Source organism: Diabrotica undecimpunctata, chromosome 5 (assembly GCF_040954645.1).
Source record: "Diabrotica undecimpunctata isolate CICGRU chromosome 5, icDiaUnde3, whole genome shotgun sequence".
Classification (NCBI taxonomy): domain Eukaryota; kingdom Metazoa; phylum Arthropoda; class Insecta; order Coleoptera; family Chrysomelidae; genus Diabrotica; species Diabrotica undecimpunctata.
Genome location: NC_092807.1, coordinates 162,503,292 through 162,575,380, shown reverse-complemented (window position 1 = coordinate 162,575,380; position 72,089 = coordinate 162,503,292). Strand labels below are relative to the sequence as shown.

The window sequence follows — 72,089 nt, the reverse complement described above, 5'->3', positions numbered from 1 at the left end:
AATTTTTTCTCACGAACCGTAAAACGTAGAAAAAATCTGAGTACTTGAGAAGAACAAGTAGCAAATTTTATGTAAGAAATGTGCACCAATTTGACTCTAGGACCGAAATTGACGCCAATATGTCCGGTTAAAGGATGTTTAAGAAATGAACAAATATTACAAAAAATTATAGTTTTTTCCATTTTCCGGCCAAACGGTGCATTTTCTCATAGGGGTATGTATATCTTTTTTGAATCAGTACGTCAGGCTTAATCGAAATAAATTAAATTTGGAACGAAATACAAAGTTTTTATTTTCACGAAATTTGCAAGACATGTAGACCTCCAATTGGAATTTTTTCTCACGAACCGTAAGACATAGAAAAGATCTGAGCACTTGAGAAGAACAAGTAGCAAATTTTATGTAGGAAAAGTGCACCGGTTTGACTCTAGGACCGAAATTGACGCCAATATGCCCGATTATTGAATTTTGAAAAAAATCCAAGGGTACCCCCTTTAAACATTTTTGGGCAAATTCCAATTTTAGGAAATTGTTTTTTTAATGTTAATATATACACTAGGTCTAACTTATTCCAAATATGTGTTTTTTTTCTATCCCCTACCCACAGTTTGGCAAAAATAATGGAAAAATCGAATTAAAAATTTTCAGTTTTTTCCATTTTCCGGCCAAACGGTGCATTTTCTCATAGGGGTATGTATATCTTTTTTGAATCAGTACGTCAGGTTTAATCGAAATAAATTAAATTTGGAACGTAATACAAAGTTTTTATTTTCACGAAATTTGCAAGACATGTAGACCTCCAATTGGAATTTTTTCTCACGAACCGTAAGACGTAGAAAAAATCTGAGCACTTGAGAAGAACAAGTAGCAAATTTTATATAAGAAATGTGCACCGGTTTGACTCTAGGACCGGAATTGACGCCAATATATCCGATTAAAGGATGTTTAAATAATGAACAAATATTACAAAAAATTATAGTTTTTTCCATTTTCCGGCCAAACGGTGCATTTTCTCATAGGGGTATGTATATCTTTTTTGAATCATTACGTCAGGATTAATCGAAATAAATTAAATTTGGAACGAAATACAAAGTTTTTATTTTCACGAAATTTGCAAGACATGTAGACCTCCAATTGGAATTTTTTCTCACGAACCGTAAGACGTAGAAAAGATCTGAGCACTTGAGAAGAACAAGTAGCAAATTTTATGTAGGAAAAGTGCACCGGTTTGACTCTAGGACCGAAATTGACGCCAATATGCCCGATTATTGAATTTTGAAAAAAATCCAAGGGTACCCCCTTTGAAAATTTTTGGGCAAATTCCAATTTTAGGAAATTGTTTTTTTAATGTTAATATATACACTAGGTCTAACTTATTCCAAATATGTGTTTTTTTTCTATCCCCTACCCACAGTTTGGCAAAAATAATGGAAAAATCGAATTAAAAATTTTCAGTTTTTTCCATTTTCCGGCCAAACGGTGCATTTTCTCATAGGGGTATGTATATCTTTTTTGAATCAGTACGTCAGGCTTAATCGAAATAAATTAAATTTGGAACGAAATACAAAGTTTTTATTTTCACGAAATTTGCAAGACATGTAGACCTCCAATTGGAATTTTTTCTCACGAACCGTAAGACGTAGAAAAGATCTGAGCACTTGAGAAGAACAAGTAGCAAATTTTATGTAGGAAAAGTGCACCGGTTTGACTCTAGGACCGAAATTGACGCCAATATGCCCGACTATTGAATTTTGAAAAAAATCCAAGGGTACCCCCTTTAAACATTTTTGGACAAATTCCAATTTTAGGAAATTGTTTTTTTAATGTTAATATATACACTAGGTCTAACTTATTCCAAATATGTGTTTTTTTTCTATCCCCTACCCACAGTTTGGCAAAAATAATGGAAAAATCGAATTAAAAATTTTCAGTTTTTTCCATTTTCCGGCCAAACGGTGCATTTTCTCATAGGGGTATGTATATCTTTTTTGAATCAGTACGTCAGGCTTAATCGAAATAAATTAAATTTGGAACGAAATACAAAGTTTTTATTTTCACGAAATTTGCAAGACATGTAGACCTCCAATTGGAATTTTTTCTCACGAACCGTAAAACGTAGAAAAGATCTGAGCACTTGAGAAGAACAAGTAGCAAATTTTATGTAGGAAAAGTGCACCGGTTTGACTCTAGGACCGAAATTGACGCCAATATGCCCGATTATTGAATTTTGAAAAAAATCCAAGGGTACCCCCTTTGAAAATTTTTGGGCAAATTCCAATTTTAGGAAATTGTTTTTTTAATGTTAATATATACACTAGGTCTAACTTATTTTAAATATGTGTTTTTTTTCTATCCCCTACCCACAGTTTGGCAAAAATAATGGAAAAATCGAATTAAAAATTTTCAGTTTTTTCCATTTTCCGGCCAAACGGTGCATTTTCTCGTAGGGGTATGTATATCTTTTTTGAATCAGTACGTCAGGCTTAATCGAAATAAATTAAATTTGGAACGAAATACAAAGTTTTTATTTTCACGAAATTTGCAAGACATGTAGACCTCCAATTGGAATTTTTTCTCACGAACCGTAAGACGTAGAAAAGATCTGAGCACTTGAGAAGAACAAGTAGCAAATTTTATGTAGGAAAAGTGCACCGGTTTGACTCTAGGACCGAAATTGACGCCAATATGCCCGACTATTGAATTTTGAAAAAAATCCAAGGGTACCCCCTTTAAACATTTTTGGACAAATTCCAATTTTAGGAAATTGTTTTTTTAATGTTAATATATACACTAGGTCTAACTTATTCCAAATATGTGTTTTTTTTCTATCCCCTACCCACAGTTTGGCAAAAATAATGGAAAAATCGAATTAAAAATTTTCAGTTTTTTCCATTTTCCGGCCAAACGGTGCATTTTCTCATAGGGGTATGTATATCTTTTTTGAATCAGTACGTCAGGTTTAATCGAAATAAATTAAATTTGGAACGAAATAAAAAGTTTTTATTTTCACGAAATTTGCAAGACATGTAGACCTCCAATTGGAATTTTTTCTCACGAACCGTAAGACGTAGAAAAAATCTGAGCACTTGAGAAGAACAAGTAGCAAATTTTATGTAGGAAAAGTGCACCGGTTTGACTCTAGGACCGAAATTGACGCCAATATGCCCGATTATTGAATTTTGAAAAAAATCCAAGGGTACCCCCTTTAAACATTTTTGGGCAAATTCCAATTTTAGGAAATTGTTTTTTTAATGTTAATATATACACTAGGTCTAACTTATTCCAAATATGTGTTTTTTTTCTATCCCCTACCCACAGTTTGGCAAAAATAATGGAAAAATCGAATTAAAAATTTTCAGTTTTTTCCATTTTCCGGCCAAACGGTGCATTTTCTCATAGGGGTATGTATATCTTTTTTGAATCAGTACGCCAGGTTTAATCGAAATAAATTAAATTTGGAACGAAATACAAAGTTTTTATTTTCACGAAATTTGCAAGACATGTAGACCTCCAATTGGAATTTTTTCTCACGAACCGTAAAACGTAGAAAAAATCTGAGTACTTGAGAAGAACAAGTAGCAAATTTTATGTAAGAAATGTGCACCAATTTGACTCTAGGACCGAAATTGACGCCAATATGTCCGGTTAAAGGATGTTTAAGAAATGAACAAATATTACAAAAAATTATAGTTTTTTCCATTTTCCGGCCAAACGGTGCATTTTCTCATAGGGGTATGTATATCTTTTTTGAATCAGTACGTCAGGCTTAATCGAAATAAATTAAATTTGGAACGAAATACAAAGTTTTTATTTTCACGAAATTTGCAAGACATGTAGACCTCCAATTGGAATTTTTTCTCACGAACCGTAAGACATAGAAAAGATCTGAGCACTTGAGAAGAACAAGTAGCAAATTTTATGTAGGAAAAGTGCACCGGTTTGACTCTAGGACCGAAATTGACGCCAATATGCCCGATTATTGAATTTTGAAAAAAATCCAAGGGTACCCCCTTTAAACATTTTTGGGCAAATTCCAATTTTAGGAAATTGTTTTTTTAATGTTAATATATACACTAGGTCTAACTTATTCCAAATATGTGTTTTTTTTCTATCCCCTACCCACAGTTTGGCAAAAATAATGGAAAAATCGAATTAAAAATTTTCAGTTTTTTCCATTTTCCGGCCAAACGGTGCATTTTCTCATAGGGGTATGTATATCTTTTTTGAATCAGTACGTCAGGTTTAATCGAAATAAATTAAATTTGGAACGTAATACAAAGTTTTTATTTTCACAAAATTTGCAAGACATGTAGACCTCCAATTGGAATTTTTTCTCACGAACCGTAAGACGTAAAAAAAATCTGAGCACTTGAGAAGAACAAGTAGCAAATTTTATATAAGAAATGTGCACCGGTTTGACTCTAGGACCGGAATTGACGCCAATATATCCGATTAAAGGATGTTTAAATGATGAACAAAAATTACAAAAAATTATAGTTTTTTCCATTTTCCGGCCAAACGGTGCATTTTCTCATAGGGGTATGTATATCTTTTTTGAATCAGTACGTCAGGCTTAATCGAAATAAATTAAATTTGGAACGAAATACAAAGTTTTTATTCTCACGAAATTTGCAACACATGTAGACCTCCAATTGGAATTTTTTCTCACGAACCGTAAGACGTAGAAAAAATCTGAGCACTTGAGAAGAACAAGTAGCAAATTTTATGTAGGAAAAGTGCACCGGTTTGACTCTAGGACCGAAATTGACGCCAATATGCCCGATTATTGAATTTTGAAAAAAATCCAAAGGTACCCCCTTTAAACATTTTTGGGCAAATTACAATTTTAGGAAATTGTTTTTTTAATGTTAATATATACACTAGGTCTAACTTATTCCAAATATGTGTTTTTTTTCTATCCCCTACCCACAGTTTGGCAAAAATAATGGAAAAATCGAATTAAAAATTTTCAGTTTTTTCCATTTTCCGGCCAAACGGTGCATTTTCTCATAGGGGTATGTATATCTTTTTTGAATCAGTACGTCAGGCTTAATCGAAATAAATTAAATTTGGAACGAAATACAAAGTTTTTATTTTCACGAAATTTGCAAGACATGTAGACCTCCAATTGGAATTTTTTCTCACGAACCGTAAGACGTAGAAAAAATCTGAGTACTTGAGAAGAACAAGTAGCAAATTTTATGTAAGAAATGTGCACCAATTTGACTCTAGGACCGAAATTGACGCCAATATGTCCGGTTAAAAGATGTTTAAATGGTGAACAAATATTACAAAAAATTATAGTTTTTTCCATTTTCCGGCCAAACGGTGCATTTTCTCATAAGGGTATGTATATCTTTTTTAAATCAGTACGTTAGGCTTAATAGAAATAATTTAAATTTGAAACGAAATACAAAGTTTTTATTTTCACAAAATTTGCAAGACATGTAGACCTCCAATTGGAATTTTTTCTCTTGAACCGTAAGACGTAGAAAAAATCTGAGCACTTGAGAAGAACAAGTAGCAAATTTTATGTAAGAAATGTGCACCGTTTTGACTCTAGGACCGGAATTGACGCCAATATATCCGATTAAAGGATGTTTAAATGATGAACAAATATTACAAAAAATTATGGTTTTTTCCATTTTCCGGCCAAACGGTGCATTTTCTCATAGGGGTATGTATATCTTTTTTGAATTAGTACGTCAGGCTTAATCGAAATAAATTAAATTTGGAACGAAATACAAAGTTTTTATTCTCACGAAATTTGCAAGACATGTAGACCTCCAATTGGAATTTTTTCTCACGAACCGTAAGACGTAGAAAAAATCTGAGCACTTAGGAAGAACAAGTAGCAAATTTTATGTAAGAAATGTGCACCGGTTTGACTCTAGGACCGGAATTGACGCCAATATAGCCGATGAACGAAATTTGATAAAAATCCAATAATCAACAGTTTTTTCGATTTTCCGGCCAAACGGTGCATAATTTCTGGCAACGTGTTTAGATTTTTTTTGGTTTTTAATTTTCACGAAATTTTCAGCAAATACAGACATCCAAGTGGAAATTTTTGCCACGAACCGTTAGATGTAGGAAAATTCTGAGTATGGCAGAAGAACAAGCGGCCAATTTTATGTAGGAAATGTTCATTCGCTTGACTCTCGGACCAAAATTGACGCCAATATAGCCGATTAACGAAATTTGATAAAAATCCAATAATCTACAGTTTTTTCGATTTTCCGGCCAAACGGTGCATAATTTCTGGCAACGTGTTTAGATTTTTTTAATCAGCAGGCCACCCTTAATCGAAATAATTAAAATTTTAAACAAAATATACACTTTTAATTTTCACGAAATTTTCAGCAAATCCAGACATCCAAGTGGAAATTTTTCTCACGAACCGTTAGATGTAGGAAAATTCTGAGTATGGCAGAAGAACGAGCGGCCAATTTTATGTAGGAAATGTGTATTTGCTTGACTCTCGGACCAAAATTGACGCCAATATAGCCGATTAACCAAATTCGATAAAAATCCAAGGGTACCCCCTTTTAACATTTTTTCCAAATTTTCCAAAAAAAAAAATTTTGTTTATTGTTTCGGTACATGCACTTGGTCTAACTTATTCCAAGCATGTGATTTTTTCTGTTCCCTTAACCCCAGTTTGCCGGAAAAGAGGAAAAATCGAATAAAAAAATCTACAGTTTTTTCCATTTTTCGGCAAAACGGTGCATAATTTTTAGCCACATGTGTAGATTTTTTTAATCAGCAGGCCACGCTTAATCGAAATAATTCAAATTTTAAACGAAATATACACTTTTAATTTTTACGAAATTTTCAGCAAATACAGACATCCTAGTGGAAATTTTTCTCACGAACCGTTAGATGTAGGAAAATTCTGAGTATGGCATAAGAACTAGCAGCCAATTTTATGTAGGAAATGTTCATTCGCTTGACTCTCGGACCAAAATTGACGCCAATATAGCCGATTAACGAAATTTGATAAAAATCCAATAATCCACAGTTTTTTCGATTTTCCGGCCAAACGGTGCATAATTTCTGGCAACGTGTTTAGATTTTTTTAATCAGCAGGCCACCCTTAATCGAAATAATTAAAATTTTAAACAAAATATACACTTTTAATTTTCACGAAATTTTCAGCAAATACAGACATCCAAGTGGAAATTTTTCTCACGAACCGTTAGATGTAGGAAAATTCTGAGTATGGCAGAAGAACGAGCGGCCAATTTTATGTAAGGAATGTGTATTCGCTTGACTCTCGGACCAAAATTGACGCCAATATAGCCGATTAACCAAATTCGATAAAAATCCAAGGGTACCCCCTTTTAACATTTTTTCCAAATTTTCCAAAAAAAAAAAATTTTGTTTTTTGTTTCGGTACATGCACTTGGTCTAACTTATTCCAAGCATGTGATTTTTTCTGTTCCCTTAACCCCAGTTTGCCGGAAAAGAGGAAAAATCGAATTAAAAAATCTACAGTTTTTTCCATTTTTCGGCAAAACGGTGCATAATTTTTAGCCACATGTGTAGATTTTTTTAATCAGCAGGCCACGCTTAATCGAAATAATTTAAATTTTAAACGAAATATACACTTTTAATTTTTACGAAATTTTCAGCAAATACAGACATCCAAGTGGAAATTTTTCTCCCGAACCGTTAGATGAAGGAAAATTCTGAGTATGGCAGAATAACGAGCGGCCAATTTTATGTAGGAAATGTTCATTCGCTTGACTCTCGGACCAAAATTGACGCCAATATAGCCGATTAACGAAATTTGATAAAAATCCAATAATCTACAGTTTTTTCGATTTTCAAATTATAAATTATTATTCTGTCAGTGTAAATATAGTGGTAATTTAAATACAGATAAATAAAATGAGTTCATCGAATAGCGAAGATGAATTTAGTAGCACACCCCCCAATATTATGCAGTTAGCTGCGAACACTACCGAGAACCTATTACCAGAAAAATCTAGAGGAAGATAAATGAAAAGGTATATCAGCAATCTATGGATTGGCGTACAACAAATAATGTAAATTTTGGAGAAATCGCTAAGAAATTTAAACCATCCTCTTTATGGGCTATATATTATATGCTAAGAAGTGTTATAATTATAACTTTGAAAAATAATGTTAATATTGACAATTACCCGAAATTGCGAGCTTATCTAAAACGGCAATCAGAAAGTTTAAAAAACAAAAAATCTAAAATTTTTCATCCTGATGAAACAAAACTTTTACTTATTTTAAGGTTATTGCAATTATTGGAATATGTGGAAGGAAACAAGAGTTAAAAAATCTTAAAATTTATGACATTGATGATTTAAGTACCATATTATTGGTTAAAATTCCTGATACGAAAACCAAAATATGTAGTTCTTTCGTGATTTCCCGAAATTTCTATAAAATCTGCAAACAATATATAGAAATTAAACTACATATTAGCGATCCGCAAATAAATCAATTTTTTCTTAATTATCAAAGAGGTAAATGTACGAAACAGGTGGTAGGATTAAACAAAATAGGCTGTGTTCCTAAACAAATAGCCGAATATTTAAAGTTAACAGATCCCAAAATGTAAACAGGTCACTGTTTAAGACGAACTTCTGCCACTATTTTGGTAGATGTCGGTGGTGATTTAATGGCTCTTAAATGACATGGCGGATGGAAATCTTCAAAGACGTAAACAGCCAATAGAATTATAAATTCAATTGAAAGTAATTTACAGACCTTTACATACACTGAAAATACCAATCTTCAAAAAGAACACACACTACACTTTACGTCATCTCACCATTCACCATGTATTATTGAACAACCGCCAAACTCATATAAGGGTATAGTAGTTATAAATAATTGCCAAAATTTTACAATTATTATAAATAAATGTTTAATTTAAATTGTTTCCGAATTTTGTTAAATAAATAAAAATTACTTATTATACTTTTTATTTTTATAAATGAAAATAATCGTAGAAAAAGTATAGTACACAACATGAGTTGTAAGCTTATTACATGCTTGTAAAATTACTGCGCGCAACTTTTTTACTCGCATGTAATAAGCTTCTTACAACTCTCGTTATGTAATATACTATATTGACCGACTAAAAACTAGTTTATTAAAGCTCTAAGCATTCTCTATATCTCTCCGGGAAAATACTATTTTTGGAGAAAGTAGTACTGTTTGATTATGAACTTACCTTAAATTTATAAATGTGAAACCATCTTTTCTAGGCTACAACCACATCTTCTCCTCAGTGCCCAAAAATATCATTTCTCGTAGAATGTAGGTGGTTCAACATCCAGGTCGATTCTTAAACGCGCGAACCATTCCGGACATCTTCTGGACCCGGCGGCGACCAACTTATTCTGACATAATATCCACCCCATCACAAAACAGTTCCTATGGGCGTTCCCTTTAGTCATTTAAAAATTTAGATTTTGATGATGGAAATATGGATTATTGGTCACTTTAAGTCAAAGTACTTTACCAGAGGTGAAAATGGACAGTCTGGTGAAGATTGTATGAAAAAAGCAATAAAACATGGTATAATTTGTTTAATTTCAGTCATTTTCCTCTTGTTTCCTTTTATAATTTTCCTCTTTTTTTTCTTCTAGCCTCTTCTTTTTTCTTTCTTCATTTTAAAATTCATATTTTAGACAATTATAGAGTTATTACCTGGATCAGCCTCGAACAACTTATCCAGAGTCCTAAGAGTCCTAAAAGACTCGTAGATTAGTCATCCTTATTGACCCAGAAACTGTTTGTGATCTCATTTAAAAATCACATACCACATGTACTCTCACTCTTACTCTGTGGAGTTCCTAAGAATTCTAAATATTTAATATTTCATTTTAATATGAAATAACAACAATTTTTGAATTTGACATAAATAAATATTATTATTAAGTGAATTGAAATCATTGGTGCAAAAAGTGTTAACTTTTTTTAATTCAATAATGTCTTGTTTAATTTTAGTAAAATTGTAACATGGTGCAGGGTAATACTATTACTGTGCAGTTTGCTTGCAGTGGTAGGATATTTGCTAAACCGTGCAGTGGATGATGATAGAAAAGATATTTATGCATCAAATACCAAGAAATATTTTTAGAAAATTACACTAAGAAACCTCAGATATAACAAATATTTCACTGAAAAAGTACTATTCCCTGAGATAAAATATTACGAAAGCAAACTGAGCTTACAGGTAAACTGAGTCTAGATAAATGTATGCAATTGATAACGCATATAAAGAAAAGCAAATTCTAGATGCATAAAAATGACGAAAGACGAAACAACTAGGTGAAATGGAGAGAGAAGTAATACTAGGTATGAACTTCGGATTACTGCTGATTGGAGAATAAAATAGAACATAGAGGAAGTAAAAATATCAGTAAAATTTGAACTTGATAAGGAAGAGTTTTATATTTTGTATATTTAGCTACAAATGTATTAATAGTCATCAGAATAACTAAAAAGCCACAAGCCAATAAAAAACAGGAAGCCAAAGCAGTCGAACCAGAGGATGTTCCTGGAGAAGTATGAACAGCATTAAAAAAGATTTTGGATAAATAGAAAAAAAGTAACTGAATATTAATGAACAAAACCAATGTAGATATGACAATGCAAAAATTGATGGCAATAATTAATACCAAAATGAATGAATATGTTCAACGTCAAGATGCTAATCACCCAATACAATGAATTGTTATACTACAAGCTCCTGGAAGAAGTAGGAGATGAAAACTTAAGAAGATTGCAGATGTGAATCAATTGAGAATGGAACAATATTGGTATCATCTAAAGGGATTCACCCACTCTTCATGATTAATAATGCAAAGAAAGTAATGACTATATAAATAAATATCTGCCTTAGTTAAAATCAAATATAAAACTTTTCGTTTATATTTTTAGAAAAAAATGTTATTTTTCATAAGAATTTTGCATGATTCAAACACCAATACTTTAACATCAAATATGAATGTCCTTGCAATAGTAAATCACTTTTCTTAAATTGAACTAAATTGAATATAAAGTATTCTCTTACAATTAATTTACTATACCAAATTGCACTATTTTGTTGAATCTAAAACGTTTAACTTCTCGTAAGGCAGTTAGTTCATAAAATTATTGACCTGATTTTGTAAAAATTGTAAATAAAGGTCGATTTTCATAAATTGGTAAAAAATATTATTTATCCTTTAATATTATCCTTTATGGTTAATATAATAAATATTATCCTTTATGGTTATTTTCTTTATTGTAAAATTAGAATTTTTTCATAGTTTATCAGGAGTATATATTTAAGAAAAGGCAGTGTATATGTAATAAAATGATACTTTATGGGTAAAGATCATACGTTTTATAAACAAGATTCTGATTATCTTTTCTTGGAGGTAAAAAAAGTGTTTTTCGTACTCTCTTTCTTCTTTTTATGATGCCCTATCCAATTAGTGGATGTTGGCGACAATTGGGGCATACTCCTCTCGATCTTGTGTGGCTCTAAAGAGTGCATGGGCATCGAGGTTTGTCCATTCCCTTATGTTTTTAAGCCATGAGTATTTCTTTTTTCCGATGCACCGTTTTCCTTCTATCTTCCCTTCCGTAATAAGCTTTAAGAACTGGTACTTGGAATTTCGAAATGTATGACCCAGATAACCAGTTGTTCTTCATTTTATTATTGGTAGCAATTCTCGTTCTCTGCCCTTTCGATTTAATACTTTCGACATTTGTTGTGTGATCTGTCCAGGGAATTTTAAGTAGTCTTCTGAATACACACATTTCAAAGGCCTCCAATCGGTTCATCACATTGGCCTTTATGGTCCAGGTTTCTACACCATATATCAGTATAGAGTAAATGTATTATTTTACAAAGCGATATCGAAGCATTAAGTTAAGCCTGCTGTTGATTAGCAAGGTTCTCATATCAGTAAATCTGTTCTGGCTTGCTCAATCCTGCTACGTATCTCTATGTCTGGATCTAGATCTTCAGTTATCCAACTACCAAGACATCTGAACTTGGGGACCTTTTGAATGTTCTTATTGTTTACTCTTATATTTAATTGTTTTACTCTTATAACGTATTTTTATATTATGTAATTTTACTCGTAAAATACTCTTATATTTAAGTTTTTTTTAACGTCAAAGGATAATTATTAATATTGCGTAGTAAATTTAGAAGGTTTCTTTTTATACTATTCAGAATTTTTTTGTACAAAAACATATGAACAAAGATTCCAATATTTCAAAATATTCATATTATTTCTTTTGATAATAAAAGATATTTGTATTTGTATTTATGTTATTTCTATTTAGTTCCTTTCCTATTTTTTCCCGAGAAGGAATAATTAAGAGATACTGGAAGCCACGAAAAAATATAAGTAGAACCTAAGATGATTTATTACTTTTATAAAATGACACCCTGAGATTGTTTTTTTTTATGTATGATTTGCGACATTTAGATAATTAATTAAAGTAATAATTAAATAAATAAAAAGTCAATATAAAACTTAGAAAAAGCAGATCATAATAAAATAGCGAACCAAGGAGTGGCATGAAAGTATCTCTAGTTGTGAATTTGAAAAGATAGGAAACAGAAAAACAGGTGATTGAAAATTTATTTGCCCGTCGGAAAAAGTTGATATATTTGAAAGTTTATGAAACATTTTTTTATTAATTTTATTTTTGATTGATTGAATTTTGATAATTTAAAAAAAAATTGTGTGACAAATTTATTGTATTTGGGTAGAGAAAAATTTTCGTGCGCAGCATACAAGGTATTTTCGAATTTCTTATCGAGCGGGGATAAAATTCAACTACATGTCGACCACCAGAAGCAAAAGCAAAGAAAATTTAACAACAAAAATCATGGAAACGGAAAAACAGGACAGGTATGGAAAAATTGTTACAAATGATGATGCAAAAAATGGATGAAAATCAGCAAGAAAATAACAGAAAAATGGATGAAAATCAGCAAGAAAATAACAGAAAAATGGATGAAAATCAGAAAGAAAATAACAGAAAAATGGATGAAAATCAGCGTGACACAAAACAGACAATAGAAGAAAATATCAGGAAAATGGAAAAGCGCCTGGACAAATATGAAAAGTAAAATGTTGTTTAGAAAATGTTAGGAAAGAAATGGCAGAGCAAGATAAGAAATTAATGAAGGAATTAGAGAATTTAGAAAATAAATTAGAGACAAAATTTGAAAATGCTCTTCAAGAAGACAAGAAAAAGATAGAATAAAGATGCCGAAATAATGAAAAACTAATTAATGATATCTGAAAACAACGAGAGAGGAGAGAAATACTCATCCAAAGTTCCGGTGATATAAAAATACAGTTTGGCGGGGACGTAAAAATGTTACACCCCGTAATATTGATAAATAATTTAAAAAAGAAAATACAATACATCGGTAACTTCGAAACAGCAAAAGAAACGATAAGGAACCATCTTAAAGATGAGGCGATGAGGCGAGTTTATGCAAAGAAGAAGAATTTGACAATTGGCATAAATTCGAACAAAAGTTTCTGAGTTATTTCTGGGGGAAAATACAACAGCTAGAAATAAACAAAGAATTGCAAAATGGGAGATACCATGATAGAATGGGTATTTCAGAAAAAACATACGCACTACAATTATTCTTCCGAACAGCTAGTAGAACTGATAGCCAGACATTTTGAAGATACCCTAGAAAATCACATAACTTTACAAAACTACAAAGATATCGACAGTTTATGCCAATTCCTACAAATACGAGAAGCAAAAATGAGAGAAAGAAAAAAAAAGAAGATCACAAGAAAATTATAGACAACACGAAAATCAAGACTATAGAGATAGAGGACAAAACTTTAGGAGAGATTAGATAAAAAGAGAATTTATTCCCAGAAGGGAAAACGAACATAGAGACAACGGAAGAGGAAATTATGAACAAAGAAATCGGCACGATGAAAGGTGGAACGAGAGATAGATCAAAGTTGAGAAGTCGAATACCTCCTGGATTCTATAAAGTCCAAGTGAGTAAGTCACAAAAACCATAACTATAAAAAATATTTGCGACACCAAGTAAAAGTAATATTACTTGGTTCTCAGGAGATTGTTAATGTATGAAAGAGAGGAGAGAATTTTGGAGTTTGTTGAACGAGTACTGGTAAAAGAGGCCTGCTCGTGTTTTTGAAGAAAGAGTTGCTGGTATGCTGATACATTGATACTTAGAACGGAGAAGGCTTTGGTTGGTAGCCTAACATAATTAACAAGGGGGAGCTGTTCTGGTCGAAAGGAGACATCGTCGTGTGTGAATTAAAAGGTCAGTCAATAATTTTTATGACAGAATTTTTTTTGTGTGTTTCAAATAAAAGACTCTATACCATCAGAAGAACAAAAATTATCGCTATTTTAAGATACCATAAATTTTATAAAAGTTTTTTTAACGTCAAAGGATAATTAATAATATTGCGTAGTAAAATTAATAGGTTTCTTTTTATACTATTTAGATTTTTTTTGTACAAAAACATATGAATAAAGCTTCCAATATTTCAAAATGTTCATATTATTTCTTTTGATAATAAAAGATATTTGTATTTATGTATTTATGTTATTTCTATTTATTTCCTTTCCTATTTTATCCCGAGAAGGAACAGTTAAGAGATACTGGAAGCCACGAGAAAATATAAGTAGAACCTAAGCCGATTTATTATTTTTATGAAATGGCACCCTGAGATTGTTTTTTTTATGTATGATTTGCGACATTTAGATAATTAATTAAATAATTAATTAAAGTAATTAAATAAATAAAAAGTTAATATAAAAGTAAGAAAAAGCAGATCATAATAATACATAACTATTAATCTGATTTAAAAAAACATTGAATTCTCAGAAATAAACAAATATTAAGTTAATAACTTGTTGCACCATTGAATTCATTTATTGCCAATATAATAAATTAACCTATCTAATATCTCTACCAGATTTATACTCTTACCTTTGCCCGTTGATAACAACCCGATAACAACGCCCGACGTGACACTGGATGCTGAAATAAAATGAAATTTTGTTAGTAATTGATAAAATTTCCTTGTACTTGTAGTATTTAAAAAACCAACTCGTGAAACAGTCATTTACAAGAAATTTTAATGGAAAGGTATTCTAACAAGATACGTCAAAGACAGACTACTCTAACAAATGTAAATTCATAGTATACAATAATAAAATAAACAAAAAAAATTTAATTACCGACGAGATAATAATTTGTATCTGGGATATAGATCAGGGAGGATCTGTGAAAAAACGATATTATTTGGATGTCAGTGGTGGCATTCTGATTTTTGCAGAAAAAGTTGTGTGATTTCTTCAGTAATAAGAATTGATTTTTCCTCCCTCTCAAATAGGTCTTAAAAATTACTCTTTTTTTGTTTTGCGTTTTTTTCTAAATACTTACTATTTTAAAGCTATATTTTCTTGTAGCATCTTAAAGCGATTACCATTTTCGTTGGAAATAAGCCACAATTGGATTACGACTGATAAACTTAGCAGCAGCGCTAAATATGACTGTCGCTCGCACCTATTTTGAACACAAGAACATACAAAAGGTAACATGGAAAAACAACGTAGTCATAAAACAAAAATACCTCTCCAGATGGAAAAACAACGAGTCAGATTAATCACATCTTAAAAGGGTCAAGGCATGGAACAGACGTAATAAACTGCAGAAGTTAAAGAGGCGCAAACATAGACTCAGATCAGTGCCTTGCCTAGTGATCTCAACATTGAGGGCTAGAATTTCAAACACCAGTAAAGAAAATAAAAAAGCTGAGAGATGCGACAATTGCAGAACGGTACTCAGAAAACATTACCAACAGACTAAGGAATCAAAATGTAAATGAAGAGGGCCAGACATTATATAGACTCCTACTGGACCAAAACAAAGGAAGACATTGAATCAGCAGAGAATGATAAGATATTTATCACATATTTATAGACTACAAAGCAGCCTACGACTATGCGGATAGAAGAGAAATGTGCAAAGCAATGAAAGAGCTAGGAATATCAAATCAGTTGGTAAATTTAACTCAACTAACTTATGATATATATATACTACTACTACTAAGGATTTCCACAGTTTTCACTGTCTTCCTTCACTCAACCGTTTTCTCCAATTTTCCCTGTCATTCCAGTCTCCATCTCGCAGGGTTCTTTTCTCCATAGCCTCGTCGATTTCATCTCTGAATGACCTTCGGGGTCTTCCTCTCTTTCTTCTTCCAATCGGGCTCCATTCTGTGATTTTGTTTATCCAGCGTCCTCTGTCCGCTCTTCTGACGTGGCCGTACCAGGATAGTCTCTTCTCCTCTATATAGTCGATTATGTCTGATTGCACTCCCATTCTGAGGAGGAGGTTGTCAATCCTCTACCGGACGCGTCCCCAGGTGGCGGATAGGGGAATGCCTCCCAGATATGGGTGGTATCGGGGAAATGAAATACCCGACGCGGACCAAAACTGACAACAGTAGCGTCTGACCCAGAGTGGGCGGCTGCAAACAGCGTCTGACCCAGAGTGGGCGGCTGAACAATAGGTCCTCCAAAAGGGGGTTGTGGCGTTAGGGGTTAGCAACCTAGCACACTTAAAAAAATCCAAGGGCTAACGAACAATTGGCAGAAATGAAAAATTTTAAAATTAATCCCCGGGTGGCAATCCACACCTCCGAAGGAGGGAGCCCCATCGGATACGGGGGGGGGGGCACTTCTGCTTTGAGTTCAACAAACCCGGCTTCGAAACTCAACCGAAGACAAAGACAGAGAAAACTAAGAATCGGCACATGGAATGTGCAGGGCTGGAGAACAAAAGCCAGTGAAGTAACATATATATATATATATATATATATATATATATATATATATATATATATATATATATATATATATATATATATATATATATATATATATATATATATATATATATATATATGTAAAAAAACTATTGTTTTGTTTTCCTTTAATATTATTTCTATTTATATTCTCATTTTGTTACGCCACTGTCAAAACATTAAGTTCTTCTTTTTGTTTTCATGTAGTCTCAAATAACGATACTGAATATGAGACTCAGATGTATAGAAAACGAACACACACCAACAGATTATCTAAATTACAAATCAAATCAAAATATCAATATAAAAAAGGAAATCATTAAATCCTTATACGAAAGAATCAAAATTACTTGTTTTAACAAAAATTTGTTCTTGACGAATAAACTAAGAAATTTTAAAGAATCGACTGAAAGAAATGGAACAACTTAGAACGAAATCCTACAACATACACAATGAATAATACGAGAAAAATAGCAATACCATACATAAAAGGATTATCAGAAAAGCTTTAAACGACAGAAAATAAATTCACCATTTCAATAACATTACGACAAGTAAGAAAAAACTACAAGGAAAAAAATACAAAAATGTTCATGTTCAAAATAGTGTCAAAATTGACTTAAGTACCTGGGTGTAAAATTAGATAAAAAGGAAAATAAGGAACTGGAATTAAAGGCTACAATGGTAATAGGAAACAAATAGAATGAATTTGACTGCTATCTTTAATAAAATTCAAAAATGTCTAAAAAAACAAAAATTATAATTTACAAAACACTTATCACGCTTACAGCTATATATGAATGCGAAATATGGGTGCTTAATAAATCATAAATAGAGCTTTTACAAGGATGGAAAAGGAAAATACAAAGAACAATATTTGGAGGTTTTAAAATAGATGATCTCTTTGTCAACCATTTTTCCATCCACTCCTGAATGTAGGTCTCTCCCTGTGGGAGAACAGTGATACCAAGCCAACCCCGGTGATTAGTATAATTCTAAACCCAGAAAAAAACTTCACTGTCCCACAGTTCCTTGCGATTTTTACTTCTTCGCGTGAAGACTCTTCGATTTAGTGGACCACCCAGAGTTTCAGTAATTACGACCAACTGATATTGTTAACGGATCACTAGGTACCCTGAGAAACCCTGTATTATTGAATATAAATTTTTATATTCTAATAGGACAACCTGTAAATCCAACAACAAACTATGTCTAGAAACAAAATCCAATAAATTATGAAAGTCGGTTTAATATAAAATAATATACCAAATTTTTGTATAGATTAGGTAAAATGACATAACGTATTTCAATCATTAAATACCTACATAAAGAAATAAACATTTATTTACCAATATAAATTTTGGATTGGTACCAACCCATGGTACAATGAATACACATGAATGTGTATTCATTGTACCATGGTACCAACCTATTTATACGATAGGACTGGACAATTCTATCGTATCCTTAAACCCTAAAGGTTTTAGTTAGGTTAGTTTTAGTCGAATTTTAATGTTAATACTAATTTATTTACTGAATACTATTTTTAAATGTAATATTAGAACTTAGTTAAATCCAATCTGTATAAACTACTAAACTACTATAAACTGCGGATTAATGAGAAATTTGTTCAGTCATATTGTATGTTTTTTATTTTCTTAAAGGCCTTAGCGCGTTACCGAAACCTAGGTTGTTTAAAGAAAAAGAAAGCACAATAGTCTACTTATGGGTGTTCTTCGAACTCCTATTAGGTGTCGAATTATTCGTTTATTCGTTGGCCTAGATTTCAGCTATGATCTATGCTGCATTTTATATTGGGTAAAATTTACCTTGCTTTTCCAAGAGTTGGTGAAAAACCATCTACCATTTCACCTTCATTAAAGAAGCCGGCACTTTAACTTTATACACAGAACGTGCATACTAAGTTCGTTACACTAGCACTAATATTAACATATAGCATAAAGGTGGGTACACATATGCGAGCCGAACGGTATACGTACAGTACGCGTACAGATCCTTGAAAAATATTCTACATCGTACTAATCGCATACTTATCTCGATCCATGGAAAGCGACAAACCAACAACGAACACACATGTGCCAAATGATTCATTTTATTTATAATTTGGGTACTGATTTATGTTCCTGTTTTTGCTTGTTTAACAAAAATAAAATTATGTACAGTAATCATCGACGAATAAATTAAGATTTTATCTTTATTTATACGTCCATGACAATAATCAGTTTACTGTTTTCTCACGTCTCTCTAGGAAGGAACACGTCATTCACACAATGTCGATTTGATGACACAATAAAAATGTTCGCTGCGTCTAGTAAGCGCCGTCCAAACTGAAAGCCGAGCTTCCTTTGAAGTCGTGAAATAAACCGCAACAATTTGGTTCGCGACGAGTCACGATGAAACAGTACGCAAGCGGTTTTTTCTGCCGTACACATTAACGAATATAGCGTTCACAAACGGTTCGCGAACAGTTCTGCTCGCAAATGTGTACCCGCCTTTAGATGTAATTTTTAACTGCCGTAATTGCGGTATTACACCTTTCCATTTCATCAACATGACAACATTTCACTCCGCCAGTCTTATAGCGAATGGCGAATGTTTTTCATTTCTTCGCTCTTCGCTATTAAGTAACCTTGGACGAACCCATCCATATTTTCATACACTCCAAAAACTAGTTAGGGTCTATCTCCCTTCAATTCATATCGTACGCCATAGACTATATTATTCTTACACTTTAGAACAAGACACCCCATTAATATGAAAACAGAAATAATTCGTTTGTCAACATTTTAACAGCGGCGTGCTTTATTTATTTATTTTTTTTTTTTTAAATTAATATATTTTATTTATAAACTTTTATCGTTACAGAACCGTAACACTCCCAATTGCTTCCATCTTTCTCTAGCTTGTGCCAATCTAATCCACTGTTTGCCTGCGACTGCAATTAAATGATCAATTGCGAAGAAGGAATAAGAAAGAACTTAGAGAATTATATAACGAACTATACATAACGACGGCAATCAAAGCACAGAGAAAACTATATTTACGACATATTGAAAGAATGGGAAAGGCAAAAATGCTAAAAATGGTACTCTTACAATAACCAATACAAACAAATAGTAAAGATAGACCAAGAAATAAATGAAAGGCAGCGTATATCAAGACTTACAAAAATGTAATATTCAGAATTGAGAACAAAAAATATTGAACAGATATCAATAGAAGGAAGTGGCTAAGAAATGAATGAAAAGAAGAACTATAAGAAATATTAAATGAATTGTGTCTAATTAAAACAAAATAATAATAGTAAAACTGTAATAAAATATGTCAATTTTTTAGCCTGCATCTTCAAGACTTGCTGAGCTGTAGAAATAATAAATAACTAGGTCTTTAGAAAAAACAATATCGAAAAAAGCAGGCGACGAACAATTTCAAATTCAATTAATTTGTTTCCGGCATTAAAAGAAAGCTATGTACCAAATCTCCACAATCTACGAATTTTACTTTAGGATATATCTTTAAAAAAAATTAAGGGGATTGAAAATGGAAGAAAATATCTTGTTCATACCAAAGAAATCAAATAGACTTCTTTTCTGCATTAAGAGTATGTTTTGTACTAAATTTGAGGACTCTTTGATATTTTCTTCAGGACTTTCAAGGAAAACAAAGGACATGGGAATAAAACATGTACAAGAAGAAGAAACTGATCTATTGACAACAAATTCAATAAAATTTGTTTCTTGCATTAAAAAAAATCTATATATTAAATTAGATTTTGAAGACTGTATAACTTTCCTTTAGAACCTTTCCTCTAATAAAATTAAAATTGTAAGATAATATAACAAGGAGAACAAGAAAAATAAAATACCGATGTGTCCCTTATGCAATTGAGTCCCTTTCTACATTAAAAGGATATTTTGTACCAAATTTTAAGATTTTATGGCATTCTATAAGACTTATTTTTCAAGAAAAATAAATGACATGGGGATATTAGCAGCAGAAAACGATGAAAAGGACCTATAGACTTAAAATGTAACACAAGTATTTCCTAGAATAAAAAGAAGTGATGTACTAAATTTTAAGACCGGAATTTTTTTGTTATGACAACCTTTAAGAAAAAGAAACTACATGAGAATATGAGAATGATAAGACGAAGAAGAAGAGTTATTGATCCTAAATTTAATTAAGTACTTCCTTTCATTAAAATAAAGTTTTGAACTAAATCTAAAGATTCCAGAATATTTCTTTAAACGTTAACTTTCGAAAAGAAGAAATAAACTGGGAAAATCAGAATAATAAGATAAAGAAGAGAAAACTCCAAATTCAATACATTTATTTTCTAAATTAAAAGGAATGCAAAAGACTGTAGGACTTTTATTTTAGAGCTTTAAGAAACGAAAAACTGCATAAGAATATGAAAAACATACGACTGAAAACATCACCTGTTGACCTTATAATTTATAATATTGAAGATAGTAAAACTGAAAATATTGAAAACATTACAGGTGATCCAATTTGAATAATAGCTTATAAAGATTTGTATATCTTACAATAAAATATCAATTTTTATGACAGACATAAAATATATATGCAATATGTATAAATATCTATTTGTGGCACATTTTTAGTAGTAATCACTACAATATCAATAAAATAATCAATAAAAACCTGTAAAAATAATTATAACAAGCAACTACATAGGTACACCAAATTAAATCCAAAATGGATTCCAATGGAAATTCTATAATCAATAAAAATATATAAATAATAGTACAATTTCAAACATATTTACGTACTTTGATAATAAAATTGATATATTAATACTAATTAAACTAAATAATTTACCTGATTTAAACTAAAAATTTACTTTTTAATCACTCAGACAATTCACTCACTTTCTTACAGCGTTATACAACCTATTCGTTTCTTGGTAGATACACTAATGGCGTAAAAACTTGCAAAAAACCTAGTATGCCCTATCATTAGCATAATATGAATGCCTCACAAAGACAGTTTTTTGGAAATGGCGTGTGCGCGCGCATGATCTACATCGACGTACCTGAAGTAAAACTGATTGTTCGATTTTAAATTGATTTTTATAATATGTATTTATGAATATGAACAGGGGCGTGACAAAAATTATTAAATATTGGTATTTAGATACTTATTGGCGGCATTAAGTTATAGATAAAAAATAATATGAAATAAATATAATAATATAAAGTGTTCAATTTTTGGAGTTATTGTCAATTGAAAATAGACTATTATTCAATATCTTTAGATGTGTATTTCGTTAATATAATATGATTTTGCGTATATTTTAGTAATAAAATTAAAAATAAGACTGATACATAACACATAATTTTAGTTTTAATTTCTATTTGACACATCAACCATAAAAGATTATGGTTGATGTTGCATTGGAAAATCTTGAATTTGTTTTAAAGTTAGGTTTCAAATGTAACACCATAGTATGCGGTGATTTGAATACTGATACAAAATAATAAGTTTCTGGTGTAAACAAAATAAAAAATGTCCTTCCTTCGTTTAATATAAAATTTTTAATCTGATAAAGTGACAAACTATGGTCACGGATACGAGCTTTACGGCGATTTAATATTGTTTTGAAATGTTAAATTAAGTTTGATTTGGGACAGGTGAGTCAAAAGTTGTGTACAAAAAAAAATTATTGGACTTCAAAGATGACAGGAATCAAATGTCTGGTGTTTTATACAAATATGACTTTTAACACTTTTTTAAATATTTTCTTTCTCCTTACATGACGCATCAACCACGCAGGGTTATTAGCGTGTATGAATTGTGATAAAGAGTTAGAATATTAACCATAGCAATACATAATTAGAAATAAACCTAAATCTATACAAAGTAAAATATTAGATTTTTGATAACAGCTTGCAGTCTTTGAGAAAGGCGAAAATATTTTTAGTTTCACTGTCTTTTCCAAGAGCACTATTTAATGTTGATGGTATTTTATATAGGTATTTTGCGTTGCACATTATACTTGGGGCACTGGTATAAACAATGTTTTACCGTTAAGTCACTTTTACACATTATGTCACACACAGGTTTATTAGCATGTTTTAGTAGGTAGTCCTGTGTCAACCGAGTATGACTAATCCGGAGGCAAGTGAAGGTTACTTGTTCTCTTCTATTGTTAAATTTTGGGTGTTTTTGATGATTAATATCAACTTCGTACAGCTTGATTGGGGAGTTCTTCCATGTATCCTGCTATACTAAATTAATGTTTTCTTTAAAGAATGCTTTTATTCGGTGTGAAGAGATTTCGTATTCTCTTCTGCGTTTGGGTTAGTAGGTGCATTTTTCGCTATTTTGACTACAACCTCTTTCCATCGATTCCAGTATGTGATGGGACCTATATAAAATTAACTTTAATGTTCATATTTTCTACATATTTTAGTTCCTATTTAATAAGAAGGAGTAGTGGATGATAACAGTAGAGTTGGTTTAATGCCATTATTGAGCTGAGAGAATCTGTAATAATGATATTTCTCTTTTTATTTTTGTTAACTATCAGAACTAATGCTTTTCATATCGCATTCAGCAGAGAATGTTGTTGTATATGAAGGTAATTTGTAAGCTTCTGTATAATCTGATGAGTAGATTGCTGTCAAAAAAATTATCAACCAGGGTTCAGAGCTCATGCCAGAGATCACACTAAGCGAAATCCAGGACGCAATTGTTGCATACCAAAAACATGGAACAATGCAGTAACAATGTTACTACACAAGAAAGGAGACAAGGAGCACCTAGAAAACTATAGGCCAATCAGCTTATTGAACCACATCTATAAAATGTTTGCCCGAATAATTACGACAAGACTAGAGAAAAAAAAACAGGTGTGGCAGTCCAGTGAGACTGCCGGTAGAAGTTATACTTCTATACACGCGTTCGTCGTAACAAATTTATATAGGAGTCAATCTGCACAATCATTACATACGTAATGCTATAGGTAAGAGAGAGCAGATAGCGAAAAAGAATTAGGTATACAGGTATATGGTGCATCGTTTGCTGTATATAAACATTTGACTTGTAATAGGAGTATAGTAAGTAAATGAAGGATTGAATCAATATTTTAATGAAAATATATATTTTAAAAAATTTTTTTACACATACTCTGCAGTAAAATTCATTGTTAATTTTGTTATTAATATAAAAATACAATACAATACACTGCAATATAATTCAATATAATAATACAATACAAATTAAAATGCAATATTCATAAGTATTTAAAAATGACAATATACGTAACTTACTTACGCATATGTTTACATGATAAAAATATTTATAAAAAAAATATTGTTTGGTGAACTGTCAATTTATCTGACATTGGCAAATACAATATTTAATTGTTGTTTGTTGTGTATGTAAGTACACATTTGAACTTTCTTGAGATATTTACAAGTTTTAATTTATAATTTAACATGCCTAACGAGGCTTGTTACTCCCGTGCAAATTTCCACAGTCGAACGCGAGTATAGAAGTATAACTTCAAAAACCAACAACTCAGATTATGTTTAAAATTTAGCATTTTTTCGTATATTACATATATTATTAGCCACATTACATTCGGACCAATATAGGACGTTAAATGGACGTACTTAGGACCAAAGTTCCAAACGTTCGAGGGACGTCCTTAAAGTCCGTGAGGGACGTACTATGGACGTCCATGTGCTATTAGTGTTAGGAGGTAAGTACGGTAAAGAACGGATAAAAAGCGATTGAATTTCAAAATAGAGATGAAAAGCAGTCGATTTTCTATTAGTTTTTTAAGGTTAATAAAAAACTTCATCACTCAAAATCTATATTTTTTACTTGAGACTTTTTTAAATATCAATACAGAATTATACTTTTGAAATTTCTATTAACTATGTCTTAAGTTGCTGACTTTTTTTGTTTCCTTTCGAGAAATTTCTTTTAATGTGAATATGTATTAACCTCCAACACCAAGATATTTTTGCTGCGCATAGAAACTCTGCAGCTGCTACTAGAATGACTGTATACCTTTTTAATTTCTTTCTGTGAGTCTGGGGTCTCTGAAACTTTTGGTTGTACACTACTACATTCAATTCGCCTGGATATATCACTTTTGTGGTAGGGAAGGGTAAAAAGTTGTAATAAAGCACAATAATAATAGAAATTTATTGTAATTAATACTAACAATAATGTTTATTTAGGAAGCTTACATTAAAATATATATTTACAAGAAATAAGCATACTGAATAATATTCATATTATGAATACTAAATAAACATGAAAAATCACTGAAGTAAGAGCTACCATAAAAGTAGCACCCCTTGTGCATGAGACTTAAAAAATATTAATACAAACAAACAAATATTTAACAAATGTATAAATATAAACAGTTACATATGCGCACTTACAAAAATACATTCATTTTAATATAGCATATGACATAAATATGTCAATAAATTCAAGAAATGTTGTAATTTGTAAACAAAGTCTATTTAGATATTTCTGATTTAGATTGATCAGTTTTTCACAGAATTGTGTTGTTTTGTTTCCAATCCATTGTTTGGTTTCATACTTATATCTATGTTTTTTTATAACTCTTAATTTGTTTTAAATTCTCCAGTAGACAATTGTATTATTTGATCCTTATGTAGCCAACATATTTCTGGAGTATGGATTTATTACATTTAGGTAAAATTGCATTATTCCTTGTATAACTAGTTTAATGCGCATGATTGCTAATGTTTAATATTATCCTTTTTTGTTTCATGTATGTGTATAAGGGCTTTGTAACAGAACAATTGATGTACAGTTAAAAATTGATTCTCGTTGTATAACAGTTTGCTGTAATATCTTAAATTTTTTCCATAAATAATTCCCAATAATAATAATAATTTATGTACCAAATCTATCATGGAATTTAGGTAATTGATCTGAAAATCAGTTCCCTAAACTACATTTTTAAATTTGTTAGGATTATTCTTATCAGTAGAATTTAAAATATCAAACAAATTATTAAATTTTCTAATAATTTCTATTATTCCCAATGCATCTGATGGAAGAATATCAAGAGAAATATATGTATACATAGAACTTGCAACAGTGTTAGTTAAAATTTGAGATGTTAGATTTACTAGCATTTTTTCAAAAGATGTAGGATATATATGGGAGTGTGTTAGTTTTGGTGAACACTTATAAAACTGCATTTTATCTTCATGATAAAAAGTTTCTATAAATGACCAAGATGTTTTTTTGTCATCAAAATAAAAAACATCATTAATCAAGTTATTTCTAGTGGTTTTAATTAAATGACATGGATCAAATATATAAACAATTTTTTATTTTTAACCTCATTTTGCATTTTCGTGGTGTACCATCAGATAACTTTAAGGAGGTTTGGGTTGCAGCTGATTGTGCATATGGGTTGTGCATATTGTGGAGTATGGGGCCTGGTAGACACTTCCTGTCTATTAACATCAACATCTGAAATATAAAAATATATTTAATGACCAAATAAAATATGTTAATGCTTATTAGTGATTAGTTGAATGCATACTACAGTTGTAGAAGCTATAAATAAAATTACCTGTTACCAGAAACTCTTCCATCAACATATCAGGTATACTATGTTTATCAGTTGGATTTTTAATGGCAACAGGCTGCACATTATCTATTTCTGTTATACCTAAAACCACAACATAAATATTACTCAGTATGTAACCATAAGATATATAGGATATATGTTCGGATCCTGTTTATATTATGATATGTTTACATATCATATTACATATTACAATAACTTATAATATAAGTAGATACTGATTTTTATATGACTTTTAGGGCACTATAATTGTGAATAAATAAAAAGTATCTACCTCTACCTTCCAGCCTTATGACTTTCATTAATGGTTTATCTGTGTGTTGTGAATATTGACTGTGGGAGAAAATCTTAGGTTGTGCTTGTCCAAATAAGGTCTTCCTTTTGTTTCCTTTGGACATGTATACCGGTTCAAAATGTTTCTCGTACATTTTATAATTATTATGTAATTCAGCATGCTTGGAAAGCAGATCTTCCCTGTTTGCTGCTTTCCGCCATAATTCAGCTCTAAAAAAAAGTGTATTTAACTAAAATATAAACGTTCAGATAACATTTGTAACGCTTTTGAATTTCAAATTTAATTTGTTTACCTGCTACAATCACTCGGTATTGAAAAGATACTAGGTAATTTCCTCACCAGATTTAGATGGGCACCCACGATCAACACAATAAAATCCTCCCTTTCGTGCAGTCATCACAATAGGTTTATTAATATTAAAATTTCCTCTTTTTTTAACTATTAAACAACACTAAAACCAAAGAATATAGACGCTTATAAGCAAAGAATAAGCGTCTATATTCTTTGCTAAAACAACACTTCTCAATACGTAAACAAACTTCAGTTTTGATTTTGAGGTTGACAACAAATATTAAACAACAAAACAAAACTAATTAGAACATGGCGGATTCGCACATGCGCAAAGAAATTTGGACTGCGAAAAAGCCCTTCGTTTCGTTTCTTGTTGGGTTGGTGTTGGTGTATTCTGTGGCTCTGGGCTACTAACAACTAACTGAAATGCCAAATATTAAACAGAAACCATGTATTCCAACATGTGATACAAAAACTTTTCCACGCCGAATGTAGATAACTGCTAAAGCAACCATGTTGGTGTTGCAAATTGCAAACGCTGTATTGGTGGTTGTCGATACAATAGGGAATATTACCTTCGGATCAAATTGTAATGTAATTAGATTATCTAAAATCCAATTTTATGGAAAAAAAAACAGATGCACTCTTTAATACGTGGTCCCTTATTGCTTAAATACGTTTAAATATATTCAATATTTATAGATGCAAAATTGTAATTACAACTATGATTTATGAAAATTTAAAAAATGTTTTTATCTCTAACAGTACATTGAAAAAATATTATAAATGGAATAAAGATATTTTAAACGTATATAAATAGTGTATTGGAAGATATTTCACTTATATATCATTTTCTAGGGGAAGACTTTTAGAAGTTTAATAATTTTTATAGAATAAATAAATATTTTCGTGAAATAATTCTGAATTAATGGATAAAAAAATATAAAATTTTATAGTGTCACAACTATTAGAGATAGAAGGTATTTATCGTGTCATGGTTTAAGTCCGTTACATGTTATGCATGACATTTATTCGTCGGCTCAACACGATCAACCGTTTAGAATCCATAATCAGGTTGAACAATAGAGGACTCAGGGAATCTTCCTGTGTTTCCCAAATGCCAGCTTCGATAGGGTCAGTTAGTTCTTCTATGTAGAAGATCCAGAGTTAGAAATTACAAACACAAAAACATGTAATGAATATAAATATCTCGAATCTATAATATCTAAAGAAGGCACTACCAAAAGAGACATCGAAAACAGAATGCAGCCGAAAAAAAATTGGCAATCTATCTAACCTAGGTAGAGTCCAATATGACTTACGGATCAGAAGTTTGGCAGATCACGGAAAAAGATAAAGATAAAAAAAAATAACAGGCCTACATTTTTTTTTTTCGTGAAAAAGTGTTTTAAGTTTAATTGGTGTCCTATATTAAATGGGATGTGCTGATCGCGAATCTGTACTTAGTTTTTTTCTAGCAAGTTAGGTTTTCAAGAAAAGTGTGTTTGAAATTTTTCATAGAAACTGCCAAAAATACTGAGAAAATATTTATTGAAACTTTATTTAATACAAAATTACAATGCAAAATTGAGTTGTTTTTAAAAAACAATTCAGTAAAACCTACGTTAGACAACATTTCTTTTTGACGTGACAACGTCTTAAATTAGGTTGTGGCTCGGAGTCACTCATGAAAAAGTGTAACGCCCGCTCACGTCTGTTACGATGAGTCACCGAACGAGAGAGAGGTCCGCCGGACCGGCGAATGCCTTGCGTCTCTCTCCCACTCAAACATGACCGGTCCGCTGCGCGCGCAGCACTAGAGAATTGGGCGCGTTGAATCGGTGCGTGCTTGTGTCTCTGTCTTTCTCGAGCGTTCTTGGCGTTGGAAAAGCGAGAAAGCGTCATAATACAAGTTCACACGTGTGGTTAAAGTATCGTCAGCTGTGTCTGTAGTAAAAATGTGGAGTGCTTAGATTCGTCATTTACAACAACTACAACAATAAAGGTAAATAATTGTACACTAATATTTCATTATCGTAAACTATGATTGATTGATTAATTGTTAGATTGACACAAAAGTTGAGAAACTGAGTTTATAGGTTATGTCATACTATTGACAAATGTTGATAGTGTTAAGTAAATTATTAGTTTAAATCACTCTGCAATCAATCAAGTTCTTTGGTTTCCGATGTGTAATAATGCACCCAGGTTTGATCAACGGTGATAGGCGAAAAAACAACTACGGATCGCGCCGTATCATCGCCAACAGCGTCTCCGAAGTGGTCACACGTTTTTGCATTCGATCGATTGTCAGCAAACGCGGCACTTATTTCGCGGATAGATAGCACGTGGTTGATGGTGTTATAATATTTATGAGTTTTTCATGATTTTTGTTTGTATTTGTGTGGTAATGTTCATTAATGAATTTAGTACATTTTACACCTTTTAATTATAGTGGTGGCAGTGCTGGGACATATGTCATGCTTTTTTGTTCCAGGCAAAAATAAACATCCCTATGCCGATTTGGAACGTATGTCTCAAGAGGAAATCTTTACTTTTATTGAAGACATTCCATCTGATGTAGATTCAAATATTGATGACAGCTCCGATGACAATGAGGAAACAGATTTAACAACAAATATGAATCAAAGTATTTTTGATATGAGTCTTTGTCGATTATTTTTGAAGACGCCGTTTCAGTGAAAAACCAATTTGAGGATGTCTTAGAGACAAATCAAATTGAAGATGAGATTGACGATGATGATACTCCGTTGGATATACGTAGAAGGAAATATTTTCTTTCAAACACATTTGGACTAGAGACTCCAAAAATTGCATTCCCTATAAAAAAAATTTAATGAACCAGTCGGCCCTAATATACCAGACAATATTGATTCTCCTACGGATGTATTTCTTTAACTCTTTACAAAGGACCTTATTGATTATATTGTCTTTTAAACCAATCTATATGTGGTCCAAAATAGCGTCGGTGACGAGAATAGATTTACACAAACAAATGCAGAATAAATGCGGCTATTCTCAGCAATGAATTTACTAATGGAAATAAAGGGATTTCCTAGTCTAAGAGACTACTGGTCTTCCAGAGCGGATCTTTGAGATGTGTATATTAGTTCTTGTATACCAAGAGATTGGTTTGTATGGTTGCTCAAAAAATTGCATTTAAACGACAATTCTCTTCAACCTAATAGACATGAGACCAACTATGACAAACTATATAAACTTAGACCTTTACTGAATCAGCTATCAGAATCGTTTTTTGCTTGATATAATCCCTCAGAAAATCAAGCAAAAGACGAGTCAGTGATAAAATTTAAAGGACGTAGTTCCTTACGTCAATATTTACCAATGAAGCCCGTAAAAAATTACTACAAGGTCTGGATCAGAACCGACGAATCCGGATTTGTATGCCAGTTCGACGTTTATACAGGAAAAGTTGCTGATACAACAGAAAAAAAATTAGGAGCTAGAGTCGTAAAAGATCTTACTCGTAAATTGGTAGGAAAGGGCCATAAAGTTTATTTCGACAATTTCTTCAATTCTGTGGGATGAATGAAAAATTTACGCGAAGACATAATTTACGCGTGTGAAACAGCAAAAAAGGAAAGACAGAACACACCAACGGATATAATAGCGGACAATCAATTAGCGAGAGGGGAGTCGGATTCGCGAGTTAGCAAAGATGGTACAGTTTTTATGAAATGGAAAGACCGAAAGGATGTTTTGTTTATAAGTAATTATCATAATCCCGAACATATTGGAACAAAGTCTAGGAAGAGAAAAGATGGTACTATGAAGGACATTGTTTGTCCGATACTAGTCAAGGACTATAATGCTAACATGGGTTTTGTTGACAAAATGGATATGCGAAAGTCAATTTATGAAGTTAACAGAAAATCGAAGAAATGGTGACACCGTATCTTTTTTTATTTTTTGGACGTGTCGCTAGTAAACGTCTTTATTATTTTCAAAAGTAGATCCGATGGACAATCGCTTACATTGAAGATGTTTAGGTTAGCAGTCATAAACGGACTTAATAGCGCCCAACCTGATGTACCAAGAAGAGGACTCAAAAGACCTAATGACACTGACGTAAACCACTTCAAGCGCACGGTACCTTTAGAAGTCCGATTTGATAAATGTGCACATATGCCAATTCACATAAAACCAAGGAGATGTGCCCTTTGCAGTCTTCCTGGAGCTGTTCAACATGTAATGTAGTACTGTTCCTTAACGACAAAAAAATTGTTTTTTTTTATACCATTCAAAATAAAGTTCTCCTTTTAAAATATTTTATTAACCGACGCCTAATGTCCTAATACTTATAACACGATCTCTAGCCTTTATTAGCTGATAAAAAAATAAAAAATACAATACATTGTTATTAAAAATAATGATTTTATATAAAAACCCAAAAAACTTGTTAAAATTAAAAAAAAAATTCCGGCGTCAAAGGGATAAAGAAAATATTTATCCGTGCGCATTTGAAAAGCGACCAACCATCTATTAAGTTGCGCTCAAGATTTGAATCGAAATGCAAGTGTCGCGTTCGGTTTACAACCCTTTTACGCACCGTAACGAAAATGGCAAAAATTATAGCCACCATCAAAGCCATCATCACGCGTTTAGTTTTTTCTTCGCATGGTTTTCTCGCTATCTGGCAAGTGACAATTTTCAAAAAGAACTATTTCTATTGGTATCTGAGTTCCCCAATTCTATTGCTGTTTTTCGAAGGGATTTTTACTTTAACTATTAAACAAAATCAGGAGTGGAAATGGTAAGTTGATGCTTCTTTCTAATACAGAAAAGTTATGCATGGTCTATTTAAAACTAAAACTATACAAAAAAGAAGCAGCCATCAGATATCAAATTTTATCAATCCTATAGGAGGTATGCTAAAAATGTGGAGGTATGTTAAAATATTTCGCTTAAGAGTAAAGTACCTATATATTTCACAAAATCGAAAATTGATGTTATGAAAAGTTGCTTGGAATTAAAAACTATGTTTTAATATATAATTACGTCCATCTAGTTGAAAAAAAAATTGTAGGTTTTTTACAAATTACTGATACCGAACATAATTCTTATTTAATACAAAATATAATTAGAACTCTTCCACTCCGATAAAAAAAAGGTTACTAACTTTTTTAACTAGATTTTTAATGTACTTATTTTTTGTTATTTACAAAAAACCCTCTTCAACCTAATGAGGTTATTAGCGGAACGGTAACAGTTAATAATTACACTTCGCTTAGTAAATTAAAGTCTTTTAAAGATAAAAGTAGGTTATCTGTAGTGTTTTCTGTATTTCAAATGTCTTTAAGGTTGTTTCATCATCATCATCAGTAGCTCGAAAACTCTTTTTGGGTCCTGGCTTATTCTAGGATTTTCCGCCATTCTGTTTTGTTCCTTGCTTTGTTTTTCCAGTTGGTAATCTTAAGTGTTTTCAGATCTTGTTCCACTTGTTCCATGTATCTAAGTTTGGGTCTTCCCTTTGACCTTCTCCCTACTGGTGTTTGCCTCATTATGTTTTGGCGTTTCAGTCTCCAACATCCGTTCAGCATGGCCCATCCAGCGCAGACGTCCGATCTTTATGGATGTTATGATCTCGGGTTCATTGTATGCTGTGTATAGTTCAAAGTTATATCTTCTGCGCCATATGTCATTTTTCTTTACCCCCTTATATATGTGTCTAAGGATTTTTCGTTCAAATACACCTAATAGGTTCTCATCGCTTTTCGACAGTGTCCATGTCTCTGAACCGTATACAATGAACGGTTTTATCAGGGTCTTGTATATTTTGCATTTGGTTTTTCTTGTGATGTTGTTAGATCTTAGATGTTTAATCAATTCATTATGTTTTATTAGCGATATGTATTCTTACTGACATTCTTATCTGCGGTAACTTTTGAACCTAGATATGTAAAACTTTTCACGCTTTCGATGTTATAGTCTCCTATTGTCAAATTCTGTAGGTTTCTTTGGCCTGTCGATTTATTGGCCTTCATTTATTTGGTTTTTATTTCGTTAATGTTTAGGCCACTGTTTTGTGTCGCTCTTTCTATCGCATTAAATGCTTCTATCATCTCTCTTTCGCTTCTAGTTATAATATCAACATCATCTGTAATATAGTTGCAGTATCTGGAATTCTATATTTGAGAATCTCTGTGGTGCTAATTATTATTGCCACTCCAACTAAATTTTCAGTTTGAGACGCGTCTGTTTAGTATACTGTGTATTCTGAATGGAAGTTAATTAGATCTTTGAAGAGTTATATGATAAGATTAGGGTTGGTGCCATTTTTTTTTTAATTATAATAGACTGCAATTGACTGTAGGAATTCTTAAAATTAAAGGTGAAGATAAAGATATATATGTTTTTGTATTGATATAAGGGTAGAAATTGCTTCGAGTTAAGTAGGTTCATTGCATGATAAATTCTGCTGAAATATGGAAGAATGAACTTTGAAGAGCCGTTAGCATGGATATGTTTAAAATGAATTTTGTTTTTCTTCTTAGAAAACTTGTTTTTAAAAACTTTTATTCACAAAATAACTTACAACTAACGATTACAATCTCAACTACTAGTTTAGAAGAGACTTTAGCAATGTGTCCTATTTTAGTTTATGGTTCTTTTATATAAAATGTTATCATTACAAATAATTATAAATCTCGTTAAAGTTAAATATGTAGAAAGTACAATTAGAAAACAACATAATTGAAGAATTTTATATATTATAAGTAATGTTATTTATTGGAATTCTTTTATTTAGAGTTATTCTAGAGGTGAAATTAAGGGTTAATAGCTGCCTACAAATCTCTAGCGTGGGTTCACCTATTTCAGCTTTATGTTATTGATTGGAGTTATTCTGGACACTCCAAGTATAATCTTTCGAGAGGTGTTATGTAACGTATCCAAAGGTTTTAAGGTTGTTGTGCTGGCAGGTACATATGCAACACATTCGTAATCAATTTTGCACCGAATTAAGGATCCGTATAATATGAATAAAATTTTAATATCGGCACCCCAAATATTGTGAGCAGGTACTTTAACAAAGTAAGGCCATTTCGACATAAAAGAACTAACTGCTGGAAATGATTTTTCCAATTTAACTGTTGATGAAATATCTCTCCTAGAAATTTGATTTTGTTTTAGAAAAGATTTGGGTTTTCAAGCATTAGGTTCAGTTTATCGTCAATATGTCTTTTTGAAAATGTTATACATTTTATTTAGTATACGTTTTATTAGAGCAAAATCTGAAACTGGTACTTAGAGACCAATTTACTACTTTATTTAAGTGTTCTTGTACTATTGACGAAATACGATTATCGTTCTTGCCTTTAATATTAATAATTAGGTCATCAACATATATAGTCTTGCCTGGTTTCGCAATGATTTTTATTATATTGCTAATAAAAATGAAGTAGGACTGATAATCGATCCTTGTGGGATTTCGTTTTTTGTTCTCTAAGATAGGATATAGCATTCTTTGCTCGGACTTGAAATGTTCTTTGATTTAAAAAAATGTTTATGTAGGCCAAAAAAGTTTCTTGATATCCCATTTTTTAGAATCTTCAAATATACGGTGTTTCTGTATGTCAAAGTAAATTGCCATAAATTTTTGATTATTTTTAAAAGCTTCGTGAACAGCGTTTTCTAGATCTATAATGTTGTCGTTTGTAGATCTGCCTGGTCTAAAGCCAGCTTGTTCGATGGTAAATTGATCATTATGTTCTAGGTTTCACATTCATTTTTTCTTGACTATTTTTTCCATAAGATTACACGAATAACATGTTGATGATATGGGACGATTTGATTTTGGTTGTATTTATTAATTCCTCTAGAAACAAAAATAATTCATCTGTTTTATATCTTATAGAACAAACATTAATCAGAACCATGCTAAAGTTGTCATCACTAAAATAATTTGAGGTTTCTGTGCCACAGAACAAGTTATATTATTTAAAAAGTAAGTTTTGGTGAAACAACGGAATAGTAGTTTTAGTGGCTTTTCCTTGATTTTTGCATGTGAAGTTTTTATTTTAATAAAGCAGTCGATTAATAGTCTATGAAAAACGAAAAACAAATTAATACTTAGTATACTATTTTGTTAATATTCAAATCTGTACAATTCATTGATGCTAGATAATAAAAATAAGCAGGTAACCTGTCATATTAGCAAAATTTATAATTTCCTGATAAAGTTGATTACACGGGTAAATAGTTTTAAGATTATGTACAAGTGACGAATTTCTTAAGATAAGTAGCGTTGAGTAAATACATGACAAAAATCTTATCATTAGTATCAGTATCTCCACGACCGTAGAAAATGTGACAAGTGAAAAAACAAAAGAACACGGTATCGCGTGTTTTCTGTAATTGTAGTGTTGATTTATAACCATTTTTTTTTGTGAAATGGGACGACACAGGATCTGTCGTGCTATCACTATTCGAATCGTCTTCATTATTCATTCGTTAATAGCAATCGGACAAATTGTTTATATGAAAGATGACAGATGGTATTGGTATTTGTGTTGCCCACTACTTCTTATGGTGCTAGAGACTGTAGTGACCTTGACATTGACAAGAAATCTCGAATGGAGTTGGTACTACACTTTTATTAGTAACATATAAAACATGTTTTTCTTATTAGTATTTTTTTATAATTGCAAATGCAACTTGTTGTTTTTATTAAGCTTATGTTCATCTTCGGATTTATAGCTATTCGGATTTTAGAGACGGCTGCTATTAAACTATGCATCTAAAGTAAAAGCCATGTATGAAGACCAATAAGTATATAATTAAGCGATGATTAGCGGGCCTCAAACGATGGCTTTAAAGTTTATTAATTCCAATCAGTTGAAAAGTAAATGATTTAATTTTCTATATTTTATATTCAGTAAGTATGTTGGAGTTTGTTCTATTGAAGGCAAATTAACTGAATATAATATTTATATATAATTTATTCATCATCATCATCATCATCATCATTGTGCTACAGCCCTATAAAAGTGTCTCGATCTTCCCAAGTCTATTACGCCAGTCAGTTCTATCCATTTCCAATAACTGTTGCCAGTTTGCTGCGTTATTTTTTTACCATCCTCATCTACACCATCCCTCTATCTGAGGTTTGGCCCCCTACTTCTACTTCCCACAGGTTGTGACATAAGGATTCTTCTAGGAGGGTTGTTCTGCTGTGATCTTGCCAGATGTCCTCCCTATCTTAGTCTTCTATTTTTATAAGAGATACTACGTCTTTACCACCAAATATATGTTTTTTTTTTTTTTGATCAGATAAAAGGCATATATCGAGCACAGTTTAATTAAATCTTGCCCAAGTACTTTCGATCCCTAGATCATCTTCAGGGGCATTTCGTCAATTGTGGCCTATCCGGCAAGAACAAGATGTCATAAACATATAAATGTACATTACACTACACTACAAATGGACAAACAAACACTTTAAAATAATTTAAGGAAGGCTACATTACTTGAAGAAGCCGGAGACAGAATGGCTCCTGATCTAACGGAAATGTTGGGGTGACGTGGCGGTTGGTGTCACCCCAACATTTCCGTTAGATCAGGAGCCATTCTGTCTCCGGCTTCTTCAAGTAATGTAGCCTTCCTTAAATTATTTTAAAGTGTTTGTTTGTCCATTTGTAGTGTAGTGTAATGTACATTTATATGTTTATGACATCTTGTTCTTGTCGGATAGGCCACAATTGACGAAATGCCCCTGAAGATGATCTAGGGATCGAAAGTACTTGGGCAAGATTTAATTAAACTGTGCTCGATATATGCCTTTTATCTGATCAAAGTTCATTTATTCGAGCATTCAACCTTATATTTAAATATATGTTTATATCTGTGATATATCTCGTCGTTGTACCTCCTTCTCCAAACACCATTTTCACAGATGTCACCGAATATTCTTCTCATGATCATCATCATCAGATGGCGCTACAGCCCTTCGTGAGCCTTGACCTGCTTCAAAACATTCTTCCATCTTTCCCTATCAAGTGTCTGTCTTCTCCAGCCCCTCACTCCAATCTCCCTCAGATCGTCCTGTACATCGTCCAGATATCTGAGTTTAGGTCGCCCCCTTCTTCTTCTTCCGACCGGCCTGTTTAGCATAGTTATTTTAGTGGGATCACTCTCATCCATCCGCATAACGTGGCCCACCCACCTTAGGCGGTTTATTTTGATGGTCTTCACAATATCTACATCACCAAAAAGTCTATAGAGTTCAAACTTATATCGCCTTCTCCACAGACCCTGTTTGTTTACTCCGCCATATATGGTCCTCGCAGTAACTCTTCATCTCGGGTCGTCATTGCCCATGTTTCCGATCCGTATGTGAGCACCGGGCGTATTATTGTTTTATAAAGTTTGCACTTTGTTGCTATTGACATACTTCTCGCTCTTAGTTGAGGGCCCAGGCCAAAATAACAGCGGTTAGCCACGCATATTCTTTTTTTTTCTCAGGATCATTCGTTCAAATATAAGTAGGAGGTTTTCATCTGCCTTGGAAATGGTCCATGTCTCCGATCCATATGTCAACACTGCTTGTATAAGGGTTTTGTATATGGTTATTTTTGTTTTTTGGCTTAAGTTTCTGTTTCTCATATGTCTACTCAATCCAAAATAGCTAAGTATGTGAATTTGTCCACCACTTCAAAGGTAGAGTTATCAACCGTGAATTTTTGACCAATGTTTCCGGCTCTATTGTTAAGTGTTAATGCCATTATCTTACTTTTCTCCTCATTTACTTGCAGGCCCATATTTTTTGAGGCATATACAAGGTGGTATATATTTCTTCTAGCTTGCGTGTTGTGCGGGCAACTAGGTCAACATCATCTGCATATGACAAAATTTGGGACGATTTATTAAAAATGTTTCCTGTGTTGTGTATTTGAGCATCCCTGGCCGCCTTTTCAAGAGCTATGTTGAAAAGAAGGCACGCCAGCGCTTCTCCTTGTCACAGCCCAACATGCGTTTCAAATGTCTGTGATTGTTCTTCCTGTATTTAGACTTTGGTCTGTTGTTGATCGACCAGGCCTAAAACCACTTTAATATTTGCCAAGAAGCTCCTCTGAATATGCACTCAAGCGACCATATAAAATACTCGAAAATATTTTGTATGCTGTATTAAGGAGGGTTATTCCCCTATAGTTTCTACATTCCAATTGATCATCCTTTTTGTGTAGCGGGCAAACTATCCCAATACACCACTCTTCCGGGATTTGTTTCTCATTACAGGCTCTCAGTATGATTTTATATATATATATATATATATATATATATATATATATATATATATATATATATATATATATATATATATATATATATCTATATATATATATATATATATATATATATATATATATATATATATATATACATATGATGGAGGCTCCAATGGTGTATTTCCTGGGGGTGGTTCATCAATATTGGCGCCTCGATACGTGATCAATTTGGTTGTTCGTTAATCCATCAGGCGACGTCCAAGTCCCCATACGTATTTTTCCCTTTCTTGTCCTCTGTTGGGGCATGTACATTAATAGGGCTAATATTAAAAAACTTACGCCTGATGCTTAAGCAGTTTATTTATCGGCTTAAAATCTATAGCCAACAGCTTGACTTTATTATTGACTATAAAGGCTGTCCCAAATTCATGTCTGGTTCCATGGCAACTATAGTATATATTGTAGTTTGCTTTTTGGATTATGCCATGGCCTGCTTATCGTACTTCTTATATTACAGTAATATTAGCATTATATTGTGCTAATATGTCACGCAGTTTGCGGATGTTTCCAGGTTCGTTAAGTGTGCCAACGTTCCAGGTAAATACATTAAGATCATTATTTCCATTATTCAGGTCCTTATTTCGTTGCATAGGTCGTCGTCGGGATTTCCGTCCGGCATTTTTGACGTTCGATTTTGTAACTATGGGGTTTTTCGTAAATTTTCCGGGTTGGGTAGTTAACCCAAGGCCAAACCTACTTTTCGGAGGGTCATTTCACCCGCTCTCGTCAGTCTCCGACCCAACTTTCCAACCGGGTTGGATACCGAATCTCCAGCTGGGTTGCTTGGTTAACAGGGGGTCAGGGGACACCAGCGTGAAGGTGAGAGTCGGATTGGAGTAGAAGAGGCTAGTTGGAGTAAGCTGGAACCAACTCCATGTATTCGCATTTTACCCCTTTATCCCCCTATATATAATTTATTACATACAATAAAATTGATGTTATCTCTGTGTTATGCTAACAGTCCATTGAACAGTTACATTTTTCAGAGGACGCAATTTTAATTTTTTGATGTGTGGGGATGGTAAGTAAAAGCTTAAGGTGGCTCACAATGTTAAAATTTATATACTTTTAGGTGCAGTTATCGTAACTATTTCAAAACAAATCTTTAACTTATGATTATGTACATAAACTGTAAACTTTCTATTTTAATGATATCTACTTAAAATTTTCAAAGAAAGCAGTACAGTTTTCATAACTGTACTTAAATGAATCAAAAATTGATATTGTGAAATAATTTTTGAATCTAGGATACAAAATAACTAGTTAAATGATAAACTATCCAAAAACCTCTATTATAGGCAAATTTCCGTTATCCATACTGCCGTAGTTTTTAAATTAACTGTACCTAAAAATTACAATTAAAAGCTGCAAACTAGGGATTTTGTTGCTACTATAATAAGTTGGCATTTTGATAGTGAGAAATTAGTTTGGCTATCACTTAGTAAATGAGAAAATAAGTTCACGTGTCATTAAGTAGAAGGCAGCAGTAATGTATTAAATGGCGACAGATGCGCGTTTGCCGAATTTAAGAAAAATCTGCAAAACATTGAAAACTAGTTTTGTGGTTATGCCAATTGTCTGGGTTATGCAGTAACCATGGTAATACGAATCACGTGGTTTTGTTTAGCAAAGCGTCCCTCCCAGTTAATATTTTGGCTTCGTTTCGTTTGACTTTCAATGTTTAATCATGATTGTATAACGTCACAATGTCTAATATACAAGTATACCATTTTGTTTCCTTGGCACCCTGACCATATAATCGTCGTTGAAAGTCAAACTATATTCAGTAAAGTTTACTGCGGAATTATATTAGTTTTTACATAATACATAAACATAATGAACAATTCTAGTTTTATTAAATTTTTTACAAATTTATTTATTATTTTTATAGACAAAACAATATTATGTAAGGATTAAATTTTGTGGATTAATTATTTTCGTAAGTAAAAAAGATTAATGATATTTACTTGATTCATAATTAGAAATGAGATGAAAATCTGAAATTTTCTGAGGAAAACACTTCCCCTGTTGACATTCGATATGAAAAATTTGTTATTGTAGTGACCCTATTTTTCAACTGACTAACATATTTTAGATTTCTTATAAATAGTGTTTTTATACATAAATAGTCCAATTACCATAATCCCTTTTTTGATCATTATTTACATTATTCAAGCAATTGTAAATTTCTTTATCAGTTTGGAATAAATATTTTTGGGCAGGTAAATAATTCAGAATTGTTATTGTTATTTTAATTTTAGTATTTTCAGTTCAAGTATCTGTTCCTTTAATAACTAAATGTGTGTAACTTTATATCATACTGTATACAGTAAGACTTTTATTTAACCCTTACGAATATTTCTTCACAATAATCTTTCTATGTAACCTAGACAATTTTGAACAGTCTACAAAAGTTTTATAAATCCAGTCCTGGATGATTTAAGTGCCACTACCACAGCACTCAACTATCATTTCCGGATAATTTGCAGAATTATTGTGTGAAGATTTCCACAAAATCGACCTGATTTTTTATCGCTATTTAGCAGAATTTAGGGCGAGCTCATGTCACATGAAGGGAAGTGGGTAACAAGCAAAATATAAAAATATGTTTTCAGCTAGTTGCCGACAATATTTAAAAAAAAGGGTGTGGATTTTTTTAAAACAATTGTTAACTTTAAGAAGATTAATTGTTAAAAAAAATGTATTAATATATAGCCAAAGAATTTAAACAGCAAAAATCATCAAAAACAAGTGGATGAACTATAACCAATCTGGAAGACATGTGTATGGCAGTTGTATGAAAACAACATTCATAGACGCTGGACTAAGTAAGAGAAAGAAAAATCTCAATGGTGGTCAGACCTAATAAAGAATACAAGCAAGGAAAAATAAATGGACAACGATAGTCAAGCAAATGACGACGTGACTGTGTTTCATCCTTTGTCCTTTCGATTAAAACTTTTCAATTATGTATCCACTTGAACTTGTTGTGTTATGTTAATATATTATGTATCCACTAAGATATTTTAAATTGTATAAATTTTATATTTATTAAAGCTGTTAACCCTTTCGCTACGTGCCAAGTATCAGTATTTAGAAAGTACGGTGCTAGGGGGGGTGATGTGCTGCCGAGTATGTACGGCATCATTATGGTGTATTTGTGGATCGTAACGTACATGAACGATACTAGTAAGCAGGATGAACAATGTAAAACGTACTATTACTATTATAGCTCTTCAAAGATGTAAATACTTAAAAATGTACGATGACAGAGCATGAACGATGAAGTTATCTGTATCTGTATCTGTAGAGTAGGGAGGGCGACTTAAGTTTCACAGCACTTAGGCCACAATTAATCCATTGTGTTTCCTCCCAGGTAGCTGTCGCGCTTAGCTCATTGTCCATCCTGCCATTACTAGGAAGGTGGACAAGTCACCAGGAGACATCTCTCTTATGGTGTGGGCCAGGACTCGCTGAACTCGTACTCCCGTATTAACAATAACTTTGGACCTTCACCTAGGACATGCTCTACAGTTTTGTCTTCTCGTTCACACTTCCTACATAGAGGTGTGTCTGCTAGTCCTAGTGTGTGGAGGTGTTTGCTTAGTTGACAATGACCAGTTAAAAAACCAACTGTGAAGATCATTATAGTTTTTCCTGCTATACCTTTTTGGGTTATCTCTTTTGCGGCTATGGAGATACCAGTCAGTTCTGTCTGAACTACGCTGGCATTTTTGACCATACCCCACTTTATTTTTAGGTTCAGTGATCTCGAGTATATCTCCCATCCTGAGCTTTCTTTCATTTTGAAGCCATCGGTGTATATGCAATAGGCATTTGCCACGTTTGTCTCCCTATACTGTCTTGTTTTAATTTTGTAGGGTTTGTTAAAGACAAACTTTGGTTCAATTGAGTCGCAGCCTGCCTGTAGCAGTGGTAACACATCAAGCTCTCCCCGTCAGAAACGAGTTCTCAATTGTCTCATTTCTACATCAAGGTTGGCACCAGCTGAGCGCAGTCGCATCATTGTCACTAGAGCCACCTCTTTGACATATATATCTAGAGGCGTGATGGCAATTATCAACTCCATTGCAGCAGTTGGTGTTGTTTTCATGGCACCTGTTATATTTATGCAAGCCATCCGCTGAATATGATTTAGTTTATTAATCGCTGTTGCCACTTTTGGTACCCAAGCAATAGCTCCGTGAGTTAGCATTGGCCTAATGACAGCAGTGTAGACCCAGGCGATCTCCCTGGGCGAAAGGCCCCAGGTGCATCCGACTGTTCGTCGACACTGCTCATAGGCAATATAAAGGCTCTTTTAGCTCTACCATCTAAGTGTGAGTTCCATGTTAACTTCCTATCAAGGGTAATACCAAGGTACTTCACCTCGTCAGAAAAATTTAGACTGTAGTTTAGAATCCTTGAGGCTATTAAGCCCGTGATTCATCTTTTTCTGGTTAAGAGGACCATCTCTGTTTTCTTAGGATTTATAGTTAGTGAGTGTTTCTTGCACCATGTTTCTATTAGTCGGAGAGCAACTAGTAATTTCTCGCACGATGAAGATTAATGTGCGTAATACTACGGCGCTCGCTCATCAAAGCTGCAAATGAAAATCGTCAACAGTATCGAAAGGGTTAAAACCAGAGGTGCAGCTACAAGGTGCAGATACAACCTATCATGAAGTAGTATATACCAAGTTTAACACTCTTAACAAACAATCCTCGCAAATCCAACGTTTAGGTAGGACTTTTTCCGCTCAGAACTTTCGTAAATTCCGAAAATTGTGCTTGACTTCTAGGTGGCACTTTCCCTCCGTGGACATGGACTATAATTTCAGTAATTTTTTAGATAGGCTTATCTGTATTTTCAATAAAGCATTTCCTTTAATTGCAATGAAGTCAAAACATCACAAACTCTGGACTAGCAAAGGTATGCGCATATCACCCAAGAATATGCGTCCACCCCTCTACAATAAGAAATTTACTACCAACGCCTTTGTTACTGAATATATATTTCCAAGTACAAAAAATCCTATCTAAATCTTTTCAAAACAGCTAAAATATGTACTATCAGAATCGTGTGGGAAGCCCTAAAAATGTTGCAAGAGAAACTTGGTCCATAATAAACGATCGAAATAAAAATAACACAGCTTAAACAAATCTAAATGAATACTTTGTTAATGTGAGTAAAAATATAACATCAACTATTTTGCCACAACAAGATCCTATTTTCTATCTTCCCAATTTAACAAAGGTCTCAAATTCATTCTCTATACGACCAGTTGATAAATCTGGACTAATTCAAACAATAAGTAGTATTAAAAGCAAATCTTCCTGTAGTACTGATGGACTATCCATACAATTTTCTTAAATCTCCCAAAAAATGTGTTTGAAGTCCTGGTCTCACTATGCATATCCCACGACATAACTACTTAAAATGAGTCTAGTAACAACACCGGTCGAGCTTTATAATAGAAGCATACATTAAGTCTCAATATATTATAATAATAAGAAATTAGAAGTAAAACTCACCTGATTATATCACAAATGTTGACGAGAATCTAGTAAAGTAAGTTGAGTTGTATTATTGCATTGAATTAACTAAAAAGTTTATGTTGATGGAAATGTAAGGCTCTGGTGGCAGAAGCTGTTTATTCAAAACTATTTCAAGATCATTTGATTTAGCTATATGTACCAATTTTATAAAATTCCGGAATATTCCATCGATTACTCTTTTTGTTTGTGTTTAAGAGTTTTACGTCTAGAAGAGAATAAGAGTGGTTTGTTGACTTGACAGAGTGTGGTTGGAGAAATCAACCCTTTGGTTAATGTAAACTGCTTTACAAGAAGCACAACAATGCTTATACTCCCCAAACTTGTGTAGCATAGGGACTGCATCTTTTGTATTGATTAATAATCTGATATTCATATTGGATGTATAAGAAAAAAATATATGTTGTATTTTGAGAAGATCTGAAGATCTGAGAACAGAATAGGAGTGTCAACCTAGAAAATGTACGCAGCCAAAAAAGGATTTAGATGGTTGTTAAGAAATTACAGAAAAAGTAAGTCTTATCTTGTTATACATTTTCTTATATAGTTTATTATTAAAATGACGAGTGTAATTATTATTTAGGGCTAACTGTTTTATTATAATAATTTCTTTATTGAATGCATTTTTAGATAAAGGAAGTTAGATAAATGGAAATATACGTAAATAAAAAATAAATGGATTATTAAAATAATAGATGAATGACTTAATGCCAGCCCAACCTTATTGGCATGGACCATTCTACATTGGATTCCTCCCGCATGGACTTTTAAAGCACCCTCGAGGATGAAAATCGTATTTTTTCCGAATGTTATATCCACGAAGTGGTGATAGCACAAAAAAATTTATTATTATTTTTTTTTATTCTGTTGGTATCTCGCCAGATTTTTATGTTGTTGAAGGGCATTTCTTCAATACATTATTATTTTTATTATTATCAAATTCATTGTCACTTTATTTTTGACAGTTCGTTGTGAAGGATTCCCGTGATATACTTTTTATGCAAAATATCGATTGCGGTAAGACAAGATCCCAACTTACGTCAACCCATTGTTACCCACTTCCATTTATTTTGGGATCAGCCGTAAGGAACCAAAAATCGGAAAATCTGAAAATAGAAAGGAAATAAACAAGCAATATTCAGGCGCACGTGTTGCTTTTATTTCAACTTATGAATGGCATAGGAGAATGCTACGTTTATGTATATTTCTATTCAGCTACTACGAATTAGAGATATGAATACGTTATGACGTAAATACAACATCATAAGAAACAAACAAGCAATGATTCATTTTAATCTTTTTGGATTCGATGCAAAAATAAAATGCAGAGAGTTCGGAACTTAAAAGGAAAAATATGCTGGCATACAAAATATTGTGGCCAAAATAAAACTAACGCTTTAACTCCCAGGCAATAATTTGAAAAACTTTATGCCAACCTATTATACTTTTTTGATATAAAGACATGAAGATTAATGGTAAGAGCAATTAAAACACGTCTTTGTTCAAACATGAACTTAGCTTATCAAAAAAAAGTGGGGTATTATGTGGTATACACGGGCAGAAAACAAATACTTCTTAATTTTATTTCGAACAACACCTTATCTTTCCCACGGTACAGAGATTGAATAAAAGCCATACTAATGACAAACCATTAATTTTTATTAATTTTTTTACATTCTAATTATGTGTCGCACGAAAACAATCAGAACATCAGTCTGCAGTCCTCAAAATCAGTCTACAGGAAAACCACAACTACAGATGCTCTGATTAATTTTCATACAAACCATTAATTCTTCCATAAAATGTCAGCATTCAATAGTTTCTTAACTAGAGCCTTCAAACTTTCCTTATCTAAAGACGCATTCAATAAAGGAATTAATATAATGAAACAGTTATCCCTAAATAATAATTACCCTCTCCATCTTAAAAATAAACTATATAAGAAAATTTATAACAAGATTGGACTTTTTCTGTAATTCCCAAGAACCACCTAAATCATTTTTTGGCTGCGTACATTTTCTAGGTTCACACTTCTATTCTATTTAAAATATCTTCTTAAATACAACATACCTGTAGCTTTTAAGTCCAATATGAATATAAGATCATTAATCTATAAAAAAATGTAGTCCCTATGCTACACAAGTCTGGGGTGTATAAGCTTTGTTGTGCTTCTTGTAAAGCAGTTTATATTGGCCAAAGTGGCAGGTAAATAGTGACCCATATTTCAGAACATCTAAAATTAATTAATAAATGCAAAAACATAGACATCTGCAATACTAAGTCTGTTTTCTCCAACCACCCTCTGTTAACAAACCACTCCTATTCTCTTCTAGACGTAAAACCCCTATTCACATGCAAAAAGAGTAATATATTAAATATTCTGAAACCGTAAGAAGTTAGTAGAGCTAAATCAAATGATCTTGAAAGAGTTTTGAATAAACAGCTTCTGCCTCAGAGCCTTATATCTCCTGCAACATAAACTTTTAAGTTAATTCAACCCGATAGTTCAACTGAACTTACTTTACTAGATTTTCGTTAACATTTGTGATGTAGTCAGGTGAGTTTTACTTTCAATTTCTTAATATAATGGCAAGCATTTTATGGAAGTTATACTTGTCAATAACTAGTGTATATTTTAATAATTTCTATTTCTTATCATAAAATGGTAAAATAGATTCTTTAGGTAGAATACTAATTATAAATGTTTCTAAGAAATATATCACTTGCAATTTCTGACACGGAAAAACCCAATCAAATATTGAACAAGGGAGTATTAGCTCTAACATAATACTTAAGTGATAATATTGTTATAAAATTTAAGTAAGAAGTAGTTTTGTATTTAAGTAACTACAAAGTTTGAGAAATATTTATTAATAAAAGGTATCAAAATACTTGCTTTATGAAGACAACATTCTCCATTTACGCTGACCATGACTATTCCTTAATATTTATTATGTACCTACCAAAGACATTTTTAAACTATATTTTCTAAGAAATATATGGTAGGAGCAAATTTACCTGTGACCCTATTAAAATCTGACCACCGGAGCAAACTATTCTATGCCCCTTCTGGTATTTGTTAATAAAATCATTAATTAAAGATAGAGCCACTTTTTTTAAATATCAACTTTCTTATTCGAAAGGGCGAATTGTTATGTTCTCTATCTCGACATTCTCGACATTGATTTGACAGCTATTGTAAACGAAAGTTGTATCTGTATATTTTACATTTTTTCTTGTGAAAGCCAAAATGTTAAATATAGTAATTTTTTAAGAGATATATTACCTATGAAAAAGCTGAACTGTAAAAACTATAAATATACAATAAACGACAAACTATTTCTTATATTTATTTTTAGGTTTTGTCCATCCGTGTTTCTCTATTTAGGAAGTGTAGTACCAGCGATATGGCTCCTGGAATTGGATAAGGTGGATCGAAGGTTGAAAGTGCTCGAGGGATTACCTATGAATCTGACCACGGGAGGACAACTTAAGGACCTGAACACATTCATAGGAATCGGGGTAAATAATTGACAAATAATTTTTACATTTTCACATTACTTCAGAAATAATTAAAAATTTATCAATATAATTTAAAAATGAAGCAATTTTTACGAAAGATATCGAAATACTCGAATAATTGAATTTTGAATAATGATTTTTGGGTGTGAAGCATCTAATCGCAGTTTTTTGCATAAATCGCTCCAAAATGCAGTTTTAAATAATAATTTCTCTATGCGTGAGTTGTAAAATGTGAGTTTAACTTTTTATTGAAAAAAATATGAAATAAATTCAAAAATTTCGATTTCTTTCACATATATCTCAAGGACTATTAGTTGTAAAATAATTTTGTATACACATAAAACTCTTGTAATTAAATTTTACAAACACAATGCTAATTACTATTTAAATGGGAATAAGCCACAATTAAAGGTTACAATACGTTTATTGACATTTCAATTTCCAAATTATTAGAAGAATTTTTCACTAAGTAACAAAAAACAAAATTTGTTTAATTTACTAATGTTTGTATTTTGAGAACGATTTCCGAAGTGGAAATTGAAACGTTAATAAACGTATTTTAACCTTTAATTGTGGCTTATTCTCATTTAAATAGTAATTAATTTAAAATGCCACAAGAAAATAGCTTCAGAAAAACACAATGCTACTTTCAAATTTTAAGTATTGTTGAAAATATACTAAAGAACATAAAAAAAAACAGTCAAAGAAGTTTTTTGTAAATTTATTTTCCAGATAAAATCAAATTAGAACCTTTATATTTCTAGAAAAAAAAAACTGTTTTATATGTTTAATCACCGCGCAACATTTCATTAAAATCGGTTTAATAGTTTTTGCAACATAAACTTTACAATCTAAATTTTTTTTAATGAATAATTTTCAAAATCATGTAGGTCAAACATTTATATACTTTTTTACATATAGAAAAAGATTTAAGATTTAAAATCCATTTAAAAAAATTAAAATCAGTCAATTAAAAGAGCCTAGGGAATTTCTTAAAAAAATGTTTCAATTTTATGCTTATAAAAAAATTTGGACTTAATTTTCGAAACGGATAAAAAAATGCGTCAAAAGACGCTTCAAAAGAAAGAAAAAATAAGACCTTACCATACAAAATACTAATTGGGTACGTATTTAATTAGTTCCAGACCACTACAAGTTGGCTAAAATGTCAATTAAAAGTAGTCCGTCTGTCAAAAAATTGACTGGAGAATTTACGTCTTTCACGTCAAATTATGTTGCGGTTACTTATCTGTAACATTTGTAATATTTAATTAATTGTCAAAGAAATGACATCATCATCATCCAGCCCTTTGCGTCCACTGCTGGACATAGGCCTCCCTGATTTTTGTCCATTGTGCTCTATCTTAAGCACTTTTCATCCAATTTCTTGACATTTTCTTGATATCGTCAGTCCAACGAGTAGGGGGTCTTCCTCTACTTCTTTTGTCTAACCTCGGCCTACACTCAAGCAATTTCTTCGTCTACCTTTCATCACTGATTCGGGCGACGTGTCCGGCCAATTCCATTTTATTGTGGCAATTCGGGAAATTACATCGGTAACTCCTGTTCTGCATCTCAAGTCTTCATTTCTAACTCACAAAGCGATATACTCAGCATTGAACTCTCTATTTTCCTCTGAGCTATTTGCAGCATTCTAGAAGTTGTAGCTGTTAATGTTAAAGTTTCAGCACCATAGGTCATCACAGGCAACACACATTGGTCAAATGTTTTACGTTTTAAGAAATTGGTATATCGCTTTTAAAGATGTCTTTGAGTTTTCCATAGGCTGCCCATGCTAGGTTTATTTTTCTTCATAGTTCGCATGTTTGGTTGTCTCTTGTGATCTTTATTTCGTGTCCAAGATATTTGTATTTTTCCACCAGCTCTACTTCATTGTCTCCAATATTGATATTTCCGCTAGGTATTAGGTTTGTCATGAATTTTGTTTTGGAGATGTTAATTTTAAGACCCACACTGTCACACACTAACGGAAGTTTATGTAGCATTGTACATATCTCCTTGAGGTTGTTCTAGAACAAAACTAGTCGTCTGCGAATTTCAAATTTGTTAATCTTCTACCGTCAATGTTCAGGCCTTTCTCTTCCAGTTAAGTTTTTTACAAACATATTCTAGTACAGCGGTAAACAGTTTAGGCGATAAGTAGGGATGGGAAAAACCTACCGGTTTTTTTACTTCGCAATAACCGGTTCTATCGGTTATTTTTTTGTCCCGTTATAACCGGTTTTTTATTTTTAAAGTAAAAACCGGTTATTAGGTTTTTACGAATCGGTAATACTAATTTTGATCATATTTATATCGAGTCGAATGAAGTATCGCAAACTGAAGTGCATTGTAAATGTAATTTTGTAACCTATTGGATTAAAAAAATCGAAAACCGGTTTTTTTTTGGCCAGGTTAAAGTGTAAGCAAAAAACGGGTATAACCGAAAACCGGTGTTTTGACAAAAACCGCCATCCCTAGCGATAGGGTATCACGGACTCCTCTGCCAATTGGGATATGATCCATGTTTTCATGTAATTTCACTGACATAGTTGCGTTCTTGGATGTATTGTAAATTAACCTTGTATATCGGTAAATCTACAAAAGCCAGAACGAGTGGTCGATTGTATTCAATAGTCTTTTCTATTACCGTTTTAATGCTCTGTAGGTGGTCATTTGTTCCAAATCCGGTACGAAATCCCACTTGCTCTATTGACTGGTAAAAATCAAGTTTTTTCTCAAAACGATTCGTTACTATTATTGTAAGGAGTTTGTATAGGTGACTAAGAAGACTTATAGGTCTGTAGTTTTCTAATTCATGGGGATCTCCATTTCTGTACAATAGAATTATCTCAGCATTGTGCCATGTGTCGGGTATATTACTGTCCAAAAGGCACATGTTAAAAAGGTTTTTTATTTTCTTAAGTAGACAAGTGCCTCCGATTTTGATTGCATCAGTAACTACACAATCTTTGTCTGGAGATTTGTTATTCTTAGCTTTTCTTAGGGCTAGTTTTATTTCGTCCGTTGTGATTTCCGGTAGTAGTTCTGATCCTTGGTTGACAATGAATGTCATGAACAAAGAAATGACAATAGTGTTTTAATATCTCTTTTAATTATACAATTTGTGGTGGCGGGAATAAATTAAATTATGTAAAGAAAAATTTAATAACGAATAAAAAAATAATACATGTTTAATAATTCTTCTCAGGTTTTTCAATACCACTAAAATATTATATAAAGTTAGTTCGCCTTCAAAAAGTTCAGTAATGTCTTCATTTAGCAATTCATCTTAAAAATTGTCTTAATTTTGATCTCTCGCTAGGTTATACTCGTAGAATGTTGCTGTAGATTAGAACGGTTGAATATTTTCATCCTTACAGCCACTTTCACTTAATGAAATAGTACCCAAACCTTCTCTTCTATACATAAAAAGTTATGTTGCATATCTGGTTCTAATATGAAATTCGTTATAGAAATTGGATTGTTAGTGTACTTTTAAGATTCTCCTTATAAGAACTCATTTCTATTATCCCCTTTCAAACTTCTTATCATATATGTGAAACATATGTATTAAAACATATCCAAGAAATATCACGAAATTGTCAGAATTTAAAATCAATATTTGATACATTATATAGAACATTTATTGAAAGTTTTGTAGATTTCCTACTACACTCTGGATATTTTGTATTTAGTGTGTTTTGAATTTTGTATTTTTGTATTCCTAAAATTATTTTGCAAAAATTATTAAATTGATTTTAATGAAATTTTGTATGATGATTGAACACATTAAAGAGTATTTTTCCGGAATATGAAAGTTCTAGGCTTATTTTAATCTGAAAAATAAATTCACAAATATTTTTTTTTAACTTTTTATTGTATTTTTTAAACTGTTAAACTTAAATGTAAAATTTAATTACAAAACTTTTCATATAACAGTCCTAAAAACAGACTTTATAAAGAAAGCTTATCACCCTTACTTCGGTGTAAAGTTTAGTGATCAGCACAAACCTTGGGCTTCACACAAAGTGTGCTTTCATTGTATCGAACTACTTAAAAAATGAACAAAAGGTACACGTAACTCTTTACCCTTTGGCATTCCTATGGTATGAAGGAAACCAAAAAACCATGGAGACGACTGCTACTTTTGCTCCTGCGATATCAAGGGTTTTAATTCAAAAAATAAACACAAAATTCAATATCCTGATTTACCTTCTGCTAAACGACCTGTATTTCATGGACCAGAAATTATTATTCCTCCACCTTTTCTACACAGCATCCTACTGCAATCATCAGATGAAAGTTTAAACGAAAAATCCGATGCAGACAAGCTCAATCCTGAGATAGACCAACCTCAACAAGTTTATCCAATCTGAACTAAATGACTTAGTAAAAGACTTGGGCCTATCAAAAGATGCTGCACAAACCTTAGGATCAGGACTGAAAGATAAAAATCTATTGCCTCCAGGTACCACATTTTCGTGGTATAGGCATCGTGAAAAAGAGTTCGCGGAATATTTTTTTCAAGAGGGCTCACTGGTGTATTGTTATAATATTCCTGAAGCAGTCATGAAACTGGGAGCTGAAAATTACGATTCTACATCATGGTGGTTATTTGTTGATTTTTCTAAGAGATGTCTGAAGAGTGTCTTGTTGCACAATGGTAATCATTATGCTTTAGTGTCTGTTGCTCACTCCGTGCATCTCAAAGAAACATATGAGAATCTTGAGCTGTTGCTAAATAAAATAAAATATAGCAAATATTGTTGGCAACGCTGTGGAGACCTTAAAATAATATTCATGCTTTTGGGCCAGCAGTCTGAATTCACGAAGTATCCATGTTTTTGAGCGATTGGGACAGTTAAGAACAAAATTTACATAACGGTAAGAAAGAGTGGTCACTCAGAGAAAGACTTGTACCGAGACAAAAAAATGTGCAACGTAATACACTAGTTGGCCCAAAATTAGTTATTTTTCATCCTCTTCACATAAAGTAAGGATTGATGAAGCAGTTTGTCAAAGTTTTAGATAAACAAGGTGACAACTTTAAATATATGTGCAACAAATTTTCTGCACTTTCTAAAGTTAAAATTAAAGAAGGAATTTTTGTAGGCCCTCAAATTCGAACCCAAAAATTGGACAGATTGTTCATGGAGTTCTTTCGTAGAAGTCATGGACGGTTTCCTTGATAACAACAAGTCTAAAAACTATAAACGACTTCTAGCCAACATTTTCGAAAATTATAAAAAACTGGGATGCAATATGCACGTCAAACTTATTTTTCTGGATTCCCACGTATAAAAAATATGGAGACACGTTACCAAGGAAGATGGGGTATAATAATGACGGCTGATTGATTATTGCTGGGCCTTGAAGAGAGACTCGATTATAAAAATCTATAAAATGAAGACTACATAACGCAGTTTTCATGGAAAAAGAGAACGGTTTTATTCAAAAAAACCTAACAATTGTGTCACGTAGGTTATGCTGAATTCTTTTTTTTTTTAAGAACAACTTAATTTTCTAACTAAGTACAGATTCATGATCAGTACATCCCATTTACTATAAAACATTTATTAACCTTAAAACACTTTTTCATGAAAAAAAAAATTGCGATGCTTCACACTCAACTCAAAACAGATACCGCTTGGACTATTAGAAGTGTTTCAAATAGGAAATGTAACGACAAAATAAAATCAACAGCAACAATTTTTTTAACGTTTCGAATTTTTTTCTCTCCTTAACTCCCTCAATATAAATTGTATTTAATTAAAATTGTATAATTTATTCCAACTAAGTATAGTAGTAAAGCTACCACAAAAAAGTTTTAGAAACATATTAAAAATAAAAAATTACGTAGAATTATAAATCAGGCCGACTTATGTCTAAACAAAATGGAAAACACCACTAATATTTTGTCACCTACTAATCATTAGCAGTATTTGAGTGCTATACCTATCGAATTTCTTATAATTGCATTTTTTATATTCCAGGTCGAAATAAAACTTCCGGAAATTTCATTAAGCACAGAAACATGGATAACTCTTATCGAACAATTCCTCATGCTTATTCTTATAATAGGCAGGTGGATGTTGCCAAAAGGTGATCTCACCAGGGATCAACTCAGCCAGCTTTTGCTCGTCTATATCGGTATGTGGTAATTTAATTTTCTAGGAAATAACTTTGCAATTTTGTCACCGTTGTTGTGCCATTGCCAAGATAAATATTGACATTCGTCGAAGCAAAGGATGTACTTAAATTTAGTGGTTTCTATGTCACGGACGGTTAATCGTTTAATATAATAAAGCAAAACCGTACAACGTAACCACGGTAGAATTTTTATATTTAGAAAATTAAGATTTATCACAAAATATGGAAAAAAGTTGTACAGTAGGCGGTACTGCAGACTATAGTGATGTTAAAAAGTAGCTACCCGTTACAAAGTAACTGTCATTTGTCCAATACCCAAAGTACCGATTCCTCGTTGTTAGAAATACTAAATTAAAGCATATAATTTAGCTTTGAAAACAGTAATATCCCCATTACAAGATCGATAAAGTGCAATTATCAGAAAACGATTATTTTTAATTTTAACACCATAGAATTCAGCAGTCAATGGATCACAAAATTTGTTTAAATAAACAGGCTTAAGTCAAATATATTTAAAACCATAGATAATAGCTACATCTCCACGAAGTCTACTTTCTCTACAATCTAAAGAGACAAGTTGAAAATTGTCTAAGTTTATTCTTTGTAAATTCTTAGACTGTAACCGTGTTTCGAAACACAAAAAATGCCATACTTACTTATTATCTTTAAAAAATGCATTTAATTCATCTACCATATTCGTAATACTTTGTACATTTAAGTGAAAAACAGAGCACGTTTCTTTAGTAATACTCTAGTTATTGTAGTTATTGTTTATGTATAATGGAACGAAAAAATTCATTAATATATATATATATATATATATATATATATATATATATATATATATATATATATATATATATATATATATATATATATATACCCTCAGACCATACATCACAATTCTTCACAAGTCTTTGAGACGATGCCTCAGGAACCGCAATTTTAAATGACGCATAACTTCTTGGATATCTCGAGTTTAATTGGTTAACCTCAATATTTTCATCAATTCTATTTAGTCCATCTGCTTTAGAGTTACTAGTGCCCATTAGAAAATTTTTTGGTTTCCTAAATGTTTTAGGTTTATTAGTACTGTCGTCATTTTATGGACCAAGAATTTGTTTGTCACTCAGTTTAATTACATTAACAATTCAGTCTAATTAAAAAGTGATATTTCAGTTTGTTTTATATTGGTACCAGTTTTGACAGCTGTTGACACTGAGTTCCTTCTTTATAACTTTTTGTGTCTGATTTGTAGGTGGTTTGATGGTCCAGAGTGTTTCTGTCAGTTTCTTTTAGACTATTTATTTCATGGTTTAATAATGATACTTGATCTTGTAAGGCTCTAATAGCAATTTCTTGGTTGAAGATAATATTATCCTTTTACTCAATCAGATCTTTCATATGAGTAATATGTAGAGCGGTTATGATGTTATCTTGATTATTTTTGGCAGACAAATCAACCTCTTGGATCTCGATGTTTTCGCAATTACAACAATTAATGATCTGTTAGTACGGAGCGAAGCATATTTTGTGGTTTATTTAGAGGTGAACGGGAAACTATTCATCTATATTGGAGATGGACGCTAATGTTATCCTGTTTGGTTGGTTGATAATGGACTGCCCATAGCTTTTAGAATAAAGAAATTTATTTATGATAGGTGCAGGATAGGAGTTGTCTTTGAGAATGGACTTGTAAACAGTAAATTGAGAGCTTCTTCTTTGTAAAGAGGGTGTATACTCTAAGACTGAGGCCTTGTTCAATATTAAATTTGTATCTGATTCGGTGTGTCGAATAGTACTTTAAGAAATGGTTTCTTTGCACACATGAGAACAAATTAGTCACAACCTGGTACAGAAAAGAAATTTTGTAATTTTGTTATAATTATTATTGATATGGCCTTTATGTTCCAGGTACCGCAGCGGACATTCTAGAATTTTTTGATTCTTTCAAAGATGACAAGATCGCATCTGAGCCAGTATTGGTACTGTTGACGTTAGCAATTTGGTCTTGGAGCTTAATGCAGTTTACTGTAGTATTAACTGCCACCAAAGCTAGAAAGTCAAGACTCGCAACAACTACATCAACGATTGAGAAGTATGCATACAATTTCACAAATAATAATTTACAGAAAATAGTAAATACTACTATAAATAATTAGTTTTAATTCGCATTATTTTTTTAATCTTTTAATTTCCAAGTAAAAGCGAATTGTGATAAAATCTAATTGAAGTACGTTAATTAGAAATTCGTTGATTAAAAATGACTGGAAAAGATAAGTAACTTTAATGCTATAATATTATCTTAATTCTATTAGGACCAGTCTGATTTTTTACAACAGTTCTAAAAATAAAATTTATGTAATTTTATAAAAATTTGTCTACGTCTTTCTAAATACATTTTTTCTTCTTTAGGTCAGATAATTGTTGCAGTATCGACGTTTGCAGTATTCTTCTTAACATAACTCTCCAAGATGCACCGTATTTAGTGTTTAGGCTGCTTCTAATTTGTCACTACAAGATCATTACGTATATGAATATTTTCTTTACTTGTAAAAATACGTTAGTAATACTTCTTCAGATTTACAGACTATACGTCGTTTATACAGAAAACAACAAAGACACGGTGAGTTGCATTAATGTTGTGGACCACAATTACTTAAGATAAATGGACTGATAGATAGTTTATTGATAATAATACCTACCACAAAAAGTACTTTTTCAAGTAACAAATAAATACAAACATACGGTAGTTGGGGGCAAAAAGATGTTTCGTTATCTCCTGTCGTCTTTAGAAATTATAACAGTTTAGAACTAGTAAGCAATGTTATTACGGGAGAGCTTATATATTGTTTTTCCATTTTAACCCGGCGTCACCCAGATGGGGTCTAATGGTATCCCCAACACACGTAGTGGGTATTCTGAACCAATTTCAGTTGTAAATTGATCGTCAAAGTGAGTACAGTGTTCTGCAATCCGATTAGACCCCACCTGGGTGACGAAGACACAATTTTAATTCGCAAGGTAACTAAGACAATTTTAATTCGTGGCTTTATTTGTTGTACATATAAACTTTTTTCTTTAGAATGAATTACGAAAAAGAACAAGCCAAACTATTGGTACTTTAGCAGGAACTCGAAGATGATGAGTACGAAATTATGGACTTTGACGATGACAAAGAAATTGATCACATAAGTAATCAGTCTGATGGTAAACAAAATAAAGAAATTAAGGAACTAGAAGTATTGGAATCTAAAAATAAGCGAAAAGAAGATAAAAAATATCCTCATTATTTAGGTGGAGATTCCAAAACAAAATGGAGAAAACACCATAGTAATAAAGCAGTTAGAACGAGGGCAGAGAACATAATTTCGAACTTATCGATCCAAACCATATGCTAAAAACGCTTAGACTCCTTTAGATTGCTGGTTTTTTTTTTATGAAGAAATGCTTGAAGGTATCATGGTCTTCACCAATGTATTGATAGATAAAAAAGCGTTAGCCTACAAAGATAAAGCATATTGTAGGAGGACCAATATTGTTGAAAAAAAGGCATTATTTGGCGGGTTACCTAGCGGGTGTATATAGACATGATCATCGTAATCTAACAGACCTTTGGCAAATAAATGGTACAGGAATCGATATATTTCGTTTAGTGATGGCACTCAATAGATTTACATTTTTATTGCAGTGCTTACGTTTCGATAATGTAGACAATCGACAAGAAAGGCAACAGTCTGAGAAGTTGGCTCCTATTGGGGCAGTTTTTGAAAAATTTGTCGCAAATTGTCAACAAGCTTACTCGCTAGGACAGTACTTGACTATTGACGAGAAGTTAGAGTCTTTTCGTGGGCGTTGCTCATTCCGGTATTATATTCCGAACAAGCCCGCGAAATACGGAATAAAACTTCAGGCCCTAGTAGACTCCCGTACTTTTTATATTTTTAATATAGAAATTTATGCATGGAACCAGCCAGATTGGCCGTACCAAATAAGCAATAAACCTATTGATATTGTCCAAAGACTGATAGCACCAATTTCTGGTAAAAATCGAAATATCACTTTCGATAATTGGTATACCTCTTACCAATTTGTAAAAATTTTGCGTGAACGACATAGTTTAACTTCTGTAGAAACTCTGAGGAAAAACAAGCGAGAGATTGCCCCAGAATTTATACAGATTAAGAACAGACAACCACAGTCCTCGGTATTTAGATTTCAGGAACATATAACTATGGTATCTTTTGTACAAAAAAAAGGGAAAAACGTGATTTTATTATCATCACTTCATCACGAATAGCTCGTAATTGTAGTAGGTGGCCACTACGAATATTTTTTTCATCGATGGACATAGCTGGAATCAACAGCCAGGCCGATGTTAGTAGGGTTGACTTCAAACTTTTCTTGGTTCGTTTCCTTTCTTTCTTGATTTTTATGAACGGAATAATGCCTGAAGGATACATTACTGACTTTTCTGATTTTAATGATGGCTGGGGCTCTTTTTCAATATTTGAAGGACCAGGTACAGAAATTCTGACTTCCGATTTCGACGACGTCTGGGACTACATCGCATTAGTAACGTTCTTTTTCTTCTTGCTGAAACTGGATAAAAACATGACCTTCATCGTCTGAATCTTCACCTAAATCTTGCTCTGTTACTTCCGCTGGCATACAATCTACGTTCGAAAAAATATTTGTATCTACTGGGTAGATTCCTATAGACTGAGTCCTCTCTTGCTATATCTACAGTAGCAGTTTTTGCAAATGCTGTGGAAAGAGACCAGCAATATGGTAAATGGAGAGAACCTGTCCTGAATGGGAACTGGTCCAGCTGTCAGCAACGCTCTCATAATAAGCTTTTAATGGTTTGAAAAATGCCCAATCGAGTGGCTGGATCTTATGGCTGCTATGTGGTGGCAGACTTAATAAATGGATGAAATTATCTTTTGCAAATGTTACTGCTTGAAGAGTTGTGTGGGATACATGATTATCTAGCATCAAAACAACAGGGTTCTCCTCTGTTGGACTTGTATGTTTTTGGAAATGCTTTAGGTACTTGATAAACGTGGGAGTATTCGTGTAACCACTATCAGTAACAACAATGTCGCAGGCAGTGGGCCCGTCTTTGATTAGAAGAAGATTCATCTGTTTTCGAGCAAACAAGTCCAGTTGCACACATACAACATACAGCCGAAATTTTTTGTCCTTGCTCGCCAGCTACAGCTTTTGCTACACCTCTCTTTCCAACTGGGGCAGCTTGTTGGGGATAATGATTTGGGACTGTCTGAAGGCCCGTTTCATCAACGTTATAGATACAGTTGGGAGGTAACTTAATTTTTTTTTATGGTGTTCTCCAAAATTTCAAAATGCTGAGCAAGTTGCACTCTATTAAAGCCAATGATTCTAGCAATACTTGCTTTTCGTGGAACTCGTAAAGATAATCGGTTCATACTCATAAAAGATATAGTGAAGTCTCGACCAGTAAACTGATTTACTGGTAAAAATGGATGCCCAATACGGATTCTTACACAATAAGAGTAAATTAAAAAACAACAAATTAAAAAAAAATTGCAATGCTGAACTATTGTGTTTTCTTGGATCTTGGGTAGAACTGTTGTTTAAATCTGCTCAAAGACTGGACACCATTTGCTGTTTTCAACCTTTGCCGTGAATAATATGTAGCGAAATGATTAAACTCTTTTACGCTAATGCGATAAGATATTTATAATATAATGAGGGATGAAAAAAACTATTTGTATATCTACCTAAAGACCACAGAATAACAATAGAAACAGAAATTAACAATTTGAAACAAAAGACAATTGTGGTCGTCTTTTAAAAAGAAAAAAGTAAATAGCAATGGGTATTCTAAAAACTGATTTTTTACCTTCAGAACTGGAAGGTACATATTCAGACACATTAGCAGAGAAAGGCTCTTTATTAGCACTAGACTCTACATCACTATCATTCGGATATATATATATATCTATAATAATATATAAAATACGTATTTTTACTTACAAAAGTATGGTAAGGATAATTACTTACTAGGTTCAGCGTCTATTTCACGCTAATTCTAATATACAGGTATTACGATTCATTTTAAAAATATTTCTCGATATTGAAACAATTAGTCAAATATATCAACTAAACTAATTAAAGCAGCAACTCATACGTCGGATTCCCCGGTAAACTTTTTATACAACAAGATTGACTTACGGGATACACAAATTAAACATACATGCAACAAAGCTGTAACTCCTTTAAAAACCTTTTTAATCGTCAAACAAAAACATATATTCTTTCGTACAATTGTCAATACAGAAACTAAATATTTGACATAGGGAGTAACATTACTGCATTTCTCACGATAAAATGATATACGTAAGTTAAAGTACAACTTTTTTCAACGGAGTATTAGTGAAACATTATTAAGAATTAAACTTTGCGTTTATATTGACGTGTGCAAAATTTTTTACTGAATTCGCCTGTGTTGAAATCTGAAAATAGATCTAACTTGAGTTACAAGCTTATTCGATAGGGGTGTCGATTTAGACTACTAAAAAATCATTTATCTCTGTATAATCTCCAAATTTGATATATGTTTGTATATGTTTAAAGTCCGATGACGTCGAAAGAGCTTCCACCATTTCCATAATCTCCAATCTGCCAAAAAGTGCTCTTACATTTGAACCAAGACGAAGACGAAGACCGAGATCTCAGCCTGGAAGTCCAAGGAGTACAATAACGAATAAAAGTGTGCGAAGCACCAGCAGCAGAAAAAGTAGGGACACAGAAGATTCTAGTGATAGTGATGCGAGCAGACTTGAAAATAGTCGAGAGGGAAGGTATTGTATTTTTTAAATAAATACTTCATATAAAAAACACAGGTCAACATGTTTTTTGTAATTTTGAATTTGATAAGTGTTTTTATCTAATAGGGGTACTGTCAATTTGGTTTGAGCCCATCACGGCAAAATTTTTCACATAATAAAAAAAACCTTGTGAGATATTTTGTACTAGAGCAAAGAAGTACGTTATTGGTATTTCGTAAATTGCATTAAAAGTATTTTTTTTAAAATAATTGATACATCGATAAAAAATATTTAACTATAATATTATGTTTATTATCAATGGCAATACTGCCAATGCCGTCAACTTTAGTATCAGTAATCCGGTAGACATTTCATTGTTTTCTTCAGTATTTAAAAATAAGTTTTTAGTTTCTAAATTTTATTTATTACAATTAAAAACAAGTTACCTATGATTACAAATAAAACATACTCATCGCTATTTTCCATTTACTCATTATTATCACAATGGATCCATTTAACAGAGATGTGGCTACGTTTCTTACATACGTTATTTTTACACTGCTGACAAATTGTTTTCGTGCGATTATTTTTGTGTTTACCGCAAATGTAAAAAATTCCAGGTTTGACAAATTCTTGAACGATTTCGTCATTATCTCTATATTTTTCCAAATAAACATAAATTTGTTTAGAAAGATTTTTTAGTGTTGCTCTCAATTTTAAGTGGTCATTTATAAGTTCATATACCAGATCTTTAAGAAATACTCTTTGTCGTTTGTTAATGTCAAGGTTATTAAATTTAAAAATAACATAGGCAATTATTGCTGCTATATCTAGATGTCTATAAAATAATAAAAGAGGCCATCTCCGGGTAATTCTGGAGCTACTATAGGATGAACACATCTGGCCGATGGTATTCACCTCTCCTTTTGTAGCATTATAATCCAAATTTACAGCGGAAGTTGACATGAGTTGTGTCAATGCATTTGCCATGCCTAATTGTTTCAAAAATATTAAAAATACATCCCGAATTAAATTCATAAAGGCACTAGCGAAAAGACTGACAGAACCTTTTATGAGGAAACGATTTGAAAATCCTAGAATTAGCTTAGATATAAAAAACTCGACAAGAAGAATAATTGCACTCGAAGAACCAGTAAAATTTCCACCCGAAGAAAAATTAGAGATTCGGAAATATTGTTATTTATGCACATCTAAACTTCATAGAACGACTTCTATGCTATGATTGTAAAAACTCTAATGTTTATTATGTATTAAGAAAATACGCGCAAAATGTCTTCAAAATAATCGTAACAAAAATAAATGTTGTTTAAAATTAGTGTAGTTTACCTGTTGTCAGAATTTTTTACTAAATAAATTTGTTTATTTTTTGCATAAAAATAAATGACTAGTATTCCCTTAACCTTTGTATATATTTTAAACTTCGCAAAAAAACACTTTTTTTTTTAATTGATGAAATTGTGGAAGCTCGTTATAATAAAGAGAAATTTCAGTACTACTATAAAATAAAGGTATTTTAATAACTTTTTTATATAATACTTATATACCTATGAGAAAATAAAGTTCATCCAGTTGTAACTTATTTCAGTTAAATTTTTTCAAATACCTAAATTTTTTTAATTTTTTAAAAAGGGGTCGGTGGGACTCCACATCACGCTCAACGTAACTGAAATTGCACAAGGGTTTTTTTTTGGCATAGACTTTTAGTCATTCAGCCAGACTCAACATGGTAGAAAAAAGGTGAGTTTATATTAAAATAAATATACAAAACAGTAAACAGGTAAACAGGGTCACTCTCTTCTCGCCTATGGGCCCATCAAGGCATTTTTTTTTACATACAACACTATTCCACGGTAAGAAAGGAATTTAAACAATTGGGTTAGAGACAAAGGTTACGTTATTAACTAATATATAATTATTTACATGGTTATTTTACTATCTTTTAAAAACATAACTAATAATTCATACACTGCTCTCGAGTCTAATGATAATAGGTACTGAAGGTTCCAAGGGGCTAATATATTGTGTTTATGTAAATTATTTATTAATCTGGATGATGCACAAGGGTTAAAATGCGCATTTTTCAAAAAATTGTCTTTGAATTTTATCCGCTCTTTACGGATGAGTATGTATGTATGTAGACCTAATAAAAGTCAAAATAAAGTTATACATATATGAATATTACGTTTAAAAACATGCCACTATTTTGTGCTAATCGAATATCCATTATATAAGTGTGTTGTCTCAATATGTTGACGTCCTCTCTGGAGTACCACAGGGGTCACATTGTGGTGCTCTACTTTTTGTCCTCTTTGTTAACGATGTTGAGAAAGTCATTAAGTATTCAAAATTTCTCAACTTTGCTGATGATAAAAAAATTTATAAAGTCATTACTTGTCAGTATGATCAAATTCAGCTACAAGAGGATCTCAGCAGATTTAGCGATTAGTGCAAACTAAATGAATTAAAATTGAACATTGATAAGTGTTGTGTTATTACTTTTCACAGGAAGCAAACAATTTTAAATTACGATTATAGCATTGATAACACTCAGCTGTCTAGGTAGGACTGTGTTAAGGATTTAGGTGTTTATTTTGATTGTAAATTAACATTTCGTAAGCATCTAGAGGTCACAGTAAACAGTGCATTTAAACAATTAGGGTTTATAACTAGAAACACTTCTCAATGTTCATGTTTTGTTTTACCAATTCTTTTTAATAGTCTCATTCGCTCCAGACTAGAATATGCAATAGTTGTATGGGGACCTTACTATCAAACATCTATAGACAAGCTTGATCGTGTTCAGCAAAAATTTGGTAAACACTATCATTACCGTAGTGCTTTTCATAACCTTTCTGTCCCATACAGTTATAGTATGATAGCTGATCACTTGAAAATGGTTTCTATGAATCGGCGAAAAGATTATTTTTGCCTAATATTCCTTTACAAAATTGCTAGTAATTTGATAAATTGCCCTGAACTTTTAAATCGATTAGGTCTTAACACTCTTCATGGAACTAGGCATACTTCGTTCTTTCATCTACCATTTCATCAATTTAATTATGAATACCAGCCTCTTACTCATATGGTGAGACTATATAATAGGTACCAAAGTGATCTGGACTTATTTTTCCAGTCCTGAGGGGCTTAGAACAATTTAAAAATATGATAAAGAGACTGCTATTTGTGTGATATTAGTTTGTATTCAAGTTAATTAGTAGTTTTTGTTAAACTTTACTAATTATTTTCCAATGTTATGCTTACTTTAAAAAATTTTATATATTATATTTTGTTCCAATGTAAATGGTATATCCGTTAATAAATAAATAATAATATTGCAGGAAGTCTAATACACGCAAAGACACTGGTTATTCTACAGCCAGTTCGACAGTTAGCGCCAAAAATCACCACCAGCCTCAGCAGAAATCTTTCGAAAATATGGATGCAGAAACACGAAGGATGCTAAAGCAAAAACTGAAACGTTCAGACAAAGAGACACGCGGCAGAAGAAAACTCGAAGACGTGTTTTCAGAAGAAAGTGATGGCACTTACTTGGAAGAAGAACGACCTCGGGAGAGAAATTACCATCAAAGAAACAGACATAAAGACAGAAATTATGATAAAAATTCAACGGTGACTATAAGCGATCAGTCCTCAGACTGACGTCATCAACTAGCCATCATGGCTATATTTTGTTTGTATTTTTTCATTTTTATATGTTGTTTGTTTTTTATATATTGCGGTATTAACACTGAGGGACTTGTTATTGCAAGAGTAAATAGAACAAACAGAACTAGTATTTAGGAGGTCTTTTAGGTTTGTATGGTTAACACTTTAATTGCCATGTGGACACAGGCAATTTTAGTTCTCTGTCATGTGTACATTGAACATATAATGGACACAGGTTTTATCAGCGTGTCCGTGGCTGCTACACATTTACCGTGTATTTAAATAGGAATATCATTAAGTCTGGCGTAGAACTATGACATTTAAAAATATCCCGGTTTTTTTTTAATTTTTAAGGGATTTTAATTTTTAAGATATAAGGGATAATAAAATGAAAATTAAATAAAAATCAACTTTTTTTATTTTTTTTTGATAGTACAGCATACTATATAATCAAAAGGAACATAGAATGTAGTATTTTTTTAACTAGAAAATTAAGTACTGAGAGTTAGTGTTGTTGTTCATGTCTTAGTTATTTTTTTTTTGTGAAAACATGGTTAGCAAAGAAACATTCTAAACACATAAAAAGGCTCTCTTCACATCCGTTGCATACACATGTTACTCGTTTTGTGTTTTTTACAGCATAAATTCAACCATGTAGTTCAGAGTTTTTTTTTGTAACAAATCGTGCATCTGCCTCTTTTATTCAAAGCATTTTGAGTAAGTTCATGTTTGGTTTGAACTGGTACAGGAAGGAGTAGATTACTACATTGAAGAAGTTGCATGCACAGTTTGTTTGGTAATGATCTCCCCTTTTTTGAGTTTGGCTTCTACAATATCTTTGGGAAGATTTTTTCGGTTTTTTCTCATCTTTCCAATAAGTTGAGTGGATCTAGCTTCAGCAATGTTACCTGATATATACCAGTTGTCCGTCATAAGAGTCCTACCCTGATCCAATAAAGGTTTAATCATTTCCATAACTACCCTTTCAGCAACCGATTGTCCATTAATTTTTTCTTTACCGCAATATATTTTAATTGTATGGGTATAGCCTTCTAACAAACAAATTTCAAACAGCTTTATTCCAAAATTATGACGTTTTCCGTTATACTAACGAAATTTTGCGCCAGTAATCAGCTAATGACGGCTTTGAGTCTAGTCCCATCCAAAGAAGGAGCGCTATCAATGTTCGCATTTCAGTGTAGTTAGTCTCTTTCCAATAATTAAAACGTGACTCTTTCGTAGTTGTTTCATTTACTATTCTAGTAAGAATTTGTTGCTTTGCATACCTATTTTGTTTCGAGGACAATCATATTTTTAACATCTTCAAAGACAAACAGTTCAAAAAAGTTCATTCTTACCAGCCATTTCGTTTTTCAAATGTTCAGAAATGCCAAAGTTCAAACGTCAATCGAAAATTTGAAAATTTCCGGAAACAGGTCCCCAATTTGAATCTTGTAAAGAATTTTCTTCTGGCCTAACTGTATCTGCCAAAAAATCATCATCTTGTGTCAAAGAACTGTCTGATTCTTCCTCCATTACTCTAGATGACTGAACACGGGATGGTCCTGAAGATGCAATTTAAATGATATATTTATAATACGTGAAACGAACTTAAATTCATTTGTGTGAAGCCAATCTAATAGTAAAAAATCGGATTATACAAACTAAAAGTTTATTTAAGATTTTAGTGAACAAACGTTTTCTCAAAATTTTCTTTTTTTTTTTCGCTACAGGTTCATTGTCGAATTCACTCATCAACGCTGAATCTATATTATATGTAGGATTTAAATCTAACTACTTTTTTTTCTAAACTCCTCCAACTCACCTTTTCTGCTTCTAATTCCAACTCTAAATAACGGAGTTGTTTGTTATGGTACGCCATATTAACTTTTTTCAATCGTGAACTCGACGATACGCTCCCACCGGAAGTAAATAACAAACTGAAGCATCTTACACGTGTCACTCTCTTACTGGAAAGATAACAGACTATTTGTAATTTTTACAAAACTAACCAAAAAACAAATCTGGTTTTATGATTTTTGCTAAAAACAAACACAGATAGAGTAATTAAGAAGAAAAAAATATTTTGGTCCAGAAGACCCGGTACAAAATTTCTGAATTTACGTGGCAGTTAAAGTGTTAAAGTGTTAAAAAATAATAGATATGGATGCAGAGTAAAACATTTTGAGGATTGAAGTATATACTAATATTTTGTTTTCTTAGTTTATCCTATTGTGAATCTCAGCTGTTTGAAGGTAGCAAATATATATAAATAAATAAATAAATAAATAAATACTTTATTTTCGTTTAGAAAAACATAGTTTGTGTAGAATTGGTCAGTTAATTAAATAAAACAAACAAGTAAAGAAACACACTAAACACACTAAACAAACTAACAACAAAATGAGTAACACTTCAAATTGAACAAACTCTCCAATTGAATAGAAAATGTGTGTAGTCAGAAATTCCTTTAAATTTAGTTTAAAGCTTATCATGCTCTTACACAATTTTATATGCAAAGGTAATTTATTAAAAAGTCTTTGTTCCATTATATTAGGAGACCTGAAATATATAGTTCCTCTGCATATAAGAATACGTAAGGTATCTTTATATCTAGTATTTAAGTTATGAAAATTTTCTAGATTATATACTACAAAGTCTCCAGAATATTGTCATCCGGGGGCCTTAGGCGTGGACTAATACGCACCCCGATGCGCATCGACCCGTCTTAAAACATCTTCCGATTTTTCTATTGGCCGAGAGATCTGAAAATGCCTTATAGAAACATATAAATATAAAAGCGCGTCACAAACTTGATGAACATGAAAATCCACATAGAGGATCTTAGAAAGGCAACAGGACCCACGCAGTGCTTCAACTGTCAGGGACGCCATCACGCACAAAGAGCATGCTTTAAAACACCCCGTTGTGTAAGGTGCGGCAAAAGTCGCTAAAGTAGAGACTGCCAGATGCCTAAAGAGTAAAAGGCAAAATGCGCAAATTGCCAAGGACAGCACCCGGAAAACTTAATAGGGTGCCCCAGATGCCCAACTTGTAGTCGCCAACAGCAACCTCAAAAAGAAAGACCAAAAGTCACCAAAAGACACAAAGAAGGCCACAAACTACATCCAGTGGGTCTTCATACTCTCAGGCAGCAAAGGCACAAAGCACTGACAATACGATTCTCATCTCGAAATAACAACAAGATGGCTTAGTAAACTCGGTAAAAGAACTAGTTACTAGGATAGTCCACGAGGCGATCGCCGACGTAAAGCTAGCACTGAACTAGTGCAAGCAAATAGGGGATACTTGAGGATAGGGTCCTGGAATCCAGGAGGCATAAGGACCAACCAGAATATACTGGACGAACTGGTCAACAGATACGAAATGGATGTCGTGACAATACAGGAAACAAAGCTGACGAACAACATCAATATTAAGTTTCCAGGCTACGACATATATAGGAACGATAACACAGGAAGATCAAGTGGCACGGCAATATTAGTGCAAAAAGACATGACACATCAGAATACTAACACCACAACTGAATACTATGCAAGCAACAACAGTAAGAATAAAAATAAGGCAAGGAGAAGTCAAAATTACCTCTGCCTACGTAAAACTTCAAGATCTACTGATCGAAGACGACTTAAACCCGTTCCTTAACGACGAACCCTCAATTTTAATAGGAGACGTAAACGCAAGATCCCCTAACTCGAACGACAGAGCTACGAACAGAAATGGAAGACTACTAAATTCATATTTAGAAAACAACGACGACGTTATGGCAATGGGCCCCACAGACCCAACACACTACCCAGAAAATGGACTTCCTACACACATAGACATTGTAGTTGGAAGACTAGGACTACAAACATAATTACAAACATTAAACAAAGGCACAACCGATCACAACCGCATTCTATTAGAACTAGGAATGTGGGAAGAAGAAAGTATAATCAAAAGAGTTAAAAAGAAAACAAAGTGGACGAACTTCAAAAGAATCGTGAGCACTGGAATAAACATAGTTCTAGTGATAGACAACCCACGAGAAATAGAAGACAGAGTCCTAGAGTTGGAAAACATCATCCAACAAACACTCAGAAACAGCACTACAGAAGAGGAAGTAGAAATTCACACGGGTAGATTTAAAGATATACCACAAGTAATAAAAGACTTGATAAGGGAAAAGCACAGAGCAAAGTAGACAGCAAGAAGGACAAGAAACCAGGCAGATAAAAATAGAGCAAATAAAATAAACAGAGAGGTCAAAACAGCACTACAACAACACCGTAGTGAAAGCTGGGAAAACCACATAAAACATGGAAGAACAAGGACGAAATATGCAAAATATTTGGAGGCTTCAGAAAATACTGAGAAGCGGCAGAAAGCAAATCCCTCCATTACACGGAGAAAACGGAATAGTTTACACTACTGTGGAAAAAGCAGAGGTAATGAGGAGTACTTTCGAGAGAGATTGTACTGTACTCGAAGGCTGCTTCTGTACACTGTATGTTGTATACACACAAGAGTACACTGGTATGTTGTGTTACAGTAATTACCACGTAGACTGACTGTTTCTTTTTACTTAAATTTCCTGCAAGTTTTTCCTGATGCTTGATAAACCGTAAAATACATATAGGGGAATGGTGAGACTCAAAATAAAAAGAAATATCACCGTCTATATATTGATATGATAAGCTAGTTGTCCAAAACAGAATTATTAAGTTTTTTTTCTTCTTTATCGACAAGAATTATTTATTCTATTTTTTTTGTATAAAAACTCTAACTGTTGTTAGTATGTTTAGTCAAAACTAAAAAGTTGTTAGTGTTGTATGTTGTTTTCATCTAATATTTCATTATTTTGATCATTCTGAATTAACTAATAAACTTTTTTATTTTTATCTAAGAATAAGTATCTTCAATTGTTAACTATATATCAGAATGTTTGGATATCGTAATGATTTTTTAAATTGTCATGAGTAAATTTTTATACGAACCAAATCAGAATGGTTTTTGTATCTAGAAAGTCGCGTTGTTAAAATGGTCATTTTAAATGGTTAAACGTTTTAAATTGTGTACAACACGTCTACAAATAATTGTTAAATGAATCTAAGAATATAATTATGTACTCTTTTAGAAGAACGAATAAAGGTTATTATAGTCAAAATTTATTAGCCAGTATTTTTTTTCTTGATATCACCTTAAACTATTCTTCCAAATTTATATACTAGTATAATAAAAGATTTACTAAAGGCGTTGTGAATTTTAAAAAAGTAATTTTACGAGCCTCTTCTTATTCTCAAACAGGCTGGTAAAGAACTTTACAAGTCAAGCCCTACATCTCACTCAACGCATAGATCAGGACTACCAAGAAAACGAATTATAGGTGTGATATTCGTAGACCTATGTAGCCACCGCAGCGTACGATACTGTCAGTCATAGACTACTCCTTGAAAAGGTCAGAGCATTAAGAGGAGATAAAAAATTTACGACCGTACAAAAATCATTGCTAAAAACAGGAGATTTTATGTCTCTAGTGAGGGAAAAGGACGAAAAAAGATGAAGCCCAACTCAGGACATTCGAGAGAAAAATACTGAGGAAAGTATATGGCCCGGTACAAGAGGAAGATGGCACATGGAGAATCAGGAGAAACGACGAGGTTAATGAGTTAAATGAAGGTTATGACATTGTAAGATTTGTGAAAAGTCAAAGACTGTCATGGCTGGGACATGTGCAGAGACAAAACGATGCAAAAACAACAAAGAAAATGTTACAATGGAAGCCCATAGGAAGGCGAAAAAAAGGAAGGCCCAGAACGAGATGGTTGGATGACGTGGAAGACGACCTGAAAACAATGAACATAAGACAATGAAGAAGAAGGGCACAAGAGAGATCTGAATGGAAGGACATAGCCAGACAGGCAAAGACCCATCCAGGGTTATGATACCAAAAGAAGAAGAAGATTGAGGGAAAAACTGGCACCGCTATGACCCATGCTGTTTAACGCCAACACTAACGACCATCCAATGATTCAAACTGCCGAGCACTTCCTGTATACTGACAACTTTCCTTTTGAAACCAGCCTCGAAGGAAGTACTCGTGATCTTACAATTTACTATGATTGGAAATCGCTAAAGCCCAACCCCACCAAAACCCAAGTCTGTTATTTCCATCTAAGATAGAGGCAAAAAGAAAGCTAAAAATCAGATGAAACAGGCATCTACTGGAATACGCAGAGGATCCAATATATTGCAATACTGTCAAATGACCGCTCTGAAGGTAGCATCCCATAATACCCTACTTCTTTATTACCAGCCGAACGTCCCAACTACAGCCAAAGTACTCGGCTTTTCGACGGGCGAATATGCATGCCCTGTCTGGGTTAAATCGGCACACGTTAAAAAAGTGGACGTGGTCCGAATAGCAACAAGGTGCCTAAAAGTCACGATATTATTTTTCTGTTTATCGACACGATATGAATAAATAAAATAGTCACAGACAGAATAGAAATGGACCAGTTTTGTCCTGATATAATAAAAAAGTATAGTTTACAAGTAATACAAGAAAAACTGTTAATGTTAGAAAATTGGTACAAAAATATATTATGATTTAAACTAGAAGAGTATTGAAAAATTAAGCTATTTTAAGCACGTTTTAGAAAGAAACAACTTTGGAAAACATCAACCTGAACACAAAGTTCATAAATAATTAGTTTACTTTCAACAACAATATTAGTAAAATAAATAGGTTTAGTTGTTTTCCTGTTTATACACGTGTATTAACGGGCGCGAAAACCGCGAACGTTATCACGGTATCAATGGGTCGCGAATCTGGACGCGTGGACCATCAGTAACAGACTTTAGATGCGGAATTGCATGTGTGAAGGTATAATGTAAGGTACGAAAACCGGCAATCAACGCATGGCCGGTCGATAATTCCTAGAACCAGTTTATTGAAAAATATAGCTTACAAGAAAATATCGACACTAGGTGCTGTACTAGCAGCTCCTTGAAGCAGGAATTAACCATAAAGCCCAAGTGCACATTCAACACAGGTAAAGTCAACACGCACACACACACACACACAAACACACACACAAACTTCATTACACTAATCCTAAAAAAATTTTCCCATGCAAGAAAATTTTATAGCGCCCTCAAAAACCACAACCTCCTCGAAGTTCCCCTTTAACTTAGAAATGGGACCATCCGAAAACCAAGTTATCCTTTAGACAAAATTTCCTATTCCCAACATAAGAGAATGGGAAGAGGATTTGTACGCCATTACAGACCACAGTCACATAACTGTATCCAAGCACAAACTTATAATACACAGATACAAACAACACTACACCAAAAATACTCACCACACCAAAGAAAATACAAAGAAACAATCACACAGAACAATATCCTATCCCGTCCACATTAAAGCATCCACTCTTTACTACGATCCTCCACCACAAAATCACCATACCTACATACCCCTACAAACACAAAACACACTCTCACCAATACACACTCAATCAACACCCATTCACACATCTATCCACACCACACTCACCACACTACAACAAACAAAACCTACATAACCACAAACAACCAACACACAACCCACAACACCATATACACAACAATCACCACACACCACCCAAAAGTACAGAATCGAGGACATCCCCCCAGACATCTGTCAGCTAAGACCATTCTATTGACTTATCAAAGACAACGATCTAATCCCATATTTAGACTCAATAAAATGCTTCCCAACCCAAAAGGCAGCTTCCGTAAGAACTACCAATCTTCTAGACCTCAAAGATCTCACGATAAAACTTTGACAAATCACCGAATATAGCGGTATTTTCTTAAATTCAGGTTTGAAATCTAAAAGCCCAGCTGATCCGCAACCCTTTCTAAATCGTCAACAAAA

At 32.5% G+C, this 72,089-nt stretch overlaps 2 protein-coding genes across 4 annotated transcripts; one reads left to right on the top strand and one right to left on the bottom strand.

Annotated features, from left to right (window-relative positions):
• Positions 1-25,092: 25,092 nt before the first annotated feature.
• Positions 25,093-27,383, bottom strand: LOC140440883 (uncharacterized). Of its 3 annotated transcripts, none has more exons than XM_072531251.1 (4): positions 27,105-27,383; positions 26,798-27,021; positions 26,503-26,601; positions 25,093-26,399 (listed from the first exon to the last, which is right to left on the bottom strand). In XM_072531251.1, the coding sequence occupies exons 2-4, from the start codon at positions 26,943-26,945 to the stop codon at positions 26,293-26,295; spliced, it is 354 nt and encodes a 117-aa protein (XP_072387352.1). In that variant the 5' UTR covers positions 26,946-27,021; positions 27,105-27,383; the 3' UTR covers positions 25,093-26,292. The 3 variants fall into 3 exon arrangements, with proteins under 3 accessions (XP_072387352.1, XP_072387351.1, XP_072387350.1); XM_072531250.1 differs by having other exon boundaries at positions 26,792-27,021; positions 27,152-27,379; XM_072531249.1 differs by having other exon boundaries at positions 26,792-27,021; positions 27,105-27,376.
• Positions 27,384-35,419: 8,036 nt separating this feature from the next.
• Positions 35,420-69,332, top strand: LOC140442072 (transmembrane protein 26). Its single transcript, XM_072533144.1, has 7 exons — positions 35,420-35,727; positions 47,345-47,507; positions 53,504-53,660; positions 55,575-55,758; positions 56,076-56,286; positions 60,282-60,508; positions 63,835-69,332. Exons 1-7 carry the CDS (start codon positions 35,537-35,539, stop codon positions 64,154-64,156), a joined length of 1,455 nt encoding a protein of 484 aa, XP_072389245.1. The 5' UTR covers positions 35,420-35,536; the 3' UTR covers positions 64,157-69,332.
• Positions 69,333-72,089: the final 2,757 nt, after the last annotated feature.

What these genes read in the sequence shown, in the direction of transcription:
- LOC140440883 (XM_072531250.1), bottom strand. Translation starts at nt 26,945, where the DNA reads ATGTACGAGAAACATTTTGAACCGGTATACATGTCCAAAGGAAACAAA. An exon ending in CATAAGGCTGGAAGGTAGAG is followed by an intron (nt 26,602 to 26,791) that starts GTAGATACTTTT and finishes TTGTGGTTTTAG; the next exon opens with GTATAACAGAAATAGATAAT. An exon ending in GGAAGAGTTTCTGGTAACAG is followed by an intron (nt 26,400 to 26,502) that starts GTAATTTTATTT and finishes TTTATATTTCAG; the next exon opens with ATGTTGATGTTAATAGACAG.
- LOC140442072 (XM_072533144.1), top strand. Translation starts at nt 35,537, where the DNA reads ATGGGACGACACAGGATCTGTCGTGCTATCACTATTCGAATCGTCTTC. An exon ending in AGAAATCTCGAATGGAGTTG is followed by an intron (nt 35,728 to 47,344) that starts GTACTACACTTT and finishes ATTTATTTTTAG; the next exon opens with GTTTTGTCCATCCGTGTTTC. An exon ending in CAGAAAACAACAAAGACACG is followed by an intron (nt 56,287 to 60,281) that starts GTGAGTTGCATT and finishes ATATGTTTAAAG; the next exon opens with TCCGATGACGTCGAAAGAGC.